The sequence below is a fragment of the Rhinopithecus roxellana genome, chromosome 4 (genome assembly GCF_007565055.1).
Source record: "Rhinopithecus roxellana isolate Shanxi Qingling chromosome 4, ASM756505v1, whole genome shotgun sequence".
NCBI classification, from domain to species: Eukaryota; Metazoa; Chordata; class Mammalia; order Primates; family Cercopithecidae; genus Rhinopithecus; species Rhinopithecus roxellana.
The window spans coordinates 141,739,834-141,811,922 of record NC_044552.1 but is presented as its reverse complement, the minus strand read 5'-3'; the positions used below and the strand labels follow the sequence as shown (position 1 = coordinate 141,811,922).

The 72,089-nt window shown below is 37.9% G+C and overlaps 2 pseudogenes across 1 annotated transcript; both read left to right on the top strand.

Annotated features, from left to right (window-relative positions):
• Nucleotides 1-2,605: 2,605 nt before the first annotated feature.
• On the top strand, nucleotides 2,606-3,302 carry LOC104665834 (annotated as a pseudogene). Its single transcript, XR_004056987.1, has one exon. The product of XR_004056987.1 is annotated as an NADH dehydrogenase [ubiquinone] 1 alpha subcomplex subunit 5 pseudogene (transcript).
• A 26,435-nt stretch (nucleotides 3,303-29,737) lies between these two features.
• On the top strand, nucleotides 29,738-56,288 carry LOC104669212 (annotated as a pseudogene).
• The last annotated feature ends 15,801 nt before the right edge of the window (nucleotides 56,289-72,089 follow it).

Genomic DNA, 72,089 nt, shown 5'->3' with positions numbered 1-72,089 from the left:
TGACAACATCATCAAGCGATGTAAATGATAGCTTTTCTGGGAGAAACCCATCAAGAACAATTACTATATTAGTAACAACAAAAACACCTTATGATCACTGTAAAAGCAGTAGGTCAACAGACATTAAGAAATGTAAAAGTTGTCATTTTATAGCAGGCACAGTTATGCAACAAATTTTCCAAATGGTACCCCAAAGGAAAAGCTATATTGGAAAATTAAACCTCATCTGCACCTTCTAAAATAATCCAGTAATATCTGTCTCTAACCATGTTTATAGTGACAGCTTCTCTGCCAGTTGTATTATGAGTTTTAGAAAAGGGAGAAGAAAAAGGATTGACATAGCCTCACAACCGCACAGACACTGAGCTTCTGATCTTCCATATGTGCATACTTTAATCTATCACATCTTCAATGGGTTTTATGTTCAACCGTGGGGTTTAGCATTTGATTTCCTAGGTTACTGAGCAGTAGGCACTCTCTCTATGTTGTTGGATAAATCATTTTAGGATCAGACTATACTGGTTCCTTCTCCAAAATGCATTGTCAGTCACCCAATAAGAAATGCTTCTAACCCTCTGCTAAAGCCTCCACCTCAGCCAGGGCCACTAGGTGTCTGGTTCTTCCTTAGGTTTCACTCTCAAGAAGCACTGATAGAAAGTGTCTTAAAAATATAATCAGTATACTTAATAATAGTATCAAACTTTTGCCCAATGTTGTAATCTGGTTAGAGGCTCATTCTCTAGTTTTGAAGGTGAAAGAGCTGGTTCTTTTTTCTAGCCTCTCTTTTTTCTCAGAGAGAAAACAGACTTACAGACTTGCCTCCCTGCCTTCTCAGAAAATGGGAAAATGGATTTTAACGAAGAAAGAAAGTATGAAAATGTGGTTGGAAATGTATTTGTACTTACCAGGCATACAATGATAGAGTTTTTGGATAGGGAGTAATGCTAACACTTGACAGAATAGGACAATTATTTGGCCATATTTTTGAGGATCTGATGTTGCCTTTGTTAGCCCCACTAGCTCTGAGAATCTACCTTTCTTCTCTAGAGACAACTTTTAGTCCAAAATTCCATGTCAGATTGTATAGGAGTACAACCACCTCCTACAAATCACCTGTGATCTCCTGTGGGATGGTTTCTATAAGGTCTATACTGACAAACTTACCCAGTAAAACTGAGTTCTACAGCTCTGGTTCAAAGCTCTGTCCTTATACATTATAGCCCTTAGGCACCTTATATTCAAACTCTCACTACCTTCTGCTTGTTTAATTCCAAATAAGACGTTCACCCACCAGTGCTCGTTGTTTGGATCCACTCCAGCAGCTTGGAACCCTTCTTTCTTTTGGGATGACACAGTATCTTTAGTATCAAATAAGATATGGGTCACATATTCCTTGCTTTGAAACATAACAGACACACACATACCTTTTTGTCTGTTTATTTTTTTTAAGAGTGATGCATGGATTAGACTTTCCTAGGCAAAATCCTGAAGCTTTTTAAGATGTGGAGTGCATAGAGTTCTCAAATGCTTGGTCATCTGAAAACTGCATCTCTGATGTCCTGGCTACTTGGTCAGACTCTTATCTTTGAAATGTAGCTTAGATCATCATAAGGACCTTTGATGGGTACTGCTGAGAGCATTTTTTGCATACGCATAAGAAAAGATACATTTCTCTTATCACCATGAAACTGCATTGCTTCAAAAAGATGAACTAATCAGAAGCAGCTGGAATGAATTAGAGACATTGACAACTCAAAAATGAGACATAAGTGATCCTGTGGGGGAAAAGCACTTTTAAATTGTTTAAATGTGCTTGTCTAACATATCACTAAAAGCTGTAATCTTCCATTTTCCATTAACAACTCCATCAATTTTCCTCTAATGTTTTAAATTAACTGTCTTCTCTCAAACATGATGCTGTTCAACATTTGAAGAAAATGGTCCCTGTTTTTTTTTTAATTCCAGATTTAGAAAACTGAAATATGCAGCACATTTTGATAAAAGTTTATTCATGCTAGAGGTTGGCATGTTTCCTATCACTTGAAATTTTAGAGCATTGCCCCCAAGTAAATGTGCCTATTCTTTTATAAATTTTATGATCCCTGTGATGGCAGCATTATAACTCTGCCAAACACGAGAAAATTACATTGTTTTTATAAAATTTCCAAGAGATGACCTTGTTTTCACTTAACTAATTTTATGCTTGCATCCTTGTTCTCTTCTGACAATGACTTTTCTGGAGAATGAAAAACAAAAGGATAATATGAAAATATTTTAGCACCCTATATTGATGGGAGTAAGTGTACATCTATTAAAAGAGAGAAATCACCCCACCTCAATTAGTTGATATAGCACATTTGGCTAATGGGTAAAAGAAATGTTATGTTCACAGATCAGATAAAAATTGAATTTCTATATCAATCTACCAAGCAACCACTAATTAAATGTTGAGTAGATTTCAGACATGTCCTATAAGCCCTACTATGGCTGTGATGTTTTGGCTTTTACTTTAGAATGTTTATTGATTCATTTCAATCTAACAGATATTTACTATCACTTTATGCAGGCATGAAGCTAGGCACTGGGATGCAAAGAGTAATTAAATATGGGACAAGGTGTGCCAAAGAAGACTACTGGTCCTGTGGGATTGGCTGCATGTGAGAATCCACGTGAGAGGCTAAGAATACTGTACACAAAGATCCTTGATGTTCTTGAGCAAATCCCTAAAAATGCAGCATATAAAAAGTGTACAGAACAGATTACAAATGAGAAGCTGGCTATGCTTAAAGTGGAACCAGATGTTAAAAAATTAGAAGACCAACTTCAAGGTGGCCAGATAGAAGAGGTGATTCATCAGGCTGAAAATGAACTAAGTCTGGTGAGAAAAACAATGCAGTGGAAACCATGGGAGGCATTAGTGGAAGAGCCTCCTGCCAATCAGTGGAAACAGCCAATATAATTATTAAATGACTTTGGTGGGTTGAGGGAAATAGATGTAATTAAATATTCTGTTACATTAAGAGTATGTTCATATTATTGATATTTTATAATCAAGAAAACTGATACAGAAAATACTTAGGAGACTCGTTAAAATGAGTGATTATGGTAACATCATCTTGTGAGTCAATTTTTGATTTGTAAATTTTTCACACAAATTATTTCCAAGATGATATTTCTTTGAATACAGAGGTTGTGGAAAGATCTGAAAATTAGAAAAATTCCTACCAATCTTCAATGCAGAGACTATAATCAAAAAGTAGTTTCTTTAGTAGTATCTTCAATACACCATTTAATATTTTTATTATCCTAAAGAAGAAAAAGCCCTTAATTATTGTCTAAACAAATTTATAGATCACTGTTTGAAGTAAAGGCAATGATTATTTTCAAATGTGAAAAACAGCACAAGTGGCTGGTACAACAATTTGAAATTATGTTTAACCTCCTTGGCTGTGATCTTATGTATATAAAGCCAAATTTAAATTATGTAATTATATAATAAAGCAAAAACAGCCATACTCACAAGGAGCTCAAAATTGTGAGGGGAAGGTAAAAATCATGTTTTAATTATTATGTTATAATGTGATGACATTGGATAGAAAAACTCTTATTTTAAATCACGGGAGCACAGCAGAGTGATTAATTGTTCTTGACTTGGATGAGAGGAGGGATGGGGAAGACTTGAAGGAGGAGAGAACTTTTGAACTGCGTGTGGAATTATTAGAATGAGAATAATAGAAGAATAGAAGAAAGAAAAAGTGTCTTTCTCTCAGGCTTACATTACGGCAAAAGACTTGGACATGTATAAAATGTTCAGGGAAACATTGGACAAATAACTTGCCTTCTATAGCACTCTTACTTTTTTATGTGAAGAGTGATGAGAAACATGGGAAAGACACCTGGATTCAGCCTGTGAGTGATCTGACATACCATTCCTAGGATTATGGACCTTAAACCCTCGTTATGAGAAATGATTGAAAAATTTAAACAAAGTGTGATGACCAATATTAAATATCAGGAAGATTGTTTTATCATGATTTCTTCACAGAGCTTCTTTGTGTTTTGGCACCTAGATTTGCTCCCTCAAAATTCAGTGCCAAACTGATACCCAACCTGAACTTTTGATGGTGACCTCATTTCTCATTTTGGTACCTAAAGGAGCCCTTATTTATTCTCTGTGTTTTGAAGTTTCATGATATATGCCTTAGAGTTTTTTTGTTATCTATTTTAGACTCAGTCATTTCATCATTGAAAATGCCCTCCATGACTTGTTTGCTAATTTCCATAATTTTACCTGCTCCACCTTTCCAAAATTCCAGTTAATCAGTATTTGAATACCTGTTCATCTTTCTTTTAGTTCTATTTTCTAAGCAATTTCTTTGACATTACTTTCTATTCCTTTCTAAAAAAGTGTTTGTTTGTTATTTGGAGGAAAAGCTTTTTCTTGAGAATAATTTTGATTTTTTTTTTTTTCTGTATAAACCAGGTCCTCTTTGACAGAAGTAATATCTTTTTTTTATAAAGTTTACTCTGCTTTCAAATTTTTCTGTTTTTTATTACATGCTGTATTAAGTTATCAGGTAAGCTAGTTAGTTGCCTTTGTGCTTTTCACATGAGAAGCTTTCTCAAAATGTGAGACAATTCTTGTCTGTCTGGTCTTATTTCCAACTAAGGCATGGAAAGCTGATTGAAAGGAGCAGAGCTTTGGAACATCTATAGAAGGCAACAAACCAGGCTGTTTTGGTTTTTTGATTGTTTTGGTTTGGTTTTGAGACAGAGTCTTGCTTTGTCACCCAGGCTTGAGTGCAGTGGTGTGATTATAGCTTATTGCAGCCTCAAACTCCTAGGTTCAAGCAATCCTCCTACCTCAGCCTCCCACCCAGCAACAGGCCCTGGTATGTGTTGTTCCCCTCCCTGTGTCCATGTGTTCTCATTGTTCAACTCCCACTTATAAGTGAGAACATGCGGTGCTCGGTTTTCTGTTTCTGTGTTTGAAGAGAATGATGGCTTCTAGCTTCATCCATGTCCCTGAAAAGGACATGATCTCATTCTTTTTTATGGCTGCCTGTTTTTAAATGAGGTTTTATTTGAATACACCATGCTCATTCATTTATGTACTGTCTAAGGCTACTTTTATGCTACAACAGCAAAGTTGCATAGCACACCATGTTGTCCACAAAGCTGAAAGTATTTGTTCTCTGGCCCTTTACAGAAAGTTTGCTGACCCCTGCTGTCATTTAAAGCCTATTATAATTTAATTAGAGAAGACTTTATAAAATACACTCAGACTTTTCATACTTTACATTTCCAGTTGAAATTTCCAAAAAGTACACACTGACACATGAAAAAAGCAGAGAAAAGAGTCCTAGACAGAACCATCACAACCCAAACTTCTCCCAAGATAAGTAGTGTCTATTTTTCAATCTACTGAAGCATGTAATATATGCCAAGGACTATGCTAGTCACTGGGAGTACAAAGATGAATACCTGACCTTACCCTCAATGAGCCTAGAGTTCAGCAAAGAATGCAGGAAAACATGTAAACAGATGTTTATATAATGTCATGTAGCATATCCTCTACAGGAGTTGTAAAGGTCACTTAGAAAGTGCAGACGAAGAATTTTAAACTTTGAGCAAAATATGTTAAACTAAACATATTCATTTATTCACTGCTACCTCCCAAAATGCCACTAAAGTTAGAGTAAAAGAACTATATGTACATACACAAATACACATATACTCCTAGATACACATATACACTAATACTTAGAAGTATGCATACAAAGAGACATATATATATAGATAAGGCAAGCCACAGATATGGACAAAATATTCATAATGTGCATGTTTTACAAAGGATTTGTACCCAGAATATATACAACCTGATAATAATAAGAAAGCAACTGAATAAAAATGGGCACAAGATTTGAATAGATACTTCACAAATGAAGGTATATGAAGAACAAATAAGTACAGAAAAGGTGCTCAATATAGTTAGTTATCAGTAAAATGCAAATTAGAACCACAGTAAGATACTACTACATAGTCACTAGAATGGCTTATATTAAAACCACTGACTTTACCAAGTATTTACGATTTGAAGCAACTGAAACTCTCATATATTATTGATACTATGTGTGATGGTTAATTCTACGTGTCAATTTGAATGGGCCATAGGGTGCCAGATATTTGGTCAAATATTATATGAGTGTGTCTCTGAAAGTGTCTTTGAATTAGATTAACATTTGGATTGTAGACCAAGTAAAGCAGATTGCCCTCCTTAACATGGGTGGGCTCCATAAAATCAATTGAAGGCTTGAATGAACACAACAAAAAGGCTGACCTTCCCAAGAGTGATAGTGAACTACTGCCTGAGAGTTTTGAGCAGGAACATCAGCCTGCCTGTCTTTGGATCCCAACATCAGCTCTTCTTGGGTCTCAAGTTTGCTGGCTTTCATACGGAAATGTTCATACTAGAACCATCAGCTCTCCTGGGTCTCCATCTTCCTATGTACATATACATCTATATATACTATATATAAACAGATATAATTATATAATATATATTATATTATATATTATATACATCTATATATAATATAGATATCTATATATAAGATATATATAATTATAGTATATTATATTTATATATAAATATATAAAAATATATATTTTAGATATAATAAGATATAAATAGATGTATATTATATATTGTAGTTATATATGGGGTTAATTCATAGAGTATATTATATATTAATATATAAATATAAGATTAATTAGTATATATCTTTCATAATAATATTAGATATAATATATATTATAGTAAATATATAAGTAATATTTAATATAGTTTATTCTGATATATTATATATTTATTATATAAAAATATAATATATATATAACATAATATATACTATTATATGATATATAATATTATAGCAAAATATGTATATATACAACAAAATACACACACACACACACAGACATCATATTACTTCTGTTTCTCTGGATAACCCAGACTAGCACATATTTTGGAACCAAGAGTAGTCCTAGAGAAATACAATCTTAAGGATGAGTTATCAAAACTGACTCTACTGCTTTGTGATTGGATCTATAATCTGATTAAAGACACTAACGACTCTAAATTCAGTAGAAAAGAGAGCATTGATAGCCCATGGTGTGATCCGGCAAAAGAGATATGCAAAATATCTCCATTTGTTATCCTAATCAATCACTTACAAGATGCAAAGAACGGAGAGACTATGTATATAATATTTTTAACATATTTGGCAAACTAATAAAGGTAATGAGTCTAGTTATAGATCTAGAAGCAAAGATGAGTGGTGGATCTAGAAGCAAAGGCAGGTAATGTTATTATTTTAAAAAATGGGAAAAGAAAAGCTCAGGCAAACTCAGAAATTCACATTGCCAGTTCACACACTGCATAAATGACCTGAAAGCTTCTATGGGAGCTCTGAAGAAGAACCATCTCTTCTATGGCCTTAGGACCAAAATTGGTGAAAAATCAAACTTAAGATTGCCTTCTACAACTGGCTGCATTACAATGTAAGTTGAACACTGAACCTCATAAAATGTCTACTTTTGAAGTAAGGGCATTGATTAGGAAGAAGTGAGATCGTGATAGTATGAGTGAGTGTAAGAAACCCCTAATAAAGCTGGGGATATTAACCCTCTGAATTCTGATGAACCTTTGCCAGTGGAAGAGGCCTCCCCATCCCCAAGAGGAGCTGGCCCTCTACCCCTAGTGGGAGCAACCACCCCACCTTCAATGACAGTGACATCTCTATCCCAGTCTGGGAGGATTAACCCTGCATTTCCAAGGAACTTGTAATGGCCTCCCCTGAGGCAGTTGCCATGCAAGATAGAGCTGAGTCTCAGAATCAAGCACCACCATCCATCTTTGCTTTTAGATCTGTAATTAGACTCAAGTTCCAGCAAGAAGCTATAGGTAAGTGAGGTAGAAAATGCAACTCATGACAAGATGTGCTATACTTCAAAAGAATGACTTAAGTTTTCTAATGTATACAGATATAGGTTAGGTAACATATGTGGGAGTGAATATTAAAGGTGTGGGATAATGGTAGAGAAACATAAAGTTGGATCAGGATGAATTTATTGAAATGGGCTCACAAAGTAGAGATTCTGTATTTAGTGCTCTAGCTCAAGGAATTAGAAAGGGTTCTAACAGTTTGTTTAGTTGGCTGAAGCATGAATCAAAAGGTGGCCCAAAGTGAGTGAGTTGAAAATGCCAGACCTGCCTTTGTTTAATGTAAAGGAAAGCATTCAAGGGTATAGAAAGATTGGAATGTCAGCCTTGATTTGTTTTAATTTATTGTATTTAAGATCTAGTCATCCACCCTGGATGGGTCCAGAAGACATATCTTTCATCACTATTGTGAAAAATAAATTTTTGAGAGAAGCCCCAGTATCCTAGAAGAGCTCTATGATCACTTTTTTCTGTAGGCCAGACCTTACAAGTGAGAACTGTGATCACTGGATTGGGAAATTTAAATGTAATAAGAGAGTAGTTGGATCTCAGGATGTCAGGGGCCACATGTTGGCATTTGATCACCAAAGGCATAGTAGGTATGGTTACCATGATGGACAGCAATCAAAATAGTTGATTGTGTTGTCTCTAGGAGTGAAATATATACTACGCCTACTGAATTTTTACTTGATCTGTATAAGCTGAAAAGTTCTAGGTCAAATGAACAAAGTCTAACTTGAATCATAAAAACAGAGAGTCATGAACCTTCAATCAATTTCTAGACTTGAACCAGTTTAAAGACTCAAAACCCTTTGAGTGAAGAAGAGGATAGGCTCCCTTGAGGAAGGACCCTGCTGTACTACCACAATTTATACTGTTAGTTTTGATCCTAGCCTTCCTTAAATCACTGTAGGGTCTTTTACCAGGGTAACAGACCATTGAGGAATGGGAAACAGATATTTTAAAAAATAACTACTGAATACTGGCTTTGAATTGACACTATCACTGAGACAAAAAAAAAATCACTGTGGTATACCAATCTGAGTAGGAACATATGAGCTCAGGTGATCAACGGAGTTTTAGCTCTGGTCCATCTCACAGTGGCCCAGTGGGTCCTTGCACCAATCCTGTGGTTATTTCTCTGTAGAAAGCTGGCAAAAGGATTGTGACCAACTCAGTATTCCACAGAGACTATATGATCAAACAGCAAACTGTCTATCATGAATGCAGGATGTAGGCAAACTCACAACTGTACCTGCCACCAGAAGGTTTGTTGAGGGCAATCACTCCCTGGCGCCATGCTCCTTGATATTATCCACTGAGGCATTTAGAGCCTACGGTTGGAAGAATGCAGTCTTGCAAGCCTGCTGTAAATCAGACTGCCAATCGACAACCACCGCCCCCATCCCTCCCCCACCTTCTCACTATCTCTTTTACCTAATAAATATGGAGGGCTGTGAAAGCTCAGGGCCCTTGTTCACTAGAAGCAAGGAGCCCTCTGACCCCTTCTTCTAAATATACTCTTTTGTCTTTATTCTTGCGTTTGTCATCGTTTGTACAGTCCAACAAAGGTAGGGTCCACAGCATTTCTCCAGTTCTGTAATGCATCATTAGAAGAGATATACTCAGCAGCCAGCAGAATCCTCACATCTCTACCAGTCACTACTATTTATTATTCTCTCTGTGATTCAGGTAATACTGCCATTTTCCTACAGCTACAATTTTCTTTCTATCTGGAAATATTTAGGTTTCTCATCTGAGGGTCATTAAATTTCATTTCTGTGAAAATGTGTGGACTTGCCCTTACATATTCTGTTGGTCATTCTTTGGACACCTTCAAGCTGAAGTACTTTTTAAATTTTGGCAAGTTTACTGTCATTATTTCCTCAAATAAACTCATGTAAATAACCTTCTGCTTGCTTTTCTCTTGTTAATCTGTTTTTTGTAACAGGAGGACCTGTTCCAACTAAGAACCTACAGGGGCTATTGGTTTTCCTCACAACCATCTCCATGTTAAAACAAAAATCTTACTATTCAGATGGAAATGCAAGGCATATTGGTTCATATCATTTTAATAAATAAGCATTAAGAACCTGAATAATGAGAATGATTCAAGATTTTTGGAGAGGAAGGAAAGAATATTTATTCAGGAAAAAGTTTACAATATCTTGAGAAGATCCTATTATTAATATGATTGTTCAAATAGAGAAACTACTTCACAATCATGTCATTTATTTTTCTTTCACATAATCTACCAATCAATAATTCCAAAATGTTATCACACAGAACCCAAAAATACATTTTCATTATGAAGTTGGTACAATTAGGGAATCCATTATATTTTAATAAACAAGCATTTTTTAAACCTAGAGAAAATGGTATGTTTACCATTTGGGGGCTCTTACATGAGTTAGAAAATTCCTTGAATAACAAATATGTATTTAATTCTAAACTTTAAACACATTTTTTTCTCCTGCCCCTGGTTGGTGATGTTATCTTATTTTTACATTTTTGTTATAGAAACACCACATATACAAAAGTAGGGAGAATAGTTCAATGGACTTCCAAGTCCTCATCACCCACCTTCAATAATTATCAATCCATGGCCAATCTTGTTTCCTCTAAATACCTCCACTTCCTCACCCGCATTATTTTGTAGCAAATTTCGTATATCACTTCACCTGTAAGTATTTTAGTTTGCATCTTCCAAAGACATATAACCAAAATACCATCATATCTTCCAAAATAAAAATAATTTTTAACATCGTATTGTTGATGTTAATAATTGTCTTAACTATGGTTTTTATTCCTTACTTTCTCTTTTACCGTTTATTTGAATGAAGAGTAAACAAGGTTTACACATGCTAATTGTTTAACATTTCTTTTAAATCTCTTTTAAGCTATAGGTTCTCCCTACCATATTCTTTCTTACAGTTTGCTTGTAAAAGCAACTGAGTTATTTGTCCTCTAGAGCATCCCACAGTTTGGATTATTTTTAATTCCATTCTCATCATAACATTTGACATGTTCCTTTGTCCTCTACATTTCCTATAAATTGGTAATTAGATATAGATGAGGGATTGGATTCAGATTCAATTTTGGGGGCAAGACAATTTCTTACGTGGTAGTGAGTTCTTGCATCAGAAGGTACATATCTGATTGTCTCTATGATGTTTGCAGTTGTTGAAGAGTATTCATAAATTAATTCCAGTATTCATAAGTTAATTAATGGTTGCAAAATGGTGATATTCTGATTCTATAATTCCTCCTTCATTTACTGGCTGGACTATTTCTAGAAATAAAAACTTCCCTCATCAACCATTTGATTACCCTAGGGTATAGTTTGAATAAAAAGGCAAGGGAAATACTTGATTCTCTCCCTTAAAGAGGGTTGCTTTTGCCAATGTTCTGTTTATCTTGGACTAAATAATCTACAAAAGAGAAAACAGCCAGAAAGGCATAATTATAGGCCTTCCTTTTCAGATCTTTTCAGCTGGATTCAGGCACAAGCTATATAACTCAAGGCTTGTAGAGAATTTAAGTGCTCTGAAAACTGCCAGAGGCTCCCCCAAATTCTCATTTCCAGGATTCCTATTCTTATTTTTTAATCTCATCCAACCTGTTATTTACATTTACCACTGTCTCTTCACAGGAGCCAATCAAAGACAGAGACTACACAAATTAGTTTGTCTTTTCCAACTGACTTCCTCTTTACTCCACACACCTGAAGGGCACTCTACCGTGAGACAACCCAGTGGAAAGAGTACATGTTTCGCTTTCTGCCTTTAAGCCTCTTTCAGCTTAAACCTTCAGCCTCAGTCCAGTGGGGGAATCCACAGTTTCTGTAATTGGTACTTGACAGGACAGTTCTTTTCTTCCACTGACTAGTATCTCAGAGTGCGATAAACGCACACACAGCAATCCTCACATTGGCTTTATAAATCATGTTAAGCTGACTGCTTTGGTCTTTGGTGCTTAGAAGAAAATTAGAGTGGAATATTGGTCAGGAAAAAAAAATTCCTCTGAAACTGAAATACCACCAAATGTGACCAAAGTCAAATTCTATTCTTAATAGAAACAAATTTGTTTCTCAAAGTGGTGGTAACTTTTATTTTCCACTTTCTAGGAATCTAACCTGGCTTTGTGAAAGTTGGACTTAGACTCCATGCATAGCAGGGAGTTTTCTAAGATAATTATTCAGAGTGAGGAATTCTGAAGGGTTCACGGACTAACCTTCTATTGGCCACACAATGCAATTCGTGTTCCCAGAGATAGGCATGCGAGGCAGACACTAGAAATTAAAAGGAAAGTTCTGGAATTAAAGAAGCAAAGTATTTTTAAAACTAAATATATGCCTTTGTTACTCATACATTTTAAAAATTTCTAGTTTATCTCTAATTGGATTGTTGAGATATAGTTCACATAACCTATAATTCTCCCAAGTACAAGTCAATGTTTTCAGTATATTCACAGATATATGTTGGGCCACAGTCAATCTTATAACATTTTCATCACCTCAGAAAGAAACTTTACCCTTTAGCTACCATCCTCTATTTCTCCACTGCCCTCAGCCATAAGTAACCATTAACATAATCTACTTTCTGTCTCTCTTGATTTGCCTGTTCACAGAATTTCATATCATGGAATCATACAATGTGTTACCTCTTGTGTCTGGCTACTTTGACATCATCTAATGTTTTTAAATTTCAGCCATGTTGTAGTATGTTTCCGCACCTCATTTCTTTTAATAACAATATTATTCTATTGTATGTATATACCACATTTTGTCTATTCATTCATTAGTTGATGAACATTTGAGTTGTTTTCACCTTTTGGCTATTGAAAAATGCTGCTATATACATTCTTATACAAGTCTTTGTGTGGACAAGTGTTTTCATTTCTCTTGGATATACACATAGGAATGGAATTGCTAGATAAAACGGTAACTACGTGTTTAGCAGTTTGAAAAACTGCAGACTGCTTTCCAAAGTGGTTGTACCATTTTCCATTCCCAGGAGCAGTGTATGAGGGTTCTGATTTCTCCACATTTTTGCCCAAACTAGGTTTTAGTCTCACTTTTTAATTTTAACCATCAGTGGATGAGAAGTAATATCTCCCTGTGGTATGATTTGCATTCCCCTGATAACTAATGTTGAATCTGTTTTCATGTGCTTAATGGCCATTTGTACATCTTAAAGAAATATCTCCTCAGATCCACTGCATATTTCTTAACTGAGTTGTTTTCTTATTATTCAGCTGTAAGAGTTCTTCAGTCTATTACAAGTATATAATTTGTAAATGTTCCCCCTTTCTGTAGGCTATTTTTTTCACTTTCTTGATAGTGTCCTTTGAAGAACAAACATTTTTAATTTTAGTAAAGTCCAGTGTATCCATTTTTTTCTCTTATTGCCTGTGCTTTTAATGTCATCTCAGAATCCATCGCCAAATCTGAGTTCACAAAGATTTACCCCTATATTTTCTTCTAATAGTTTTATAGTTTTGGATCTTATATTTAGATTCTTGATTCACTTAGAATTAATTTTGTTTATAGCATGAGGTAAGACTTCAACTTCATTCTTTGCCTGTGGCTATTTGGGTATCCCAGTAACATTTGTTGGAAAGACTATTCTCTACTCCATTTGATGATCTTAGAAAAAAAAATAGCTGACCATAGACATGTGGACTTATTTCTGGACTTTCAATCTATTGCATTGATCTCTATTTTTAACTTTGTGCCACACTATGTTAATTACTGTCACTTTGTAGTAAGTTTCAAAATTAGGAAGTGTGAGTCATTAAGCTTTGCTCTTCTTTTTCAATATTGCTTTGTTTTTTCTAGATATTAACTTTTCCAGTACTGCAAAACAGCAGTTGGAATTTTGAGAAAGGATTGCATTGAATCTATAGACAAATTTGGGTATTAACGACTTGTGTTAGTCCACTTTCACACTGCTGATACAGACATACCTGAGCCTCGGCAATTTACGAAAGAAGGAGGTTTAATGCACTTACAGTTCCACGTGGCTGGAGAAGTCTCACAATCATGGCAGAAGGCAAGGAGGTACAAAATCACATCTTAAATGGATGGCAGCAGGCCAAAAGGGAGCTTGTGCAGGGAAACTCCCCTTTTCAAAACCATCAGATTCTGTGAGCCTTATTCACTATTATAAGAATAGCATTAGAGAGGGGCGGAGCAAGAGGGCCGAATAGGAACAGCTCCAGTCTCCAGCTCCCAGAGGAGCAACAGAGAAGACAGGTGATTTCTGCATTTTCAATGGAGACACTGGGTTCATCTCACTAGGGAGTGCCAGACAATTGGTGCTGGTCAGCTGCTGCAGCCCAACCAGCGAGAGCTGAAGCAGGGCTAGGCATGGCCTCACCTGGGAAGCGCAAGGGGGAAGGGAATCCCTTTTCCTAGCCAGGAGAACTCAGACACACAACACCTGGAAAATCAGGTAATTCCCACCCCAATATTGTGCTTTCCTAAGGGTCTTAGCAAACGGGCACACCAGGAGATTATATCCCACACCTGGCCTGGAGGGTCCCACACCCATGGAGCCTCCCTCATTGCTAATGCAGCAGTCTGCAATCTAACAGTAAGGCAGCAGCGAGGCGGGGGAGCGGCGCCCACCATTGCTGAGGCTTCAGTAGGTAAACAAAGCTGCTGGGAAGCTCGAACTGGGTGTAGCCCACAGTAGCTCAAGGAGGCCTGCCTGTCACAGTAGATTCCACCTCTGGGGACAGGGCACAGCTAAACAACAACAACAACAACAACAACGCAGCAGAAACCTCTGCAGATGGAAATGACTCTTTCTGATAGCTGTGAATAGTGCAGTGGATCTCCCAACACAGAGGTTGAGATCTGAGAACGGACAGACTGCCTGCTCAAGTGGGTCCCTGACCCCTGAGTAGCCTAACTGGGAGACATCCACCACTAGGGGCAGACTGACACCCCACACCTAACATGGTGGAGTACACCCCTGAGAGGAAGCTTCCAAAGCAAGAATCAGACAGGTACAGTCACTGTTCAGCAATATTCTATCTTCTGCAGTCTCTGCTGCTGATACCCAGGCAAACAGGGTCTGGAGTGGACCTCAAGCAATCTCCAACAGACCTACAGCTAAGGGTCCTGACTGTTAAAGGAAAACTAACAAACAGGAGGGACACCCACACCAAAACCCCATCAGTACATCACCATCATCAAAGACCAGAGGCACAGAAAACCACAAAGATGGGGAAAAAGCAGGGCAGAAAAGCTGGAAATTCAAAAAATAAGAGCGCATCTCCCCCTGCAAAGGAACGCAGCTCGTCGCCAGCAATGGATCAAAGCTGGACAGAGAATGACTTTGAAGAGATGAGAGAAGAAGGCTTCAGACCATCAAACTTCTCAGAGCTAAAGGAGGAATTACGTACCCAGCGCAAAGAAACTAAAAATCTTGAAAAAAAAGTGGAAGAATTGACAGCTAGAAAAATTAATGCAGAGACGGCCATAAACAAACTGACAGAGATGAAAACCATGACACAAGAAATACGTGACAAATGCACAAGCTTCAGTAACTGACTTGATCAACTGGAAGAAAGAGTATCAGCAATTGAGGATCAAATGAATGAAATGAAGCGATAAGAGAAATCTAAAGAAAAAAGAAGAAAAAGAAATGAACAAAGCCTGCAAGAAGTATGGGATTATGTGAAAAGATCAAATCTACGTCTGATTGGGGTGCCTGAAAGTGAGGGGGAAAATGGAACCAAGTTGGAAAACACTCTTCAGGATATCATCCAGGAGAAGTTCCCCAACCTAGTAGGGTAGGCCAACATTCAAATTCAGGAAATACAGAACACACCACAAAGATATTCCTTGAGAAGAGCAACTCCAAAACACATAATTTCCAGATTGACCAAAGTTGAAATGAAGGAAAAAATCTTAAGGGCAGCCAGAGAGAAAGGTTGGGTTACCCACAAAGGGAAGCCCATCAGACTAACAGCAGATCTCTCAGCAGAAACTCTACAAGCAAGAAGAGAGTGGGCGCCAATATTCAACATTCTTAAAGAAGAGAATTTTCAACCCAGAATTTCATATCCAACCAAACTAACTTTCATAAGTGAAGGAGAAATAAAATACTTTACAGATAAGTAAATGCTTAGAGATTTTGTCATCACCAGGCCTGCCTTGCAAGAGACCCTGAAGGAAGCACTAAACATGGAAAGGAACAACCGGTACCAGCCATTGCAAAAACATGCCAAAATGTAAAGACCATCGAGGCTAGGAAGAAACTGCATCAACTAACGAGCAAAATAACCAGTTAATATCATAATGGCAGGATCAAGTTCACACATAACAATATTAACCTTAAATGTAAATGGACTAAATGCTCCAATTAAAAGACACAGACTGGCAAACTGGATAAAGAGTCAAGACCCATCAGTTTGCTGTATTCAAGAGACCCATCTCACATGCAGAGTCATACATAGGCTCAAAATAAAGGGATGGAGGAAGATCTACCAAGCAAATGGAGAACAAAAAAAAGCAGGGGTTGCAATCCTAGTCTCTGATAAAACAGACGTTAAACCATCAAAGATCAAAAGAGACAAAGAAGGCCATTACATAATGGTAAAGGGATCAATTCAACAGGAAGAGCTAACTCTCCTAAATATATATGCACCCAATACAGGAGCACCCAGATTCATAAAGCAAGTCCTTAGAGACTTACAAAGAGACGTAGACTCCCATACAATAATAATGGGAGACTTCAACAAGCCACTGTCAATATTAGACAGATCAATGAGACAGAAAGTTAACAAGGATATCCAGGAATTGAACTCATCTCTAAAGTAAGCACCTAACAGACATCTACAGAACTCTCCACCCCAAATCAACAGAATATACATTCTTCTCAGCACCACATCACACTTATTCCAAAATTGACCACATAATTGGAAGTAAAGCACTCCTCCGCAAATGTAAAAGAACAGAAATTATAACAAACTGTCTCTCAGACCACAGTGCAATCAAACTAGAACTCAGGACTAAGAAACTCACTCAAAGCTGCTCAACTACATGGAAACTGAACAACCTGCTCCTGAAAGACTACTGGGTACATAACGAAATGAAAGCAGAAATAAAGATGTTCTTTGAAACCAATGAGAACAAAGATATGACATACCAGAATCTCTGGGACACATTTAAAGCAGTGTGTAGAGGGAAATTTATAGCACTAAATGACCACAAGAGAAAGCTGGAAAGATCTATAATGGACACTCTAACATCACAATTAAAAGAACTAGAGAAGCAAGAGCAAACACATTCAAAAGCTAGCAGAAAGCAAGAAATAACTAAGGTCAGAGCAGAATTGAAGGAGAGAGAGACAGAAAAAACCCTCCAAAAAATCAAGGAATCCAGGAGTTGGTTTTTTGAAAAGATCAACAAAATTGGTAGACTGCTAGAAAGACTAATAAAGAAGAAAAGAGAGAAGAATCAAATAGATGCAATAAAAAAGAATAAAGGGGATATCACCACCAACCCCACAGAAATACAAACTACCATCAGAGAATACTATAAACACCTCTATGCAAATCAACTAGAAAATCTAGAAGAAATGGATAATTTCCTGGACACTTACACTCTCCCAAGACTAAACTAGGAAGAAGCTGATTCCCTGAATAGACCAATAGCAGGCTCTGAAATTGAGGCAATAATTAATAGCCTACCAACGAAAAAAACTGCAGGACCAGATGGATTCACAGCTGAATTCTACCAGAAGTACAAGGAGGAGCTGGTACCATTCCTTCTGAAACTATTCGTATCAATGGAAAAAGAGGGTATCCTCCCTAACTCATTTTATGAGGATAATATCATCCTGATACCAAAGCCTGCCACAGACACAACAAAAAGAGAATTTTAGACCAACATCCCTGATGAACATCAATGAAAAAATCCTCAATAAAACACTGGCAAACCAGATCCAGTAGCACATCAAAAAGCTTATCCACTATGATCAAGTGGGCTTCATCCCTGGGATGCAAGGCTGGTTCAATATACGCAAATCAATAAATATAATCCAGCATATAAACAGAACCAAAGACAAGAACCACATGATTATCTCAATAGATGCAGAAAAGGCTTTTGACAAAATTCAACAGCCCTTCATGCTAAAAACACTCAGTAAATTCAGTATTGATGGAATGGATCTCAAAATAATAAGAGCTATTTATGACAAACCCACAGCCAATATCATACTGAATGGGCAAAAACTGGAAAAATTCCCTTTGAAAACTGGCACAAGACAAGGATGCCCTCTCTCACCACTCCTATTCAACATAGTGTTGGAAGTTCTGGCTAGGGCAATCAGGCAACAGAAAGAAATCAAGGGTATTCAGTTAGGAAAAGAAGAAGTCAAATTGTCCCTGTTTGCAGATGACACGATTGTATATTTAGAAAACCCCATTGTCTCAGCCCAAAATCTCCTGAAGCTGATAAGAAAATTCAGCAAAGTCTCAGGATACAAAATCAATGTGCAAGAATCACAAGCATTCTTATACACCAGTAACAGACAAACATAGAGCCAAATTAGGAATAAACTTCCATTCACAATTGCTTCAAAAAGAATAAAATACCTAGGAATCCAACTTACAAGGGATGTGAAGGACCTCTTCAAGGAGAACTACAAACCACTGCTCAGTGAAATAAAAGAGGACACAAACAAATGGAAGAACATACCATGCTCATGGATAGGAAGAATCAACATCGTGAAAATGGCCATACTGCCCAAGGTAATTTATAGATTCAATGCCATCCCCATCAAGCTACCAATGAGTTTCTTCACAGAATTGGAAAAAACTGCTTTAAAGTTCATATGGAACCAAAAAAGAATCCGCATTGCCAAGACAATCCTAAGCCAAAAGAACAAAGCTGGAGGCATCACGCTACCTGACTTCAAACTATACTACAAGGCTACAGTAACCAAAACAGCATGGTACTGGTACCAAAACAGAGATGTAGACCAATGGAACAGAACAGAGTCCTCAGAAATAATACCACACATCTACAGCCATCTGATCTTTGATAAACTTAAGAAAAACAAGAAATGGGGAAAGGATTCCCTATTTAATAAATGGTGCTGGGAAAATTGGCTAGCCATAAGTAGAAAGCTGAAATTGGATCCTTTCCTTACTCCTTATACGAAAATTAAGTCAAGATGGATTAGAGACTTAAATGTTAGACCTAATACCATAAAAACCCTAGAAGAAAACCTAGGTAGTACCATTCAGGACATAGGCATGGGCAAGGACTTCATGTCTGAAAGAACAAAAGCAATGGCAACAACAGCCAAAATTGACAAATGGGGCCTAATTAAACTAAAGAGCTTCTGCACAGCAAAAGAAACTACCATCAGAGTGAACAGGCAATCTACAGAATGGGAGAAATTTTTGCAATCTACTCATCTGACAAAGGGCTAATATCTAGAACCTACAAAGAACTCAGACACATTTACAAGAAAAAAACAAACAACCCCATCAAAAAGTGGGCAAAGGATATGAACAGACATTTCTCAAAAGAAGACATGCATACAGCCAACAGACACATGAAAAAATGCTCATCATCACTGGCCATCAGAGAAATGCAAATCAAAATCACAATGAGATACCATCTCACACCAGTTAGAATAGCAATCATTAAAAAGTCAGGAAACAACAGGTGCTGGAGAGGATGTGGAGAAATAGGAACACTTTTACACTGTTGGTGGGATTGTAAACTAGTTCAACCATTATGGAAAACAGTACGGCAATTCCTCAAGGATCTAGAAGGACTTCAAGGATCTATCAAGGACTTCATGTCTAAAACACCAAAAGCAACGGCAGCAAAAGCCAAAATCGACAAATGGGATCTAATTAAACTAAAGAGCTTCTGCACAGCAAAAGAAACTACCATCAGAGTGAACATGCATTTTTTAAATATACCCTTTGGCCATTTGTTTGTCTTCTTATAAGACATGTCTCTTCCATTCCTTTGCCCATGTTTTAATTCATTATTTGTTTCCATACTATTGAGTTGTTTGAGTTCCTTATATACTTTAGACACTTACTCTTTATTAGCTTAATGGTTTGCAAATATATTCTCCCATTTCATAGAGTGTCTCTTCACTCTGTTGATTGAATCCTTTACTGTGCAGAAATTTTTTAGTTTGATGCCATTTCACTTATCTATTTTTGTTTTTGCTGTCTGTGCTTTGGAGTTATATGCAAAAAATCATTCCCCAGACCAGTGTTGTGGAAATTTTCCCCTATGTTGTCTTCTAGTAGTTTTACAGTTTCAGGTGTTACATGTAGGTCTTTAATTCATTTTGAGTTTATTTTCATATACTGTGTGAGATACACCCTTAAAATTTAAGTACAGCCCTTAAAATTATTCCTATTAAAATTTATCTTTTCTGAAATACTGAGAATGCTATAAAGTCAGGATACCTGTCTGCCTGGTTACCACTGAATCATCTCTTAATTCCTGGCATATTCTAGTACTAAATATCTTTTTTAAAACATGGCTGAATAAATAAACCCATCCCATTATCTCAGGCTATTCAGATCCTTTTAGATTTTGGTTTTAATGACAAAGTTATTATGTTTTGTTTTTAAACTGTGTAATCTACAAATCTGATCAATATTCTAAGTTCTTACTCAAGTGACTAACAATAAACCCCACCAGTACCTAGTCAAGGACAGAGTCTTCAGACACATTTTTAAAAACCTCCCTCCAGGTCACGGTAAGAGCATTAATTAACAAACTGAAATGAGATAAGTGAGATTTCCCTTTGGTAATTAAACCATAAGTTAACATCCATATGCAAAGCAGGTACAGCAAAGTTGCCTTTAAAAAAAAAAAAAGAAAATGTTTCAGACCTTTATCACGTGCCTAAAACCTGGTTGAATGCATTAACTTAAGAATATGACAGTCAGAAGTGAGTTGGAGAAAAGAGAATGTGTTGAAGATCCCATCCAGCCTTTGTCCAGGTTGTAGGGCCTAGTCAGACCAACTACAGAATGTCTGCTTTGGAGATGAACAACACCAGCCTTTAAGAGCTTAATGCCATTAAACATTGGCACCATCTAACTAACTCTCGCTGCTCTGATTCCATCATGACGAAGACACCTGCTTCACCACCTGTTCACCGTGTTACTTTGGGTAATTATATTAGCTTTGTGTTTTGTTAGTTCCCCCTCTGTAAAATAGAAATACTCATAATACCTACTCCATATGATTGGGAATTAAATGGCGGTAAATATATACATAAAACTTAGCTATAATAACCACTCTGAAAATAGAAGAGAAAGTGTGTGCTAGACCTATTTGATCATCCAGGCTACTTGATTGACATTTCATATTGTAAATTAATAAAATGGTATGAAGAGTTTTGTTGACATGAGACAGATTCCTTTAGTTAGAACTGAATATGAAAAATAGTACATTTATAAGTTTCTTAGGCCTGTATATTCAAAGTCTTCTGGATACCCAGTGAATAGGGTCCTCTCTGGCAGGCCTTTCCCTTACTGGACACCTTTCTTTTCAAATTTCTACAGAGTAGAGATTAATTTTGTGTTTTGACACAATCTAAGAATCTTTGTATTTCTGAGGGATTAACTCATGGATTAACTATCAGAATTTCTGAGGGATTAAGTATCAAAATTAATCTAGTATTAATTATATGGGATTACTTTATGTTTTTTGACTTTTATGATTTCTTACTATTTTGTTGTGTCTTTCTCCATATAGAGCATGATTTCCTGGTTTGTTTTTGTTTGTCTTCAAGTCATTTAAAATATAAGTAATACTGTTTTAAGTTCTACTAGATTTTATCTGGATAAGTATGAGGAAAGATTTAGTTTATTTAATTCTTAAACAAGGAGCAATCTACTGAGGCCTGATGTTTGCCAGCAAACAGGTGGGAGTTTTTCCTTGGCACCCACACTGTCATTTGTTTATTGGCAAAATCCCAGAAGAAATATTTTATTTTATTCTTGCACACACAGCGCATGACAAACAAGAACCCCTAACGTGCCTCCAGTCCTCATTTCACTCTGGGGCTGGTCTCTCATCTCACCCTTAATGTTTTCTGCTACTCCATTGACCATATTGCATTATTAGGCTAGAGTCTCCAAAGAAATGTAGAAAGAACAGAGAAGTGGGTAGAAAAAATGTGGAATAGCCTTGGCCACCTCAAAATGCAACTCAAACATAGAGAGATAACTTTCTTCCATTAGCCTACAAATGTACTATATCTTCCGGGCAGAAATACCCCTGCCATTTCATGACTTCTACTACTTACTCTAGATCTGCATCAAGTCATGCAAATGTGTTAAATTTATTTTTTCTAGAAAACTTGAAAAATTACATGAAAATAGAAAACTATTTAAGCTCATTTCTGATCCCATCATCCAAACATAACCAGTATAATGTGTTTTTACAGGGACTTATACATAGATTTTGGTTTCACTTGCTTTAACTGAGTTACAATTGCACCTCTCTTACCACTTTTTATTCTACTGTTGTTCTGTAGTATCCTAGATATTTTTTCTATATTTCTATACTCTCTTTTAAAGGATAGTGTATTATTACATCCAGTAGGTGTCCCATAGTTACTTAGCCTTTCCTCTATAGTTGGACATTGATGTTGCTTCTAATTTTCTTATATCCTAAATAACATTATGATAAATATCATTGTACATGGAGTACTTACAAATTATTTTTAGGGTGATTTCTTTTATATACATTCATGAAGCAAAATCACTGCATCAAATAGTATGAACAATTCAAATATGTCAATATACATTGCTTTCTAAAAGACTAGCATAAATTTTCACTATCACCCTTATAGTGTGCAACCTTCTTGCCCTCACCAGGTTTGATAGCCCACAACATATTTTCTTATGACTAAAAACTAAAACCCAAAGAAGACTAGAAAAAAGCACAAACTACCTTCAGATTTTCTTTACATTTGTAATAATATCAGCCTTTATAAGGTAAAATTAGATAACGAACATAAGAGTAACTCTGAATGTGATTACATTGTTGAGAATTTTAGCTTCTCTGTGTAAAAAGCTAATGAAGATTTATCTACTGTTTAAACATAAGCAGTTTGAGGAAAATGACCATATTACCCACATTATAAACTAGTGCTCTGTAATCTCTTGCCATTTTCTTATATTGGAGCACACTGAAAAAATGAATACTCGAAAGATTATGTACAATAATATTGACTTGCATTCAAAGGTTATGCTTTTAAGATTACATCTATAAAGCCATGAAAAACCACCAGGGATTTAAACAGCAATACATGAACCACCTAAAATGTGGACTAAAATGTAAGTGTTAAGGAATATTGCTGCATTATTCTTTATTTCTAATGTAATATAAATAATTTCTGATTTTCTTCAGAACAAGACTTGAGCTTAGCTGGAAGCTAATTGCTATGAAAGAGTAATAAAAGTTTCTTGTACTCTAGAATATTTTTAATTGCTAAGTCTTTCCCCCCACTATGAGAATACTCAAATGACATCAGAACTTTTTCTGCCCGAAGTACTCAGGTGGAAAAGAGCTGTACATGCAATGAGAACACACGGACACAGGGAGAGGAACATCACACACATGAGCCTGTTGGGGGATGTGGAGGAAAAGGAGGGAGAGCATTAGGACAAATACCTAATGCATGTGGGGCTTAAAACCTAGATGACAGGTTGACAGGTGCAGCAATCCACCATGGCACATGTATGCCACTGTAATGAACCTGCACTTTCTGCACATGTATCCCAGAACATGAAGTAAAAGGAAAAAAAAAAAAAAAAGACAAGAGTTGTACATGAAAGCAAAAATGTAACAGATCAGATCCAAGCTTCCTACCCATAAAGTGAAAAGGAGAGTGCCAGACAGTACCAGTCACCAAAACCTCAGCTACTGTGCCAACAATTTCCAGTGATGTTCCAAGGAGAGTTTACCTTAATTTATTTAATTTAAAGCAAGTCTATGCTATGCAGCATGTTTGAGACCAGGATTGGTGGGACAGTTAATGATATCAAACAAATATCTATTGGGTATTTTTAATTCTAAAAAGAGGAAGAATTGCTGCTTTATGGTTTCAATTCTAAATTAAGCTGGAAAATGTGGAAGATGGGAAAGCATAACAAAGCTTTCCTATCCATCATGTTTGTTCAAAATATAGGTCAATCAAATTCATACCCTATCTTCTAATCTGGCATAAGTTAATAGTTTCTAATTTCGACCACTCAAACATTTTACTCAAACAAGCAGCAAAATAGACTCTCATGACTTTATTCACTCATCTTCTTTTAAAGGAGCTGAAGAAATGAAATGTCCCAAAGGCAGACCACCAAAGAGAAAAAGACAAGAAAGAAAGAGCCTGGGTAATTCATAAGCTGAAGGATCAGCGGTAGGAAAACCAAGAAACAAAACAAGATGAACATGATATATCTTTCTATTTTCTTTTCAATTCCTTTGATCATTATTGGTGATTTTAGAATCTTGTTCAATAGGCTGTGTCCCATTTAAATGGACACAGATGTTATAAAAGAGGGTTTTCTGAAAACTACATAAAATGAGTTAAAGCCTTTACTACAGCAGTTCATAGCCTTGGTTATGCATTAGAATAACCAGGGGAGCTTTTGAAAACAATGTCTCAACCAAGTTTAATCAGAATCTCTGGGAAGGAGGTCTGGGCATCACCATACTTTTAAGCTCCCTGGCATCGAACTGTGCCACCAGAATTAGAAGCACAGCATTCCTATGGCATAGGTAAAGTGACAATCTCATAAAACTGTTATTGGTTAAAGTTGTTGATGTCCAGATTGGGAGAAAAAAAAAAGAGAGAGAGAGAGAGAGAGAGAAACCTAATTTCTCTTCTTCATTTTAAGTGTTAGTAGGAAGTCACTTTTTCTGTAATATGAAAATTCTAATGATTTTGTAACCACCCATGCACTTTGAAGTTTATTTACCAGATTTCTCTTTCCCCAGACAATTCTCACACGTTCCCCAAGTCCACTGTTCATATTTTCCTGAAGTCTCTTTCCACCTCAGCTGGGCGTTTGGCTTTAGTCTGCTTGTCCTGCTTTTCCTATGGGCAGTCCCCTCCAAATAATCCCTACTGTTTTCACAAGGTTCCCCGAACTCCAACACAGACTCAGTCTTTATATTTTCCATCTGAAACTTTCAATACAATTTCAGGGATGATTTGGACTTAGAGTAGACATACAACAGAAAAGTCAACTATCATTGCTACTTGAGAGGCCACCATGAAAAGCCAAGTCCCGCCCCCTACAGCTCCTTCTTTCCCTCCCTTCTTTCTCCTCTGGTGCCTCTTATCATGCCGTGGCATGAGAGAAGTTACTGGTTCCTAGCCATTGTCCCCCCTCTACACTGTCTAATGCTCATAGTCTGGATCATCTTCCCCACCACTCATGTCCTCTCACCTACTCTGTGAAGAGCCTTTAGTTCTACCAGCTTTGCTCAGGCACTTCTGTGTCCTTTGAGATTATTTCCAGTCACTAGGGCACTATGGTAGTCTGAGGACTGCCTCCAGCCCTGTGTCTAGACACTCTAGGCAGCACATCATTCTGCCCATGCAGTGCAAGGATCTCTAGAGCCTCGGTTTGTTTGTCTGGGCCACACCCAGATATCAAGCACAGATCCCCTCTAACCTCAGGTCATCAAAATTATATAAGATTGGTCAAGGGATGGTGACAGAGAGGGCAGGGCATAAGCTAATTTTCAGCAGTCTATTGTCTTTTATCTCCTCTCCATCTTTCTTCTCTCTTCAACTCATTACACTTGGACAAATTTAGTTCAGGAAACTGACTCTGAAAACACCATGCTTCCCAAATGTATTATTTATACCACAAACTGACTTTCGCAGGTTAAAAACATTCTTCTACTTTTGGGTTAGGTTGGGTTCAAAAGTCTACTTAGAAGCTCAAAAAACTGCCTGTCTTTTCCTTATGTATACCTGCTATAACTACACATGAGGGGGTATGCCAAAGTCAAAGCTTCCTCTAAATGGTGGGGGAAGGAAAAGGAAATTAACAGAAAAAAAATCTCAGTAATCAATATTGAGACATCTTTTCACACTCTGGAAAGGGTGGAAATACTCTGCCAAAGAAAGGACAAGAAGTTGAGAGGCCCAGGAAGATGTAAAGGATGCAGGTAAGATTTGGAGAAATGTGAGATATGGCAGCTGATCCCTCAAAAGAGAGACTTGAGAGAGGAGACTAGCCCATAAAGATGTTGTAGTGAGATACAGTATGTTTTGTCCTCCCATAATCCCCAGGAAATCCTCCTTGCTAAATTTGTTAGAGTGAATGCAAAAATTGTGTTTTGCATTAAGGTTGGTGTGAGGAGGAAATGAAATAGAAATAGGTCATAGTTAGAAAACAACTTACCCTAAAGGAAAATAATTGGCAGCCATGCCACTCTGCACCAACTATTGGTTATATTTCCTAAGGTAACAGATTAATTCACTGGAACTACATCTCCAATATCTTAATCCATGTAAGGCCCATTTATTCAAAACTCCATGATCTTAATGACAAAATCTATCCAAATTATTCAACCTTAAAGAGATGTTTATTGGAAGAGTAACAAGTAACAGAGGCATTTATTTCACATGAGGACTGGAATCAGGATCTGGAAAATCAGGACCCCAAGTAATTTTCTCCATTTGTTTAGGACCATATGGCCCTTATCTCTTCTTCTTTCTATGCACAAAAACACAAGGAGCATAATGAATTTGGGGGACTTCATAGTGCCATATAACTGTAGGACAGGGCATCAGCTGAGGGGTAGACTAGAGATGGGATGGAAGAAATAGGCATGGCCTGGTCTATTGGAGGCACCCAATCAATGTACATGAAATACATGCTTGATGATGACTTTTGTTTTGGAGATGTTGTGGGTCATTTGAGTGGAAAACATCAGGAAATTGATTGGTAAATTTGAAGAACAGGAGAAACTTCTGCCAGGCAAAGGAGATATACATTACCAGCCTTAAGTACTGTCATTTTATACACATGGAATGGATAAATTACCCAGAGAGACTGTGTAGAGTAAATAAAAAAGGAGACTAAGGACATAAGCCTGGGGGCCACTGGCATTTAAAGGATGAGCAATGAAAGAGGAGCTTTAGAAGAACAATGAACAGGACTAGTCAGAACAGTAAGAGGAAAACAGAGTGAGTAGCACTGCACCAACAACAGCAAAGGGATCTTCAAGAAGGAGGGATTGGAGAAAAGAAACAAAGGCTTTCTGAAATCAGTGTTGGTAACAAAGAAGCTCGCTTTCTGTTCTTGATGAACCTGGTTTCTAGGGATGGGCTTGGCAGAGGCAAGAGTGTATAGCTTGAGGAGCAAATGTGCCACATGGGTGCAGGCAGCAGGAAGGACCACTCCTTAGCAGGTGCCCTACTTGCTGTTTTTATACAATCTGCTTTATCTAATCTTCATAGCAATCCTGTGAATCAGGGATCATTCTCCCCACTTTACACATAAGACAAAAAAGGACTCAGAAAAAAATTTCAAGAGCCCAACTTCCATTTCTGATAATACAGCAGACAGATAATCTGAACAACCCTTGTGTGGAAAATCAACTAACAGTGTTTATTTTATCATAATATTTTATGTCATTCACATATGTTAGTTATAAATATTTTTATACAGTTTATATTAACTTTTAAAAATTAAATTAAATTCACAGAGCTAAAGGAGGCATTGCCTATATTCAAACTACAATCTGTCAAACCAAAAATTTGCATTTTTTGCTAATTATTTGCTTTGAGGGGAATGGTTTTAAAAACTAAAATAGTAAAAGTACCAATTTAAAATGCCAGAATATGTCAGGCTTTTCTTCTCTGGACCTATTTCATGTCATTTTTCAAGTGTTGAAAGTCACAACTGAACACAGTTCTCTAACCATAATCTGAGCAACATCAATTACAGTTGCTCCAGATGACTGCAAATCTACTGTGAGTCTTTTTGTCTAGCATTTTTTTGGAAACAAAGTAAGCCAATTCCTTAATGTTCAGGGTATGTATAACTATAAGATTGAGGCTACAGTTGCATTGAAAAGTTGATGTGAAGTTCAACTAACTTCACTCTCTGAGAAGCCGTACCCTCAATTAATGGGGGCATTCTCAAATCTTCTCTGTATCTTTGCAATAGCTATACATAATTAGGATAGGCCTAAAGGTTGCCTAGGCATCCCAGAAAATTTTACTTTGGTTCAAACTGCAGGTTGTAGAGGGCCATGTATTGATTAAAACATTTGTAAAGGAGTACAGAAAAGAGAGAACGGTTCTTTGCCTCATTTACACTACATAGAAAGATGCTAGTTAATATACAACAGATTCACCCAAAGCATTGGCCATGACTGCCTGCTAACTACCTAAACTATAATTAATCCAGAACCTGCCTGCCTAGTCCTATACTGACCAGGGAGCGAGGTCCTGGAATTTGTCAGATGTGTTATTGTGAGAGAATGAAATAAATAAATGGAAATTTCCTTTGCTATGTTTGGAAATAATCACTTCTCACTGCTTGCCTCTCCATCCAAGCACAAAGAATGAATGTCAAAAATTCCAAGCCTGCCTCCGGAAGAGCAGAACACAAGGTTTTCTTCTGAAACAGACTAACATTTGGTAGAGGTCTATAGCAAAACCATTTTCCAAATTCCTCACTAAGCATTTTATAGAAAGGCTATGATATTGAGTAGTATCATAAAATTTTACCCAACTAATGTAAGTACTAATCACTAGCATTCGTAAGCTGGGGAATAGTTGTATTACCAGATTTTTTCAATAAAGAGACTGAATTTGCAAACTCACTTCTTATTTAGAAAATATGATTTAAAACTTTACATACAATATTTTACAACTATTAGAATAAACACACATAGAAGGAGAAAAACATACCAAATGCAAATGAATATTTGGGGGTGGTAAAAGAATAGATTATTTTTAGTTTATCATTTATATATCTCTATCTTCCAAATACTAAACAATAGGCATGTTGTTTTTACAATCATTACAAATTAATTTTTTAACCTTCATGTTTCACATTCATTATTTGAAATAACAGGCTATAGGGGATTATTATCGTGGATGTGAAGCAGGACTAGATTGCAGCTCTGACTGGAACGGACAGAGTAGCATGTGGAGGCTCGCATTGTGAATTGCCACTCCAGAACGACTGCAAGAACAAACCAGCAATCCCAAGAGAGCCCACAAGCCCTCTGAAGGAAGCAGACTGCTCCTGAAGTACTTGAGAGACACCCTAAACATTTGCAGAAGTGGGAAAGGGAGATCCTTGTATCCCAAACGCGTACCCCCACTAAAGAAACTGAAGGTCTCTTTGAGAGAGAAGTTTCCAACCTTACCTGGAGCTGAGTCAATTTAGAGAGCCAAGCAAAATACAGGGATAGAGGAAGCAGCCAGAAAGGATCTGGGAGGTTGCTGGGTCCCCAAGTAGGCCATTCATGCCTGGCACTGAGAGGTAACAATGTGCTAGTAGCCCTCACTCTTGGCGCCTCCTCGGCTTCAGCATCCACTCTGGCAGGGCTTGAGGAGCCCTTCAGCCCACCACTGCACTGTGAGAGACCCTCTCTGGGCTGACCTAGGGCCTGAGCAGGCTCCCTCTGCTTGCCGGGAGGTGCAGAGGGAGAGGCACGGGCGGGAACCGGGGCTGTGCATGGCGTTCGCAGGCCAGCGCAAGTTCCAGCAGGCACGGATGCAGGCTTGGTGGGCCCCGCACTCCGAGCAGCCACCAGCCCAGGGCAGTGAGGGACTTAGCACCCAGGCTAGCAGTTGTGGAGGCTGCGCTGGGTCCCCCAGCACTGCTGGCCTGCATGCACCACACTCAAATTCTCACCGGCCTCAGCCACCTCCCCTGGGGGCAGGGCTGGGGACCTGCCGCCCGCCATGTCTAAGTACCCCCCTCCGTGGTGGGCTACCCTGAGGCGGAGCCTCCCCTAAGGGCGCCACCCCCTGCTCCGTGGCACCGGGTCCCATCCACCGCCCAAGGGCTGAGGAGCACAGGTGCGTTTTGCGACTGGTGGGCAGCTCTGCCTGCAGCCCCTGTGCAGGATCCACTAGGTGAAGCCAGCCCAGTTCCTGAGTTTAGTGGGGACTCCGAGAACTTTTCTGTCTAGCATTGTGTCTAGCTAAGGGATTGTAAAGGCACCAGTCAGCACTCTGTGTCTAGCTCAGGGTTTGTAAATACACCAGTCAGTACTCCCTGTCTAGCTCAAGGTTTGTGAATACACCAATGGGTACTCTGTATCTAGCTAACCTAGTGGGGACTTGGAGAACATTTCTGTCTAGCACTCTGTGTCTAGCTCAGGGATTGTAAATGCACCAATCAGCACCCTGTCAAAATGGTCCAATCAGCTCTCTGTAAAATGGACCAATCAGCTCTCTGTAAAATGGACCAATCAGCAGGATGTGGATGGGGCCAGATAAGGGAATAAAAGCAGGTTGCGAGGCAGCTGCCCGCAACTGGTTGGGGTCCCCTTCCACAGTGTGGAAGGTTTGTTTTTTCCTTCTTTGCAATAAATCTAGCTGTGGCTCACTCTTTGGGTCCATGTTACCTTTATGAGCTGTAACACTAACACTCACCGGGAAGGTCTGCAGCTTTACTCCTGCGGCCAGCAAGACCATGAACCCACCAGGAGGAATGAACAACTCAAGAGAGAGGGAACGAACAACTCCAGATGCACTGCATTATGAGCTATAACACTCACCCTGAAGGTCTGTAGCTTCACTCCTGAAGCCAGCAAGACCACGAACCCACCAGAAGGAAGAAACTGCAGACACATCTGAACATCTGAAGGAACAAACTCTGGACTACCATATTTAAGAGCTGTAACACTCACCGCGAGGGTCCACGGTTTCATTCTTGAAGTCAGTGAGACCAAGGACCCACCAGTTCTGGACAAAGCACACAGGGACCCATTGGGAGGGCAGCCAGAGAAGCAGGGGAAAACACCACAGGGATAAGGAAATCTCCAGCTGAACTTTGTAACTTGAACCAGGCAAGAACACTCCTGGCCAAAATGGGGGAGGGCATGAATGTGGTATACAGACTCCACAGGTAGAGGAAGAACAAAACCCTCTTTTATTCACAGCTGGGAGGTGGGTAGCCTTGAGAAAGTTCTCAAGCCCAGCTCACCTACCATCTGGAAACAGACTCAGGGCAGTTAGTGGGGGCACAGTGAGAGTGAGACCAGTTCTTTGGTTTGTATGGGAGCCAGGTGAGGCCTATGACTGCTGATTTTCCTCCACTTCCCTGACAACCTGCATGACTCAGCAGAGGCAGCCATAATCCTCCTAGATACACAACTCCATTGACCTGGGAACCTCGACCACATCCCCCACAGCACCAGCATCGAGATCTGCCCAAGAAGAGTCTGAGCTCAGACACCACTAGCCCTTCCCCGACCTGATCGACCATCCCTAACCTCCCTGGTAGCAGAAGACAAAGGGCATAGAATTTTCAGAGTTCTAGGGTCCTGCCCACTGCCGATCCCTCTTCACACTACCACAGCTGATGCTCTCTGTAAAATGCCACCTCCTGGCAGGAGACCAACCAGCACAAAATAGAGTTAACCACCAAAGCTAAGAACCCTCACAGAGTCCAATTCACCCTCCTGTCATCTCCACCAGAAAAGTACTGTATCCACAGCTGAATGACCAATAAATGGTTCGCTTCACAGGACTCTGTGCAGACAACCCCCAGTACCAGCCCAGAGCCAGGTAGACTTGCTGGGTGGCTACACCCAGAAGAAAGACAACAATCACTGCAGTTTGGCTCAAGGAAGTCACATCCATAGGAAAGTGGGGAGAGTACTACATGAAAGGAACACCCTGTGGGACAAAAGAATGTGAACAAAAGCCTTCAGCCCTAGACCTTCCCTCTGACGGAGTCTACCCAAATAAAAAGGAACCAGAAAACCAACTCTGGTAATATCACAAAACAAGGCTCTTCAACAACCCCCAAAAAATCACACTAGTTCACCAACAATGGATCTAAACCAAGAAGAAATCCCTGATTTACCTGTAAAAGAATTCAGGAATTTAGTTATTAAGCCAATCAGGCAGGCACTAGAGAAATGCAAAGCCCAATGCAAGGAAATCAAAAAAAAAAAAAAAAAAAAAAAAATGATACAAGAGGTGAAGGGAGAAATATTCAAGGAAATAGACAGCACAAAGGAAAAACAATCAAAACCTCAAGAACGATTGCAAACACTTACAGAAATGCAAAACGCTCTGGAGAGTCTCAGCTATAGAATTTAACAAGTAGACGAAAGAAATTCAGAGCTTGAAGACAAGGTCTTTGAATTAAATCAATCCAACAAAGACAAAGAAAAAATAATAAAATATGAACAAAGGTTACAAGAATTCTGGGATTATGTTAAATGACCATACATAAGAATAATCAATATTCCTGAGGAAGAAGAGAAAACTAAAATTTGGAAAATATATTTGGGTGAATAATCAAGGAAACTTCCCCGCCCTTGTCAGACACCTAGAAATCCAAATACAAGAAGCATAAAGAAAACCTGGGAAATTCATTGCAAAAGATCATTACCTAGGCACATTGTCATCAGGTTATCTAAAGTTAAGACAAAGGAAAGACTATAAAGAGCTGTGAGACAGACGTACCAGGTAACATATAAAGGGAAACCTATCATATTAACAGCAGATTTCTCAGCAGAAACCCTACAGACTAGAAGGGATTGGCACCATATCTTCAGCCTCGTGAAACAAAACAATTATCAGCCAAGAATTTTGTATCCAGCAAAATTAAGCATCATATATGAGGGAAAGATACAGTATTTTCAGGCAAACAAATGCTGAGAAAATTCACCACTACCAAGCTACCACTACAAGAACTACTAAAAGGAGCTCTAAATCTTGAAACAAGTCCATGAACCACATCAAAACAATACCTCTTTAAAGCATAAATCATACAGAACCTATAAAACAAAAATACAACTTAAAAGCAAAAATTAAAAAAAAAAACAAAGTACACAGGCAACAAATAGCATGAAGAATGCAAGGGTACCTCACATTTTAATACAAATAATGAATGTAAATGGCCTAAAAGTTCCACTTAAAAGACACAGAACTGCAGAATGGATTAAAAACTCACCAAACAACTATCTGCTGCCTTCAGAAGACTCACCTAACACATAAGAACTCACATAAAGTAGAGGGATGGAAACAGGCATTTCATGAAAATGGACACCAAAATTGAGCAGGGATAGTTATTCTTATACCAGACAAAACAAACTTTAAAGCAACAGTAGTTAAAAGAGACAAAGGGGGACATTATATAATGGTAAAAGGCCTTGCCAAACAGGAAAATATCACCCAACATATATCCACCTAACACTGGAACTTCCAAATTTATAAAATAATTACTAATAGACCTAAGACATGAGACAGACAGCAACACAATAATAGTATGGGACTTCAGTACTCCACTGACAGCACTACACAGGTCATCAAGACAGAAAATCAACAAAGAAACAATGGATTTAAACTATACCTTGGAACAAATGGACTTAACAAATATATAGATATATAAAGAAGCTGTCATCCAACAACCATAGAATACACATTCTATTCAACAGTGCATGGAACTTTCTCCAAAATAGACCATATGATAGGCTATAAAACAAGCCTCAATAACTTTAAGAAAACTGAAATTATATCAAGTACTCTCTCAGACCACAGTGGAATAAAACAAAATCAACTCAAAAAGGAAGCTTCAAAACCATGCAAATACTAGGAAATTAAATAACCTGCTCCTGAATGGGCACTGGGTCAAAAACATAATCAAGATGGAAATTAAACACTTCTTCAAACTGAATGACAATACAAAAACTATCAAAACTTCTGGGATACAGCAATGGCGGTGCTAAGAGGAAAGTTCATAGCCCTAAGCACCTACATCAAAGAGACTGAAAGAGCACAAACTGATATTCTAAGGTCACATCTCAAAAAGCTAGAGAAAGAAAAACAAATCAAACCTAAACCCAACAGAAGAAAGGAAATAACCAAGATCAGAGCAGAACTAAATGAAACTGAAACAACAACAACAAAAATACAAAAGATACAAAACTCTGTTTCTTTAAAAAGATACATAAAATTGATAGACCACTGGCAAGATGAACCAAGAAAAGAAGAGAGAAAATCCAAATAACCTAAGAAATGAAACAGGAGATATTACAACTGACACCACTGAAATTGAAAAGTTCATTCAAGGCTACTATGAACAGCTTTATCCACATAAACTAAACAACCTAGAAGAGATAGATAAATTCCTTGAAAACTACAACCCTCTTAGTTTAAATCAGGAACAATTAGGCGCCCTAAACAGATCAATAAGAATCAGTGAGATTGAAATGGTAATAAAAAATCACCAATAAAAAAACTCCAGGGCCAGACAGATTCACAGCAGAATTCTACCAGACATTCAAAAAAGAATTAATACCAATCCTTTTGAAACTAGGTAATGATCATTACCCCATCTAGACAGAGAAAGAAGGCACCCTCCCTAATTCATTCTATGATGCCAGTACCACACTAATACCCAAACCAGGAAAGGACATAACCAAAAAAGAAAACTACAGACCAATATCCTTGATGAACATAGATACTAAAATCCTAAACAAAATACTAGCAAACCAAATCTAACAACATATCAAAAAGATAATCTACCATGATCAAGTAAGTTTCATACCAGGAATGCAGGGATGATTTAACATATGCAAGTTAATAAACGTGATACATGGGAGGTTCCAAGATGGCTGAATAGGAACAGCTCCAGTCTGCAGCTCCCAGAGTGAGTGATGCAGAAGATGGGTGATTTCTGCATTTCCAACTGAGGTACCAGGTTCATCTCACAGGGGCTTGTAAGGCAGTCAGTACAGCAAATGGAACAGGGTGAGACATCACCTCACCCAGAAGCACAAGGGGTAGGGGAATTCACGTTCCTAGCAAAGGGAAGCCGTCACAGATGGTACCTACCTGGAAAGTCGGGACACTTCCACCCTAATACTATGCTTTTCCAACGACCTTAGCAAACGGCACACCAGGAGATTATATCCCACACCTGGCTCAAAGGGTCCCATGCCAACGGAGCCTTGCTCACTGCTAGCACAGCAGTCTGAGATCGAACTGCGAGGCAGCAGTGAGGCTGGAGGAGGGGAGTCCACCATTGCTGAGGCTTGAGTAGGTAAACAAAGCAGCAGGGAAGCTCGAACTGGGTGGAGACTACTGCAGCTCAAGGAGGCCTGCCTGCCTCTGTAGACACCACCTCTGGGGGCAGGGGATAGCTGAACGAAGGGCAGCAGAAACTTCTGTAGATTTAAACGTCCCTGTCTGAAGCTTTGAAGAGAGTAGTGGTTCTCACAGCACAGAGTATGAGATCTGAGAAGGGAGAGACGGCCTCCTCAAGTGGGTCCCTGACCCCCGAGTAGCCTAACTGGGAGGCACCTCCCAGTAGGGGGCGATTGACACCTCATATGGCTTGGTGCCCCTCTGAGACGAAGCTTACAGAGGAAGGATCAGGCAGCAATATCTGCCATTCTGCAGCCTCTGCTGGTGATACCCAGGCAAACAGGGTCTGGAGTGGATCCCCAGCAAATTCCAACAGACCTGCAGTTGAGAGTCTTGACTGTTAGAAGGAAAACTAACAAGCAGAAAGGATATCCACATCAAAACCCCATCAGTACATCACCATCATCAAAGACCAAAGGTAGATAAAACCACAAAGATGGGGAGAAAACAGAGCAGAAAAGCTGAAACTTCTAAAAATCAAAGAGTCTCTTCTCCTCCAAAGAGCACAGCTCCTTGCCAGCAATGGAACAAAGCAGGTTGGAGAATGACTTTGACGAGTCGAGAGAAGAAGGCTTCAGACGACTGGTAATAACAAACTTCTCTGAGCTAAAGGAGGATGTTCGAACCCATCACAAAAAAGCTGAAAACATTGAAAAAAGATCAGACGAATGGCTAACTAGAATAACCAGTGTAGAGAAGTCCTTAAATTACCAGATGGAGCTGAAAACCATGGCATGAGAACTACATGATGCATGCACAAGCTTCAGTACCCGATTTGATCAAGTGGAAGAAAGGGTATCAGTGATTAAAGATCAAATTAATGAAATGAAGTGAGAAGAGAAGTTTAGAGAAAAAAGAGTAAAAAGAAATGAAGAAAGCCTCCAAGAAATATGGGACTATGTGAAAAGACCAATCAGATGTAGATGTAATCACTTTTACTACACCTGAAAGTGATGGGGAGAATGGAACCAAGTTGGAAAACACTCTGCAGGATATTATCCAGGAGAACTTCCCCAAATTCGCAAAGCAGGGCAACATTAAAATTCAGGAAATACAGAGAATGCTACAAAGATACTCCTTGAGAAGAGCAACTCCAAGACACATCATTGTCAGATTCAACAAACTTGAAATGAAGGAAAAAATGGTAAGGGCAGACAGAGAGAAAGGTTGGGTTACCCACAAAGGGAAGCCCATCAGACTAACAGCAGTCTCTCGGCAGAAACTCTATAAGCCAGAAGAGAGTGGGGGTCAATATTCAACATTCTTAAAAAAAAGAATTTTGAACCCAGAATTTCATATCCAGCCAAGCTTCATAAGTGAAGGAGAAATAAAATCCTTTACAGACAAGCAAATGCCGAGAGATTTTGTCACCACCAGGCCTGCCTTACAAGAGTCCTGAAGGAAGCACTAAACATGGAAAGGAACAACCAACATGAGCCACCCCAAAAACATCCCAAATTGTAAAAACCATCGATGCTGTGATGAATCTGCATCAACTAATGAGCAAAATACCCACCTAACATCATAATGACAGGATCAGGTTCACACATAACAATATTAACCTTAAATGTAAATGGGCTAAATGCTCCAACGAAAAGACACAGAATGAAAATTGTATGAAGAGTCAAGACCCATCAGTGTGCTGTATTCAGCAGACCCATCTCATGAGCAGAGAAACACATAGGCTCAAAATAAAGGGATGGAAGAAGATCTACCAAGCAAATGGAAAACAAAAAAAGCAGGGTTTGCAATCCTAGTCTCTGATAAAACAGACTTTAAACCAACTAAGACAAAAAGAACAAAGAAGGTCACATAATGGTAAAGGGATCAATTCAACAATAAAAGGTAACAATCCTAAATATATATGCACCCAACACAGGAGCACCCAGATTCATAAAGCAAGTCCTTAGAGACCTACAAAGAGACTTAGATTCCCACACAATAATAATGGGAGACTTTAACACCCCACTGTCAACATTAGACAGATCAATGAGACAGAAAGTTCACAAGGATATCCAGGAATTGAACTCAGCTCTACACCAAGCAGACCTAATAGACATCTACAGAACTCTCCACCCCAAGTAAACAGAATATACATTCTTCTCAGCACCACAACGCACTTATTCCAAAATTGACCATATAGTTGGAAGGAAAGCACTTCTCAGCAAATGTAAAAGAACAGAAATTATAACAAACTGGTCTCTCAGACCACAATGCAATCAAACTAGAACTCAAGACTAAGAAACTCACTCAAAACCGCTCAACTACATGGAAACTGAAAAACCTGCTCCTGAGTGACTACTGGGTACATAACAAAATGAAGGCAAAAATAAAGATGTTCTTTGAAACCAATGAGAACAAAGACACAACATACCAGAATCTCTGGGACACATTTAAAGCAGTGTGGAGAGGAAAATTTATAGCACTAAATGCCCACAAGAGAAAGCAGGAAAGATATAAAGTTGACATCCTAACATCACAATTAAAAGAACTAGAGAAGGAAGAACAAACACATTCAAAAGCTAGCAGAAGGCAAGAAATAACTAAGATCAGAGCAGAACTGAAGGAGATGGAGACACACAAAAAAAACCCTTCAAAAAATTAATGAATCCAGGAGCCGGTTTGTTGAAAGGATCAACAAAATTGATAGACTGGTATCAAGATTAATAAAGAAGAAAAGAGAGAAGAATCAAATAGATGCAATAAAAAATGATAAAGGAGATATCACCACCGATTCCACAGAAATACAAACTACCAACAGAGAATAGTATAAACACCTCTATGCAAATGAACTAGAAAATCTAGAAGAAATGGATAAATTCCTAGACACATACACCCTCTCAAGACTAAACCAGGAAGAAGTTGAATCCCTGAATAGACCAATAACAGGTTCTGAAATTGAGGCAATAATTAATAGCCTACCAACCAAAAAAAGTCCAGGACCAGACAGATTCACAGCCGAATTCTACCAGAGGTACAAGGAGGAGCTGGTACCATTCCTTCTGAAACTATTCCAATCAACAGAAAAAGAGGGAATCCTCCCTAATTTATTTTATGAGGCCAGTATCATCCTGATACCAAAGCCTGGCAGAGACACAGCAAAAAAAAAAAAAAAAAAAAAAAAAAAAAAAAAGAGAGAGAGAGAATTTCAGACCAATATCCCTGATGAACATCAAAGCAAAAATCCTCAATAAAATACTGGCAAACCGAATCCAGCAGCACATCAAAAAGCATATCCACCACAATCAAGTTGACTTCCTCCCTGGGAAGCAAGGTTGATTCAACATATGCAAATCAATAAACCTAATGTATCATATAAACAGAACCAAAGACAAAAACCACATGATTATCTCAATAGATGCAGAAAAGGCCTTTGACAAAATTCAACAGCATTTCATGCTAAAAACTCTCAATAAACTAGCTATTGATGGAACGTATCTCAAAAAAATAAGAGCTATTTATGACAAACCCACAGCCCATATCATACTGAATGGGCAAAACTGGAAGCATTCCTTTTGAAAACCGGCACAACACAAGGATGCCCTCTCTCACCACTCCTATTGAACATAGTGTTGAAAGTTCTGGCCAGGGAAATCAGGCAAGAGAAAGAAATAAAGGGTATTCAGTTAGGAAAAGAAGAAGTCAAATTGTCCCTGTTTGCAGATGACATGATTTTATGTTTAGAAAACCCCATTGTCTCAGCCCAAAATCTCCTTAAGCTGGTAAGAAACTTCAGCAAAGTCTCAGGATACAAAATTAATGTGCAAAAATCACAAGCATTCCTATACACCAACAACAGACAAACAGAAAGCCAAATCATGAGTGAACTCCCATTCACAATTGCTTCAAAGAGAATAAAATACCTAAGAATCCAACTTACAAGGGATGTGAAGGACCTCTTCAAGGAGAAATACAAACCACTGCTCAATGAAATAAAAGAGGACACAAACAAATGGAAGAACATTCCACGCTCATGGATAGGAAGAATCAATATCATGAAAATGGCTACACTGATCAAGGTAATTTATAGATTCAATGCCATCCCCTCAAGCTATCAATGACTTTCTTCACAGAATTGGCAAAAGCTACTTTAAAGTTCATATGGAACCAAAAAAGAGCTCACACTGCCAAGACAATCTTAAGCAAAAAGAACAAAGCTGGAGGCATCACGCTACCTGACTTCAAACTATACTACAAGGCTACAGTTAACAAAACAGCATGGTACTGGTACCAAAACAGAGATAATAGACCAACGGAACAGAATAGAGCCCTCAGAAATAATACCACACATCTAAAACCATCTGATGTTTGACAAACCTGACAAAAAGCAAGGGGCAAAGGATTCCCCATTTAATAAATAGTACTGGGAAAACTGACTAGCCATATGTAGAAAGTTGAAACTGGATGCCTTCCTTACACCTTATACAAAAATTAATTCAAGATGGATTAAAGACTTAAATGTTAGACCTAAAACCATAAAAACCCTAGAAGAAAACCTAGGCAATACCATTCAGGCCATAGGCATGGGAAAGGACTTCATGATTAAAACACCAAAAGCAAAGGCAAAAAAAAAAGCCAAAATTGACAAATGGGATCTAATTAAACTAAAGAGCTCTGCACAACAAAAGAAACTGTCATCAGAGTGAACAGGCAAACTATAGAATGGGAGAAAATTTTTGCAATCTATCCATCTGACAAAGGGCTAATATCCAGAATCTACACAGAACTTAAACAAATTTACAAGAAGAAAACAACCCCATCAAAAAGTGGGCAAAGGATATGAACAGACACTTCTAAAAAGAAGACACTTATGCAGCCAAAAGACACATGAAAAAATGCTCATCGCCACTAGCCATCAGAGAAATGCAAATCAAAACCACAATGAGATACCATCTCACACCGATTAGAATGGCGATCTAAGTCAGGAAACAACAGGTGCTGGAGAGGATGTGGAGAAATAGGAACACTTTTACACTGTTGGTGGGAATGTAAACTAGTTCAACCATTGTGGAAGACAGTGTGGCAATTCCCCAAGGATCTAGAACTAGAAATACCATTTGACCCAGCGATCCCATTACTGGGCATATACCCAAATGATGTAAATCGTGTTGCTATAAAGACACATGTACACATATGTTTATTGCGGCACTATTCACAATAGCAAAGACTTGGAATCAACCCAAATGTCCATCAATGATAGACTGGACTAAGAAAATGTGGCAAATATACACCATGGAATACTATGCAGCCATAAAAAAGGAACATTGATGTAGCTGGAAACCATCATTCTGAGCAAACTATTGCAAGGACAGAAAACCAAACACTGCATGTTCTCACTCATAGGTGGGAATTGAGCAATGGGAACACTTGGACACAGGGGAACATCACACACCAGGGGCTGTCGTGGGGTAAGGGGAGGGGGGAGGGATAGCATTAGGAGATAAACCTAATGTAAATAAGTTAGCGGGTGCAGCATACCAACATGGCACATGTATACATATGTAACAAACCAGCACGTTGTGCGCATGTACCATAGAACTCAAAGTATAATAATAATAATAAAAGAAAAAAGAAAAAATAGCAAAAAAAAAAAGTGATACACTACACAAACAGAATTAAAAATAAAAATCATGTGATAATCTCTATGGATGCAGAAAAAGCATTGAACAAAATCCAGCTTTCCTTTAAGATTAAAACTCTCAGCAAAACTGGCCTTCAAGTGACATCCCTCAATGTAATAAAAGCCATCTATGAAAAACTCACAGCCAACATAACACTGAATGGGAAAAAGTTGAAAGCATTCCTTCTAGAACTGAAACAAGACAAGGATGCCCACTCTCACCACTCCCCTTAACATACTACTGGAAGTCCAAGCCAGAGCAATCAGACAAGAGAAAGAAATAAAAGCAACCAAATCATTAAAGAGGAAGTCAAACTGCCCCTGTTTGTTGATGATATGATCAACCACCTTGAAAATCCTAAAGATTTCCGGAAAGCTCCTGGAACTCATTAAAGAGTTCAGCGAAGTTTCTGGATACAAGATTAATGTACACAAATCAGTAGCTCTTCTATACAACAACAGCAACCAAGTGGAGAATCAAATCACGAACTCTATCCCTTTTACAACAGCTGCAAGAAAAATAAAATACTTAGTAGTATGCCTAACCAAGGAGGGAGAAGATCTCTACAAGGAAAACTACAAAACACTGTGAAAGCAATCACAGATGACACAAATGGAAACACATCCCAGTCTCATGGATGCATAGAATAAATACTGTGAAAATGACCATATTGCCAAAAGCAATATACAAATTCAGTGCAATCCTAATGAAAATGCCACCATCATTCTTCACCGAATTAGCAAAAAAAAATTTCAAAATTCATATGAAACTAAAAAAGAGCCTACATAGCCAAAGTAAGACTAAGCAAAAAGAGTACAAAATCTGGAGGCATTACATTACCTGATTTCAAACTATACTATAACAACATAGTCACCAAAACAGCATGGTACTGGTATAGAAAAAGGCACATTGATCAGTGGAACAGAATAGAGAACCCAGAAATAAACTCAAATACTTATAGCCAACTGATCTTTGACCAAGCAAACAGAAACACAAAATGAGGAAAGGACACCCTTTTCCACAAATGGTGCTGGAATAATTGGCTAGACACATGTAGGAGAATGAAACTGGATCCTCATCTCTTACCTTACACAAAAATCAACTCAAGATGGATTAAGGACTTAAATCTAAGACCTAAAACTATAAAAATTCTAGAAGATAATATTAGAAAAACTCTTCTAGACATTGGCTTAGGCAAGAATTTCATGACCAAAATCCCAAAAGCAAATGCAATAAAAACAAAGATAAATAACTGGGATCTAATTAAAAGAGTTTTTGCATAGCAAAGGGATCAGTTAGCAGAATAAATAAACAACCTACAGAGTGGGAGAAAATCTTCACAATCTATTCATCTGACAAAGGACTAATATCCAGAATCTACTACAAATTCAAACAGTAAGAAAAAAACAATCCCATCAAAAAGGGGGCTAAGGACAGGAATAGACAATTCTTTTTTTTTTATTATTATTATACTTTAAGTTCTAGGGTACATGTGCATAACGTGTAGGTTTGTTACATATGTATACTTGTGCCATGCTGGTATACTGCACCCATCAACTCGTCAGCACCCCTCAAGTCATCATTTATATCAGGTATAACTCCCAATGCAATCCCTCCCCCCTCCCCCCTCCCCATGATAGGCCCCGATGTGTGATGTTCCCCTTCCCGAGTCCAAGTGATCTCATTGTTCAGTTCCCACCTATGAGTGAGAATATGCGGTGTTTGGTTTTCTCTTCTTGTGATAGTTTGCTAAGAATGATGGTTTCCAGCTGCATCCATGTCCCTACAAAGGACATGAACTCATCCTTTTTTATAGCTGCATAATATTCCATGGTGTATATGTGCCACATTTTCTTAATCCAGTCTGTCACAGATGGACATTTGGCTTGATTCCAAGTCTTTGCTATTGTGAATAGTGCCACAATAAACATACGTGTGCATGTGTCTTTATAGCAGCATGATTTAAAATCCTTTGGGTATATACCCAGTAGTGGGATGGCTGGGTCATATGGTACATCTAGTTGTAGATCCTTGAGGAATCGCCATACTGTTTTCCATAATGGTTGAACTAGTTTACAGTCCCACCAACAGTGTAAAAGTGTTCCTATTTCTCCACATCCTCTCCAGCACCTGTTGTTGCCTGACTTTTTAATGATTGCCATTCTATCTGGTGTGAGATGGTATCTCATTGTTGTTTTGATTTGCATTTCTCTGATGGCCAGTGATGATGAACATTTTTTCATGTGTCTGTTGGCTGTATGAATGTCTTCTTTTGAGAAATGTCTGTTCATATCCTTTGCCCACTTTTTGATGGGGTTGTTTGTTTTTTTCTTGTAAATGTGTTTGAGTTCTTTGTAGATTCTGGATATTAGCCCTTTGTCAGATGAGTAGATTGCAAAAATGTTCTCCCATTCTGTAGGTTGCCTGTTCACTCTGATGGTAGTTTCTTTTGCTGTGCAGAAGCTCTTTAGTTTAATTAGATCCCATTTGTCAATTTTGGTTTTTGCTGCCGTTGCTTTTGGTGTTTTAGACATGAAGTCCTTGCCCATGCCTATGTCCTGAATGGTACTACCTAGGTTTTCTTCTAGGGTTTTTATGGTATTAGGTCTAACATTTAAGTCTCTAATCCATCTTGAATTAATCTTCGTATAAGGAGTAAGGAAAGGATCCAGTTTCAGCTTTCTACTTATGGTTAGCCAATATTCCCAGCACCATTTATTAAATAGGGAATCCTTTCCCCATTTCTTGTTTCTCTCAGGTTTGTCAAAGATCAGATGGCTGTAGATGTGTGGTATTATTTCTGAGGATTCTGTTCTGTTCCATTGGTCTATATCTCTGTTTTGGTACCAGTACAATGCTGTTTTGGTTACTGTAGCCTTGTAGTATAGTTTGAAGTCAAGTAGCGTGATGCCTCCAGCTTTGTTCTTGTGACTTAGGATTGTCTTGGCAATGCGGGCTCTTTTTTGGTTCCATATGAGCTTTAAAGCCGTTTTTTCCAGTTCTGTGGAGAAACTCATTGGTAGCTTGATGGGGATGGCATTGAATCTATAAATAACCTTGGGCAGTATGGCCATTTTCACGATATTGATTCTTCCTATCCATGAGCATGGTATGTTCTTCCATTTGTTAGTATTCTCTTTTATTTCACTGAGCAGTGGTTTCTAGTTCTCCTTGAAGAGGTCCTTGACATCCCTTGTAAGTTGGATTCCTAGGTATTTTATTCTCTTTGAAGCAAGTGTGAATGGAAGTTCATTCATGATTTGGCTCTCTGTTTGTCTGTTACTGGTGTATAAGAATGCTTGTGATTTTTGCACATTGATTTTGCATCCTGAGACTTTGCTGAAGTTGCTTATCAGCTTCAGGAGATTTTGGGCTGAGACGATGGGGTTTTCTAAATATACAATCATGTCATCTGCAAACAGGGACAATTTGACTTCTTCTTTTCCTAACTGGATACCCTTGATTTCTTTCTCTTGCCTGATTGCCCTAGCCAGAACTTCCAACACTATGTTGAATAGGAGTGGTGAGAGAGGGCATCCCTGTCTTGTGCCAGTTTTCAAAGGGAATTATTCCAGTTTGTGCCCTTTCAGTATGATATTGGCTGTGGGTTTGTCATAAATAGCTCTTATTATTTTGAGGTACGTTCCATCAATACCGAATTTATTGAGCGTTTTTAGCATGAAGGGCTGTTGAATTTTGTCAAAAGCCTTTTCTGCATCTTTTGAGATAATCATGTGGTTCTTGTCTTGAACGACTCTGTCTGACAGCTTTGAAGAAGCAGTGGATCTCCCAACATGGAGGTTGAGATCTGAGAACAGACAGACTGCATGCTCAAGTGGGTCCCTGACCCCTGAGTAGCCCAACTGGGAGATATCCCCCACTAGGGGCAATCTGACACCCCACACCTCACAGGGTGGAGTACACCTCTGAGAGGAAGCTCCCAAAGTAAGAATCAGACAGGTACACTCGCTGTTCAGCAATATTCTATCTTCTGCAACCTCTGCTGCTGATACCCAGGCAAACAGGGTCTGGAGTGGACCTCAAGCAATCTCCAACAGACCTACAGCTGAGGGTCCTGACTATTAGAAGGAAAACTATCAAACAGGAAGAACACCTATACCAAAACCCCATCAGTACGTCACCATCATCAAAGACCAGAGGCAGATAAAACCACAAAGATGGGGAAGAAGCAGGGCAGAAAAGCAGGAAATTCAAAAAATAAGAGCGCATCTCCCCCTGCAAAGGAGCGCAGCTCATCGCCAGCAACGGATCAAAGCTGGTCAGAGAATGACTTTGATGAGACGAGAGAAGAAGGCTTCAGTCCATCAAACTTCTCAGAGCTAAAGGAGGAATTACGTACCCAGCGCAAAGAAACTAAAAATCTTGAAAAAAGAGTGGAAGAATTGATAGCTAGACTAATTAATGCAGAGAAGGTCATAAATGAAATGACAGAGATGAAAACCATGACACGAGAAGTACGTGACAAATCCACAAGATTCAGTAACCGACTCGATCAACTGGAAGAAAGAGTATCAGCGATTGAGGATCAAATGAATGAAATGAAGCGAGAAGAAAACCATAAGAAAAAAGAAGAAAAAGAAATGAACAAAGCCTGCAAGAAGTATGGGATTATGTAAAAAGACCAAATCTACATCTGATTGGGGTGCCTGAAAGTGAGGGGGAAAATGGAACCAAGTTGGAAAACACTCTTCAGGAATAGACAATTCTTAACAGATGATATACAAATGGCCAACAAACATATGAAAAAAGCCAAACATCACGAATTATCTGGAAAATAGAAATCAAAACCACAATGCGATACCACCTTACTCCTTCAAGAACGGCCGTAATCAAAAAATTTAAAAAACGGTAGATGTTGGCTTGGATGCAGTGAAGAGGGAACACCTCTATGCTGCTGGTGGAAATGTAAACTAGTACAATCTTTATGGAAAACAATGTGAAGATTCCTTAAAGAACTACAAGTAGAACTACCATTTGATCAAGCAATCCCACTACTGGGTATCTACCCAGACAAAAAGAGATCATTATATGAAAAAAGATAGTTGCACACGCATGTTTATAGCAGCACAATTCGCAATTGCAAAATCATGAAACCAACCCAAATGCCTATAAATCAATGAGTGGATAAAGAAACTGGTATATTTATACACATGGAATACTATTGAGCCATAAAAAGGAATGAATTGACTGCATTTGCAGTGACCTGGATGAGACTGGAGACTATTATTCTCAGTGATGTAACTCAGGAATGGAAAACCAAACATTGTATGTTTCACCAATATGTGGGAGCTAAGCTATGAGGATGCAAAAGCATAAGAATGATACAATAGACTTTGGGGACTTGGGGGGAAGGGTAGGCAGGAGGTGAGGGATAAAAGACTACAAATATGGTGCAGTGTGTAATGCTCAAGTGGTAGGTGCACCAAAATCTCACATCACAGCTAAAGAACTTACTCATGTAACCAAATACCGCCTGTATCTCAATAACTTACAGCAAAATATAAAATAAATAAAATTAAAATAAATAATTATTGCTAATAAGCTAAAAAAAATGTCTCTAATGCTATAAAAGGGGCTAGACATAATGTGTGTGATTCAATGAGAACTGAGACTAGTCATAATTTCAGAAGATAGATCTGGGATCAGTAGAATGCTAAAGTTGCTAATATGAAAAGTTTTTATAAACAGCTAAATATACCTTGGGAAACCCAGCCTCTTTTCTCACTACTCACTTTCCATGCCCACAAATGGACAGAGGATGGAGATGCTGCAGCCAGGAGCTAGCATGATACAGAGAATCCCATTTAGAGGACCTGCAGCCAGAAAAGATATTCCTATGTTCATAGAGAATTAGTAGCAAATGTTTTATACAAGGGAGAATATGGGAGAAAATAACACTCATTAGCATTGCAATGCATTAGAATTATTCTAATGTGAACTTTAAACATTTTCAGATTATATTTTAAAAATTAGTAAATAGTAGAAAGAGCATGAATTATGAAAGCAATACTTCTGCCTGCAAACCCATGACACGAATGATATGGAGTAAAAGAAGAAAGTTGGCAAAATCTGGACAATACAGCAAAGAAAGTCATCCTGGGCTGGGGCAGAGGTAACCTGGTTGAGCATTTCCACTGATTTTTTCAGTAGGAATAAACTGGAAGTTAATATCAGAACTCCGATATGGGATTGATAAATGTAAAGTCTGCTAAAGCAAATGCTTTAGTAAAACATGTTAAACTTCTGGTCCTTGTCACAGTTGTGGTCATTCTCCACAAATCTTTTCTGTTATTTTCAAAATGCTAAATAATCATTATAGGAAGCTTGGTAGACAACTATCCAAACTGTGTAGCTTGAGATTCTAGTCATACACAGTGAGAAAAAACAAAACAAACAAACAAAATAAAACAAAGGATAGAATTGGAAAAAAAATGCTTCCCAGAATGTCAGTTTCTGACTCATGTTAGAATACATTTAGTAAAGTATCAATCACACTTTAAAAAACTCCAGTAAAGAACATTTCAGACCATGACTTTAGAAGATATTTTATTTTTAAAATGGCATTTCTGGATGAGTTAGTACATGATCTGACACTCGTTTAAACAAGAAAAATAAACAATCTGTTCAATCACAGTGTTCAACAGTCAATGGTTTCTAATGGCCCCTGGAGCACTGAAAACTCTGTTTACAAACCTAAAGCACATTTCTGGGACACATTTAAAGCAGTGTGTAGAGGGAAATTTATAGCACTAAATGACCACAAGAGAAAGCAGGAAAGATCTAAAATGGACACTCTAATATCACAATTAAAAGAACTAGAGAAGCAAGAGCAAACACATTCAAAAGCTAGGAGAAAGCAAGAAATAACTAAGGTCAGAGCAGAATTGAAGGAGATAAAGACAGAAAAAACCCTCCAAAAAATCAAGGAATTGAGGAGTTGGTTTTTTGAAAAGATCAACAAAATTGATAGACCGCTAGGAAGACTAATAAAGAAGAAAAGAGAGAAGAATCAAATAGATGCAATAAAAAATGATAAAGTGGATATCACCATGGACCCCACAGAAATACAAACTATCATCAGAGAATACTATAAACACCTCTACTGCAAATCAACTAGAAAATTTAGAAGAAATGGATAATTTCCTGGACACTTACACTCTCCCAACACTAAACCAGGAAGAAGTTGAATCCCTGAATAGACCAATAGCAGGCTCTGAAATTGAGACAATAATTAATAGCATACCAACCAAAAAAAGTCCAGGACCAGATGGATTCACAGCTGAATTCTACCAGAGGTACAAGGAGGAGCTGGTACCATTCCTTCTGAAACTATTCCAATCAATTGAAAAAGAGGGAATCCTCCTTAACTCATTTTATGAGGCCAACATCATCCTGATACCAAAGCCTGCCACAGACACAACAAAAAGAGAATTTTAGACCAATATCCCTGATGAACATCGATGCAAAAATCCTCAATAAAATACTGGCAAACCAGATTCAGCAGCACATCCAAAAGCTTATCCACCATGATCAAGTGGGCTTCATCCCTGGGATGCAAGGCTGGTTCAACATTCGCAAATCAATAAACATAATCCAGCATATAAACAGAACCAAAGACAAGAACCACATGATTATCTCAATAGATGCAGAAAAGGCTTTTGACAAAATTCAACAGCCCTTCATGCTAAAAACGCTCAATAAATTCGGTATTGATGGAACGTACCTCAAAATAATAAGAGCTATTTATGACAAACCCACAGCTAATATCATACTGAATGGGCACAAACTGGAAAAATTCCCTTTGAAAACTGGCACAAGACAGGGATGCCCTCTCTCACCACTCCTATTCAATATAGTGTTGGAAGTTCTCGCTAGGGCAATCAGGCAAGAGAAAGAAATCAAGGGTATCCAGTTAGGAAAAGAAGAAGTCAAATTGTCCCTGTTTGCAGATGACATGACTGTATATTTAGAAAACCCCATCGTCTCAGCCCAAAATCTCCTTAAGCTGATAAGCAACTTCAGCAAAGTCTCAGGATACAAAATCAATGTGCAAAAATCACAAGCATTCTTATACACCAGTAACAGACAAACAGAGAGCCAAATCATGAATGAACTTCCATTCACAATTGCTTCAAAGAGAATAAAATACCTAGGAATCCAACTTACAAGGGATGTCAAGGACCTCTTCAAGGAGAACTAGAAACCACTGCTCAGTGAAATAAAAGAGAATACTAACAAATGGAAGAACATACCATGCTCATGGATAGGAAGAATCAATATCGTGAAAATGGCCATACTCCCCAAGGTTATTTATAGATTCAATGCCATCCCCATCAAGCTACCAATGAGTTTCTCCACAGAACTGGAAAAAACAGGCTTTAAAGCTCATATGGAACCAAAAAAGAGCCCAGCATTGCCAAGACAATCCTAAGTCACAAGAACAAAGCTGGAGGCATCACGCTACTACCTGACTTCAAACTATACTACAAGGCTACAGTAACCAAAACAGCATGGTACTGGTACCAAAACAGAGATATAGACCAATGGAACAGAACAGAGTCCTCAGAAATAATACCACACATCTACAGCCATCTGATCTTTGACAAACCTGAGAGAAACAAGAAATGGGGAAAGGATTCCCTATTTAATAAATGGTGCTGGGAATATTGGCTAACCATAAGTAGAAAGCTGAAACTGGATCCTTTCCTTACTCCTTATACGAAGATTAATTCAAGATGGATTAGAGACTTAAATGTTAGACCTAATACCATAAAAACCCTAGAAGAAAACCTAGGTAGTACCATTCAGGACATAGGCATGGGCAAGGACTTCATGTCTAAAACACCAAAAGCAACGGCAGCAAAAGCCAAAATTGACAAATGGGATCTGATTAAACTAAAGAGCTTCTGCACAGCAAAAGAAACTACCATCAGAGTGAACAGGCAACCTACAGAATGGGAGAACATTTTTGCAATCTACTCATCTGACAAAGGGCTAATATCCAGAATCTACAAAGAACTCAAACACATTTACAAGAAAAAAACAAACAACCCCATCAAAAAGTGGGCAAAGGATATGAACAGACATTTCTCAAAAGAAGACATTCATACAGCCAACAGACACATGAAAAAATGCTCATCATCACTGGCCATCAGAGAAATGCAAATCAAAACAACAATGAGATACCATCTCACACCAGATAGAATGGCAATCATTAAAAAGTCAGGCAACAACAGGTGCTGGAGAGGATGTGGAGAAATAGGAACACTTTTACACTGTTGGTGGGATTGTAAACTAGTTCAACCATTATGGAAAACAGTATGGCGATTCCTCAAGGATCCAGAACTAGATGTACCATATGACCCAGCCATCCCACTACTGGGTATATACCCAAAGGATTATAAATCATGCTGCTATAAAGACACACGCACACGCATGTTTATTGCGGCACTACTCACAATAGCAAAGACTTGGAATCAACCCAAATGTCCATCTGTGACAGACTGGATTAAGAAAATGTGGCACATATACACCATGGAATATTATGCAGCCATAAAAAAGGATGAGTTTGCGTCCTTTGTCGGGACATGGATGCAGCTGGAAACCATCATTCTTAGCAAACTATCACAAGAACAGAAAACCAAACACTGCATGTTCTCACTCATAGGTGGGAACTGAACAATGAGATCACTTGGACTCAGGAAGGGGAACATCACACATCGGGGCCTATCATGGGGAGGGGGGAGGGGGAGGGATTGCATTGGGAGTTATACCTGATATAAATGATGAATTGAGGGGTGCTGACGAGTTGATGGGTGCAGCACATCAACATGGCACAAGTATACATATGTAACAAACCTGCACGTTATGCACATGTACCCTAGAACTTAAAGTATAAAAAAAAAAAAAAAAAAAAAAAAAAACTCCAGTAAAGAACATTTCAGACCATGACTTTAGAAGATATTATTTTTAAAGTTGCATTTCTGGGTGAGTTAGTACATGATCTGATACTAGTTTTAACAAGAGAAATAAACAATCTGTTCAATCACAGTGTTCAACAGTCAATGGTTTCTAATGGCCCCTGGAGCACTGAAAACTCTGCTTACAAACCTAATGCACATTTCCAATTCATTGACACATCTACCTAATAGGATAGATGTAGAACTTAACTGGAGTTCTGCATAATGGTGCCTCAGTTATACTTCCACATATAACAGCGCTCTTACTGATCCTGAAAGCCTGAAATATATTTCATGATATATCAGTTCTCTCCAATTACCTACCCAGACGCTCTGAAAACCTCAGAGGTTTTCAAAATGAAAGTTATTTTAAAGCAATTTATTTTGTAAAGATACACATCTCTTAAAGTTTTTTTTTTTTTTTGATCTGTCACTTGCAAGAAAATTCACAATTTGAGAAAGACTGAGAGTCGCCTTTTAAAAGTTTCACACCACTGAAGTTTAATTAACCTTGTGCCATGCATATGATGGAATTGTAAACAGATAAGCACTTTCTGCCTTGAATGAAGCCAACCTCTCTGGAGTAATTGGACACCTTGTGACCGGGAGCTCATGGACCACTCTGTGGTGGACTACGGTGTCAGCTGCATGTGGCAGATGACCACTAGAAGGATGTAGCCTCAGCCTCAGATGTGAAACAGCCTTGTAGAATGCTGATAGTTTTTTTTTTTTGTAATTCAACTAACTTCTCTAGGAAATAATTATGTAGAATCAATAACTTTAAATTAAAGAATAAAGGTTGTGAGCAAAATTCTACAAAGGAAACTCCTGCCACCCCATTGCTTTGTAAAAGATTTTTATTTTAGGATATTTTGGGGTAGACATGAGATAGTGAGTGGAGAAAGGATACACATTTAAAATTCAATTGTCCTATCCCTTGCTGCAAGGTTCTGAACTTTCTAAGAACACTTTCTAACTATAGGAAGATTTGATATGTTTATAACTACATATTTCCTAGGGAGAAAGTATAAGGTTAATTACACTCTCAAAAAAATTAATATTCCACAAACGTCAATAACCAGTGCAATGTGTGGCTAATTTGTGATTTCAAGGTTTGCAAAGTGTAATTCTGCTCAATGAGAAAGACTATTTAAAAAACAACAACAACAACAGAAAGACATGCTTAGGATCAATGTGACACAGGCACTTGGTCCCAGAAAAATGTGCTCATCTTGTGGATCAACTACGTATTTCAGGTTTCTGCAGGTGTGGATAGTAAGGGTTTTGAGGTTATGTCAGAGGAAAGCCCATGGCCAGACATTCCTTTTCTAAGTACAGGGTAACAACACAGCAGTACCTTATGCCCTGAGAAATTCTCCAACAAAATGCCTTTCACAAGCATGAGGCCACAGCTCTGAGCAGAGCAATCTCATTGACTCAACTCTTCACATAGTAGAAAACATTTTCTGGTTGTCTTTCCTCATGCAACTCATGGATCCTCAAAAGCAATTTTTGAGCACTTAATGAGATCATTGATGGGGAATTGTTTGGAAAAGTTGAAAGTTCTAAAGAAATGTCAACAATCAGTCCACCAGGCAGATGGTAAAAACAGCACAGAACGAGGCTCGTATTTCACCTCAGCCTCTTACTTAATGTGTGAACCTGGGTTCCTTAAATTTCCATTTCCTCATCTTCAAAATAAGTCTCATAGCTTCCTTGTCATGCTTCCAGACTTATTTAATAAATAAACGTTTGTATTAGTGCTCTTCATATAAATGGACTTTCTACCTTTTCTGCAATGACCTGTTCTGCATTGAAGCCAGTAGTCAACCACCCAGAGGCCTAGAAGTCAGGCTTCCCTGAGCCAATAGGCTTCCATGTGACCATTCATCAGAAAACAATGGACAGGCAGAAGAGGATAGGAAGAAAATAATGCTATAGATACACTTAAAAGTTACACCCATTTAGAACAGCTAGGCTAAGAATGAAATCTTCTTTCATAATAGTGAGTTTAAAAGAAAATTTGCTTTCATTTATGAACACCAGACTAATAGATGCCCTTACAAAAATAGTATTGGACATTTAAAAACTATTACAGCTTTTGTTAATGAACTCAAGATTCTTTGTATAACAGAGATAACACTGTGCCAGCCTAATAGGGAGCCGGTTAGAAGGCAAGTCTCATTCTTTCTCTATTCAGTCCAACCCAAGCATAGATGGAGGTAGGGGGCTTTGCCTTACACACACACAATCTAGACTCCACTCTTTATATCAGGTGGCTTGGAAAGTCTGGAGATATTAAAGAGTAATAAACATTCTCTTAAGTATTCATCCATTCCAAAATATTTCTTGAGCACTCACCATATGTGAGACACTGCTCCATATATTTGGATACATTTGTGAATAAAGCAGAAATCCCTTCCTCTGTGGAGCTTGTAATCTATTAGAGGGAGAGAAGCAATAAACAACAGACTTAATACACGAGTAAAGCACACGATTTTTTAGAGTATGGGAAGTGTTATGGGAAACAGAACAAGGTGAGCAGGGCAGGAGGGGGTCAGGCATGGGTTGGGGCTGGCCTGCAATTTCAGGCAGGACAGTCAGTGAAGATCTCTTTGAGAAGTCATATTTGAGAAAAGCCAGGTGAATTTCTGGGGGAAGAACCCCTCTAAGCATGAGAAATAGCCAGTGCAAAGGCAATGTGCCTGGGATTCCCAAGGAAGAGCAAGAAGCCAGTGTGACTACAGTATAGTGAGCAAGGAGGAAGCTGTAGGCAATGAGGTCAGAGAAGTAGAAAAGGCTGAACCTTCAGGACCCTGTAGGCCACTGGAATGGACTTGTGACTCAGACAGCATCCCTGCAAATCTTATGGCACAAATGGGTCCAAATACCTCTGCATAATCACTAGTGACCCACTGGGACTGATGTGGAAGGATAGCCTCACTTGAACAGACAGGAAGTATAAAAAATACAGGTCTTCTGTAGACAAGAAATGACTGGACGTTTCACAAGACCAGCTAGGTGTCTGGATTCTGGTGCTGCCCCTACCCAGCCTGTTCCTCCCGGAACCTGGTCACTGGTCTCACCAGCCCAGAGAATCCCTTCTAACCTCAGCAGTGGGGAAGAAGCTGGCTGTTTCTCATTAGGTTTTTCTTCTATGCATCAAGATCTCTCCTCTTCCCCCTTCCTCAGGTATAGGTTTTGTGAAACTCAGATGGCAAAATATTGACTCAGGACTTTTTTTCCCCTATTTCCCTGTGTTACCCCATCTCCAAATAAGTGAAGACAATAAATGCAGAACATCTGGCTAAGTAGAGAAAGGGAAGAGCCACAGGTTAGAAATATATATCAATAACTAAAGACTCACCAATTAATATTTTTCAACACTTTCTGTATTATTCAGGGTTCTCTAGAGGGACAGGACTAATAGGATAGATGGATATATAAAAGGGAGTTTATTAAGGAGTATTGACTCACGTGATAACAAGGTGAAGTTCCACAATAAGCCATCTGCAAGCCGAGGAGCAAGGGAGCCAGTCTGAATCCCAAAACCTCAGAAGTAGAGAAGCCAACAGTACAGTCTGCAGTCTGTGGCCAAAGGACCAAGAGCCCCTGGCAAACCACTGGTGTAAGTCCAAGAGTCCAAAAGCTGAAGAACTTGGAGTCCGATGTTAGAGGGCAGGAAGCACCCAGCTTGGGAGAACGATGAAGGCCAGAAGACTCAGCAAGTCTAGTCCTTCCACATTCCTCTGTCTCCTTTATTCTAGCTGTGCTGGCAGCTGATTAGATGATGCCCACCCAGATTGAGGGTGGATCTGCCTTTCCCAGTCCACTGACTCAAATATTAATCTCCTTTGGCAACACACTCACAGATACACCCAAGAACAATACTTTGCATGCTTCAATCCAATCAAGTTAACACTCAAAATTAATCATCACAAGCTCCAATCCTACTTGTTTCAGACTAAGCACTTGGTCAACGAACATTTACAGAGCACTTTCCATGAGCCAAGAAATTTGCTAAGTGTGAAGAGACAGCTAAGATGAGAGCTTAATCCCTACTGCCCAGGACACACAGGCTGGTAGAAAGCGAAGACAGGTAACACCAAGAAACAGCCATGTAAATGTCAGAGAATAAAATGGAGCATGCACACACAGAACCTTGTCTCATGAAGACAGCATGGGGTAAGGTGCACTGACAGCTTAATTTTTCCCTCTCCAGGGACTGCTAATGCTGCTTATAGGGGTGAAGAGAAAGAGAAGAGATTTAAGAAAGAGGCACTTAGGCAGTTCTAACCAAAATAGAAAAGTGCTATATTTTCACCACTAAAGTGTGGAATATCACATTTCTCAGGGACTCAGATCTGTGACATGAATAAGTTCTCTTTATGCTCTAAATGGAGACTAAAAAAAATTTTTTTTTTCATGAAACTCTTTCAACATGCTTCTATCTAGTGCAAATTTTGCTCCTAAAGTGAGGAAGAAATCTATAAGGAATTGAAAAGTCAGTTAAGATTTTTGAATTTTTGGGTGGAAGCAATAGCTGAGTGGCGACAGCTGCCAATTGATTGTATTGTAGGGGATAGAGTGGGGAAAGATGTTTGCTCTCCCAGAACAGCCTATCTTATTCCTTTCCTTCAGTTACCCATGGCCTAGAGTCATGTGGTGCACGTAGCAGCTGCAATGCCATCACCAGCAGAAATCTCTAATATGGTTAATTATTCAAGTTACTTCTGATTGGCAACTCTGGGCTAGAAAGTCTTGCTTCCTTCTTAGGTTTGCAGGTGAAACATGTGATACATATACAGAAAACTACATCAGCACAGTAAGTGTGGATTTCAAAATAAGAAATGTAATATTACATGGCAAAATAATCAAGCTTCAACTAGGGGACACAACAGGCCAGGAAAGATTTTGATCATCTCCAGTTATTACACAGGAGCCCAAGGCATCATAGTTGTGTATGATATGACAGATCAGTAGTCCTTCAATAATGTTAAATAGTGGTTGCAGGAAATTGATCACTATGTCAGTGAAAATGTCAACAAATTGTTGGTAGGAAACAAATGTGATTGGCCCACAAAGAAAGTAGACTACACAACAACAAAGGAATTTGCTGGAATTCCATTTTTGGAAACCCATTTGCTAAGAACACAGCAAATGTAGAACAGACTTTCATGACAATAGCATCTGATATTAAAAAGCAAATGGGACTAGGGCAACAGCTGGTGAGGCAAAGAAGTCTAATTTTAAAATTTACACCACTTTGGTCAAGGAGTCAGGTGAAAGTTGATGCTAAAATTTGCTTCCATCCTTTTCTCATGACAATAAATTTGCAATCTAAACCCAAATGAAAAAAACAAAATTGCCTGAATTTTACTGTATGTAGCTGCACTATAACAGATTCTTATCATATCCACAAATGTCAGAGGTTGTAAATAGTCCATATGGACTTTTTTTTTTTATTAATTTGACTCAAGATAGCTAATTTCAGTTTCAGAAAAGTTTGATACTTTTGTGTGCTGCTTCATAAAATACTATGTGTAATCCTTGCCACTTTCCTGGTACCAGACTAAGTCCCATGATTTCTTTTGTAAAGTTAGAATATATATTTTTTTGATATTTACATTGGCATGTTTAGATGTCAGCGTTAATCTTCTGAAGTTCAGCCATTTTGTATTAAACAGCAAAAGCAGTCTGTCACTTCCATGTATACAGACGTTACATGTAAGATCTGATTTGCTAGTTCTTCCTTGTAGTTATAAATGGAAAGATTATACCTTTTAATTAATGGTTTCTTTATACCCTGCATATAATTTGTGGATGCAGGATGTTGTGATTTGTTGCATATGACATACAAAACAACTAAAGATATGTTTAACAAATAATGTACTTATAATGGGATCTAACTAAACCAAAGGACTTCTGCTCAGGAAAATAAACTATCAACAGAGCGAATAGACAACCAACAAAATGGCAGAAAACTTTTGCCAACTATGCATCTGACAAAGGTCTTATATCCAGCATCTATAAGGAGCTGAAACAAATTTACAAAAAAACACATTAAAAAGTAGGCAAAGGACATAAACAGACATTTTTCAAAAGAGGATATGTATGATGCCAATAAGCACATACATGATGAAAAAAGCTCAACATCAGTAATCATTAAAGAAATGCAAATCAAAACTACAATGAGATACCATCTCACACCAGTCAGAATGACCATTACTAAAAAGTCAAAAAATAATGGATGCTGACAAGATTGGAAAGAAAAAGGAATGCTTATACACTGTCGGTGGGGTATAAATTACTTTAGCCATTGTGGAAAGCAGTGTGACAATCCTCAAGGACCTAAAGACAGAAATACCATTCAATCCAGCAATCCCATTACTGTGTATATATCCAAAGGAATATAAATCATTCTATCATAAAGACGCATGTGTATGTCCACTGCAGCACTATTCACATATATAGGGCAGAATTCAATATTTGCTTTCTAGATAAAATACTCAATAAATGACCTAAAGAGGTTTTGATGCTGCGTATGGATTTAACCAACCTTAGTAGTTCTGGGACCTCCAACTGTATGGAACGCAAGTTTAGGATGTATGCTATCTGATCTTTCTGAACACCATTTGTTAATCAACAGTTCACCAATGCATCTGTGGTAGAGGTAGAAAGCAGCACAATTTTCCTAATTAGCAAATAGACTAACTTGTGTGCGAATGTTTTTCTTTCATGCTTTCTGTAAAATTCAATTATTTTATCCTTCACAATTGTATTCCTTATATTGGAGGAGAGTTTAAGCACTGAGGCAGAAAGCAGGAAATCTGATTGCCCTAAGTTTAGAAATTATACCCCTAAAAATTAACTGAAAACATAAATACTGTGTGGTAATGATAAATGAAGAAAATGTATTTATTTCAGTGAAATTTTGCATGTATAAAGATTTTGTTAAATAGAACCTTCAAGATCCTAGGGGTTTTGTGTGTGGAAAAAGTAATCTTCTGTTAATACCAGCATTTTTAAGGTAACTGAGGTCAAAGTTGTTTCCTTAGGTTGAAGTGGCAACCAAAACATTCTTCACACAAAGGGTTGTGATATATCTGCTGGCAACACAATTTATTGTAGGGTCTTTAATTTAATTTTTAAAAATGTAAGCTAAAACAAGCCAAAAATTAATAGGTTTTTACATTTTTCACTAAGAGACAACTGAAATACGTGGCACAAAAACAAGTGGTAAGATTACTGTAAAATAAAATGTACAAAATAAACATTAAATTTTCTTTTCTTTTCTTTTTCTTTTTTCTTTTTTTTTTTTTTTTTTTTTTTTTTTTTGAGACAGAGTCTCACTGTGTTGCCCAGGCTGGAGTGCAGTGGCATGATCTCTGCTCACTGCAACCTCCACTTCCTGGGTTAAAGTGATTCTCCTGCCTCAGCCTTCCAAGTAGAAGGGATTACAGGTACCCACAACCATGCCTGGCTAATTTTTGCATTTTTAGCAGAGATGGGTTTTCACCAGACTGGTCTTGAACTCCTGGCCCCAAGTGACCCACCCGCCTTGGCTTCCCCAAGTGCTGTGATTACAGGCATGAGCCACAGTGCCTAGACTTAATTTTCCATCTAAGAGAATTTCACAACAAAATTGTAGTTTACTTTGTAAAAGGAAAAAAAAATATTTGGTGGAAGAATATACACAGGAAGTAGAAAACTGTCAACAGAAATGCCAGGAGAACATCAGCACCCTTGTCAGCTCTTTGGAATTTAAGCCATCACCATCTCAAAGGCCAAGATTCTATACTTCTAGGGTTCATCATATACGTATTTATTTATTTTTTATTTTTATTTTTTCATAAGTTATTGGGGTACAGGTGGTATTTAGTTACATAGGTAAGTTCTTTAGTGCTGATTTATGAGATTTTGGTGCACCCATCACTCAAGCAGTATACACTGCACCATATTTGTAGTCTTTTACCCTCACCCTACTCTCACTCTTCCCCTCAAGTCCCTAAAGTCTACTGTATCATTCTTATGCCTTTGCATCCTCATAGATAAGCTACCACATATCAGTAAGAACATATGATGTTTGATTTTCCCTTTCTGAGCTACCTCACATAGAATAATAATCTCCAGTCTCATCCAGGTCACTGCAAATGCCATTAATTCATTCCCTTTTATGGCTGCATTGCATTCCATTGTGTATATATAATATATACATTATATTATATATTATACATTATATATGTTATATTATATATTATACATTATATATGTTATATTATGTATTATATGTCTATATTATATATAGATATATAATATAATATATATCACATTGATATATAATTATATATTATATATAATTGTGCTGGCAACACAATTTATTGCAGGGTCCTTAATTTTAAAAAATTTCAGCTAAAACAAGCCAAAAATTAATAAGTTTTAATTAATAGGTTTTATTGACAATATATTATAATATATAATATATAATTATATATCGGCCGGGCGCGGTGGCTCAAGCCTGTAATCCCAGCACTTTGGGAGGCCGAGACGGGCGGATCACGAGGTCAGGAGATCGAGACCATCCTGGCTAACATGGTGAAACCCCGTCTCTACTAAAAATACAAAAAACTAGCCGGGCGAGGTGGCGGGCGCCTGTAGTCCCAGCTACTCGGGAGGCTGAGGCAGGAGAATGGCGTGAACCCGGGAGGCGGAGCTTGCAGTGAGCTGAGATCCAGCCACTGCACTCTAGCCTGGGCGACAGAGCAAGACTCCATCTCAAAAAATAAAAATTAAAAAAAATAAAAAATAAAAATAAAATAATTATATATCAATATATTTTATATTATATATTTAATATTTTATAATTATATATCAATATATTTTATATTATATATCATGTATAATTCTTATATATCACAGTTCTTAATATATAATCTATATATAATATATGGACACCGAGATGTATATAATTATATTATGTATATATGATATATATTATATATATTGCAATTGTGAATTGTGCTGCTGTAAACATACGTGTGCAAGTGTCTTCTTCGAATAATGACTTCTTTTCCTCTGGGTAGATACTCAGTAGTGGGATTGGTAGATCAAATGGCAGTTCTACTTGTAGTTCTTTAAGGAATCTCCCTACTGTTTTCCATAGTGGCTGCAGTAGTTTACATTCCCATCAGCAACGTAGAAGTGCTCCCTGCTCACCGCATTCACACTAACATCTACTTTTTTTATTTTTTGGTAATAGCCATTCTTGTAGGAGTAAGGTGGTATGCCATTGTGGTTTTGATTTCCATTTCCCTGTTCATTAGTGATGTTGAGCATTTTTCATGTTTGTTGGCCATTTATATATCTTTGGTTAAGAATTGTCTATTCATGTCCTTAGCTCACTTTTTGATGGAATTTTTTTTTTTTTTTTTTTTTTTTTTTTTTTTTTTTTTTACTGATTTGTTTGAATTTGTTGTAGGTTCTGGATATTAGTCCTTTGTCAGGTGTATAGATTGTGAAGGTTTTCTCCCACTCTGTGGGTTGTCTGTTTACTCCACTGACTGTTCCTTTTACCATGCAAAAGCTCTTTTGTTTAATTAGGTCCCAGCTATTTATCTGTTTTTATTACATTAGTTTTTGGGATCTTGGTTATGAAATCCTTGCCTAAGCCAATGTCTAGAAGGGTTTTTCTGTTATCTTCTAGAATTTTTATAGTTTCAGGTCTTAGATTTAAGTCCTTAATCCATATTGAGTTGATTTTTGTAAGGTGAGAGATGAGGATCCAGTTTCATTCTCCTACATGTGGCTAGCCAATTATCCCAGCACCACTTGTGGAAAAGGGTGTCTTTTCCCCAGTTTATGTTTTGTTTGCTTTGTTGGAGATCAGCTGGTTGTAAGTATTTGGGTTTATTTCTGGGTTACCTATTCTGTTCTATTGGTCAATGTGCCTATTTCTATACCAGTACCATGCTGTTTTGGTGACTATGACCTTATACTATAGTTTGAAATTAGGTAATGTGATGCCTCCAGATTTGTTCTTTTTGCTTAGTTTTGCTTTGGCTATGCAGGCTCTTTATTGGTTCCATATGAATTTTAGAATTTTTTCTAATTATGTGAAGAATGATGGTGTTATTTTGATGGGGATTGCATTGAATTTGTATATTGCTTTTGATAGTATGGTCATTTTCACAATATTGATTCTACGCATCCATGAGAATGGGATGTGTTTCCATTTGTTTATGTTGTCTATGATTTCTTTCAGCAGTGTTTTGTAGTTTTCCTTGTAGACGTCTTTGTATTCCTTGGTTAGGTTTTTAATACATATTTTATTTATTTATTTATTTATTTGCAGTTATTGTAAAAGGGATTGGGTTCTTGATTTGATTCTCCACTCAGTCACTAGTGGTGTATAGAAGAGCTACTGATTTGTGTACATTAATCTTGTATCAGAAAACTTCGCTGAATTCTTATTCAAGGTAAACAATCATATTGTCAGCAAACAGTGACAATTTGACTTCCTCTTTACTGATTTGGATGCCTTTTCTTTCTTTCTCTTGTCTGCTTGCTCTGGCTAGAACTTCCAATACTGTGTTGAAGAAGTGTGGTGAGAGTAGGTATCCTGATCTTTTTCCAGTTCTCAGAGAGAATACTTGCAACTTTTCCCCATTCAGTATTATATTGACTGTGAATTTGTCATAGATGGCTTTTATTACACTGAGGAATGTCCCTTGTATGCCAATTTTGCTGAGAGTTTTAATCATAAAGGAATGCTGGAGTTTGCTGAAAACTTGTTCTATATCTATTGAAATGATGTGATTTTTGTTTTTAATTGTGTTTACATGGTGTATCACAACTATCGACTTGCCTGTGTTAAACCATCCCTGCATTTCTGGTATGAAACCCACTTGATCATGGTGGACTATCTTTTTGATATATTGTTGGATTCAGTTAGCTAGTAGATTGTTAAGGATTTTAGCATCTGTGTTCATCAATGATATCGGTCTGTAGTTTTCACTTTCGGCTATGTCCTTTCCTGGTTTTGGTATTAGGGTGATGCTTGTTTCATAGAATGAATTAGAGAGGATTCCTTCTTTCTCTATCTTTGGGAATAATGTCAAAAGGATTGGTATTAATGCTTCTTTGAATGTCTGGTAGAATTCTGCTGTGAATCCATCCAGTCCTGGGCTTATTTTGTTGGTAATTTTTATTACTATTTCAATCTCACTGCTTCTTATGGTCTGTATAGGACATCTAATTATTCCTTATTTAAGCTAGGAGGGTTGTATTTTTCAAGGAATATATTCATCTCCTCTAGGTTTTCTAGTTTATGTGCATAAAGGTGCTCATACTAGCCTTGAATGATCTTTTACATTTCAATGGTGTCATTTGTAATATCTCTGTTGCATTTCTTTGTGGGTTTATTTGGATTTCCTTCTTTTCTTGGTTCATCTTGCCAATGGTCTACCAATTTTATTTATCTTTTCAAAGAATCAACTTTTTGTTTATATTTTGTGGTTTTTTGTTTGTTTCAACTTCATTTAGTTCTGTTCTGATCTTGGTTGTTTCCTTTCTTCTGCTGGGTTTGGGTTTGGTTTTCTCTTTTTTCTCTAGTTCCTTGAAGTGTGACCTTAGAGTGTCAGTTTGTGCTCTTTCAGTCTTTTTCATGCAGCCCTTTAGGGCTATGAACTTTCCTCTTAGTGTTGTCTTTGCTGTATCTCAGAGGTTTGGGTTAGTTGTGTCATGATTGTCATTCAGTTCAAAGAACTTTTTAATTTTCATCTTGATTCAATTTTTGATGAAATGCTCATTCAGGAGCAGATTATTTAATTTCCATGTATTTTCATGGTTTTGAAGGTTCCTTTTGGAGTTGATTTTCAGTTTTATTCCACTGTGGTCTGAGAGAGTGCTTGATATAATTTCAATTTTCTTAAATTTATTAAGGCTTGTTTTATGGTCTATCATATGGTCTATCCTGAGAAAGTTTCATGTGCTGTTGAATAGAATGTGTATTCTGCAGTTGTTGGATGAAGTGTTCTGTATATATCTGTTAAGTTCATTTGTTCTAAGGTGTAGTTTAAATCTATTGTTTCTTTGTTGACTTTGGTGTATATATGTTAGGAGTATATTTTCCTGTTGGACAAAGTCTTTTATCATTACATATTTGTCCCTTTTAACTGCTGTTGCTTTAAAGTTTGTTTTCTCTAATATAAGAATAGCTATCCCTGTTCATTTTTGGTGTCCATTTGCATGAAATACCTTTCCCCACCCCTATGCTTTAAGTTTATATGAGTTCTTATGTGTTAGGAGAGTCTCTTGAAGGCAGCAGATAGTTGGTTGGTAAGTTCTTATCCATTGTTCTGTTCTGTATCTTTTAAGTGGAGCACATAGGACATGCACATTTATTGTTAATATTGAAATGTGAGGTCCCGTTGCATTCATCGTGCTCTTTGTTGCCTGTGTACTTTGGTGTTTATGTTTTTGTTTTGCTTTTAACTTGTAATGGAGAATTTTCTCAGCAATTTTTTTGTCTGGAAAAGATCATATCTTTCCTTCATATATGATGTTTAGTCTCGCTGGATACAAAATTCTTGGCTGATAATTGTTTTGGTTAAGGAGGCTGAAGATAGCCCCAATCCCTTCTAGCTTGTAGTGTTTCTGCTGAGAAATCCATTAATCTTATAGGTTTTCCTTTATAGGTTACCTGGTGCTTCTGTCTCAGAACCCTCAAGATTCTTTCCTTCGTCTGAACTTTGGATAATCTGATGACAACATGCCTAGGTGAAGATCTTTCTGTGAATTTTCCAGGTGTTCTTAGTGCTTCTTGTATTTGGATGTCTATGTCTCCAGCAAGGTCGGGCAAGTTTTCTTCAATCATTCCCCCAAATATGTTTTCCAAGCTTGCAGAAGTCTCTTTTTCCTCAAGGACACCGATTATTCTTAGGTTTGGTCATTTAACATAATTCCCAACTTCTTGTATGCTTTGTTCTTATTTTTTCTTTGTCTTTGTTTTATTGGGTTAATTCAAAAACCTTGTCTTTGAGCTCTGAATTTCTTGCTTCTACTTGTTTAATTCCGTTGCTGAGACTGTCCAGAGCATTTCACATTTTTAAAAGTGTGTCCAAAGTTTCCCAAAATTTTGTTTTTTCTTTAAACTAGCTATTTCCTTGAATATTTCTCCCCTCACTTTTTGTTATCTTTTTTTTTTTTTATTTCCTTGCACTGGATTTCACCTTTCTCTGGTCCCTCTCTGATTAGCTTAATAACTAGCCCTAACTGGTGTGGTAAGGCAATAGTTCTGTTCCCCATCTATGTGACCCATGCCACTCCTCCCTGACTCCTACACAGAGATGCCTGCTTTCTTCCTCCCCTTCCTTTTTACTGGTCCAAAACATCTCTATCTTTGCTAATGAATTTTCCTAAAGTATAATATTTAAGTACTGAATTATTATCAGGCAACTCCTTTGGTTTTAGTTATCTTCCCCTACAGTAAGCTACCATCTCTACTTGGCAACTGAGGACTTGCTGTACGATGCTGCAGCTCTCTGCTTTTTTGGTATGACTTCCTGTCTCTTGGCCAATGAGTCTCAGCCAAAAAAAAAAAAAAAATATTTCCCTTTTCTGCATTGATAAGATAAATGGTATAAACTTTTTTCTTGGGAAAAGGCATTTTCTGACTGGAGTCTGATCTGAAAATAAACTTTCATTGCATACCCTAACCCTCTCCTTGGAAATAGGTGCTTGGTGCCTTACTGCTAATCATGTAATTTTTGATATCTGGGTGGTTGCTTGGAGATACAGGCAGCCTTATAAAAAATACTCTAAGAGGGCACAGGCGGAAGCATTTAAATCAGCTTTGTAGGATCAGCTAAGTATGTCCCAAGAGAAGAATCTTCAGCTGAGTTTTGAGAAGTGGGAATGTGCTTTCATTAGAAGGTTATGAGACCAAAAAATAATAATAACTGAAATGTAAAAAGCTTCCAAGACTGCTGAAAGATGTTAGTGAGTGGTCAGACATCAAATAAGAAAAGTAAATAATACAATAACATAATACAGCAGGAGTTTATAAGCTGTATTTGTGTTGTGATAACTACACAGATGGTTAAAGATTTGAGGAAGAAGTGAGGGGATGACCAAAAATATGGAGTTTATCCAGAGAGCAGGTTGGTTATACATGCTGAAATTCCATCATCTTAAAAGTTCTATTTGAGAAACAAAAGGAGGATTTTGTGTGTGTGTGTGTGTATATACATATATATATATATATATATATATATATATATATATATATACACTCACACATATATATATATTTGGAAAACATAGTGTTGAAAAATTTATTCTTGGGCTTTAAAAAAATACAGCACCGTGGTAAGCCATAGAGATATTTGCTCTGTGAATATTGTACTGTGAAAAGGAATTCATATCTCTGCACCCTGAATTCTTGTTCATTGTGACATTGTGGCTCTGTCATTCTTTGGTTCTTCTGTGGAATATAAAACTCCTGAGCCCAAATACAAAGTGTGTGATTTTCAAGGAATGGGAAGGGAAGGCAGTGAACAGTCAGACTGAGATGTGTGTGGGTGGTTAGTGCCTGGCACAGATTGCTCAGGCCAGTTTCCACTAGCCAAGGTATATTAGCAACGAATGCCCACCCCAACCTTCCTTCTCCCTCTGCTGTGACTTCCTGTTAAGTTAACATTTCAGATCTAATGTTAGCCAAAGACTCTCTAGGTTGTACTTGGCATTTCTATGAGCCAAGTTGTAGAGTCCATATGACAAGGAATTTGAACTTTCTTGAAGATTGAAGTTTCTCCTTGAAAAGAATGTTCTCACCTCACAGGAGGCCTTTTTAAAAAAATATGTACAACTGAAGTAACACCCTTTTGATTCCTAAAATATGCCCTATAATCATCAGATCAGTGATGTTTCCTGAATACTAAAGGAATTTCTAAATAAAAAGAGATTCTGCTGAAAAGCCTTAAAAAATAAAAAACTATTTCTTAATGATAAAATTGAAAAATGAGGTGTCTTGCCTTTCTCCATCCGAAACAAATGTGAGGCACAGAACTTGGACTGGTATAAGGAATGTGTTATTTTCAGGAACATTAATCAAAATGCATTCTAAATGTCATCCTTGCCAAGTAAATATTAATGCACTTGAGTCTCCTCAGAGGCAATAGAGGTCTATTTCAGCTTGGTGCAATGTGATTATTCCTACCACAGTAATGTTAGTGCTGAACTTAGAAATCAATTAAATTGTAAGATTTAGAGATGAGAAGGTAGATCCAGGTCTTCCTAGAATCCCAAAGTAGATTTTAGGACAAGGAACTTCCGTTCAACCCTGTTGTTCTACAGTTAAGGAAACCAGAAAGGCTTAGCAGCTTGCTTATGGTCATCAGCACTTTTAGCTCCTTAGACCTTGTCTGTCAAATAGTAACACTTCTGGCCAAAAATTAATTCAAACCATGGGACAGCTGGAACTAGACCCTGGTCTGGAGTTCTTTCTACCATTCTACACAAGACACAAAAGTAGAAGAATGTGAGACCTACCAGGAAAGTAAGAGTTCAGGAAGTCATGTGAGAATTCAAGTTATATTTACATTTCTAGTGATTTCCCTAATCAGACTCTGTTCTATTCTGAAACTACTTAAAGACTTAGCACCTGAAGTGGCAAATAAGCAGGAATAGTGTCTCCAGAAAACAACACTAAAGCCAATAGAGACAGTCAGGTTATCACTGAGCAATGACTCATGCAAGCCATGGGCCAAGCAAAGTGAGATGGTCTTTGTGCAACACACACACACACACACACAAACACATGCACACACACCCTCAGGTCCTTGAGTAACTTTGCCCCAAAATCCCAGGTCACAGAGGTATATGCTTGTTCATAACGTGAGGAAGACCTTCCATCCCTTTGGGTCACAACAACATGGTTTGTCCCAACTCCATGAGCTCCACCACTGTTCGTTGTTACTCTAAGTAAATGTGCAGCCATTTTACAGAAGTTACAGAAGCAATACAAGTATTCCAAGCATTCTGTCTCATCTGGATCTTCCAGTTCCTTTACAAATCCCACATTACAAACATAACACAGTGAAAGCAGTCCCCTTCCAGGTATTTTTCTATGGAAGAAACTCCTTGCATGCAAAGTTAACGCATTGCTTGAACAATTGAGTGAGTGCTAATCAGAGTCTCAGAAAAAATAGAAAGCCATTCTCAACCATAATAAGGGGAGAGAATATTTATATTTATATTCTCTATTATTTATTTTGTGGTCTTCATGTCTTGCTTTATCGAACTAGCAAACAGAATCAAGCATAAACCTGAGTCCATTAACTGCTTAATAAATACTTAAAAATTGATGAAATTATTTATTGATATTCAGGTTAAAATTTCTTCAGATTATGTTTTATTTTGTATGTTCAACTTTTATTTTAGATTCAGGGGATATATGTACAGGTTTGTTACATAGGTATATTGTATCTCACTGGGGTTTGGGATATGACTGAACCTGTCACCCAGGTAGTGAGTCTAGTACCCAAACTTTACTTTTTAATCCTTGCCCCCCTCTCTCCTTCCTCTAATAGTGTCCAGTATCTATTGTTACCATCTTCATGCCCATGAGTACCCAATGTTTAACTCCTACTTACAAGGGAGAACATGCAATATTTCATTTTCTGTTCCTGCATTAATTCTCTTAGGATAAGAGCCTCTAGATGAATCCATGTTGTACAAAGGACGTGATTTCATTTTTATGGCTACAGAGTATCCCATGATATATATGTACTACATTTTCTTTATCCAATACACTGGTGATGGTCACCTCACTAATTCCATAAGACTTTTTTATTATTTGTTCCCCAAAAAAGTTTTCAGTAAAAAGAAGCAAAAATAGGGAGAGTAAAAATCAGTAAAGATTCAATGTATTATATGCAGCAGTTATTATCAACTGCCCACCAAAGGTATCCTTCCTTTTTCCTGACTAATAAATTCTAATTTAATTTAGGATTCAGTAGAGATCATTTGATTTCCAGGAAGATGGTGGTCCTACTGCAGGGGATAAATCAGATTAAGCCAGACAGAACTCTCATGCCCTCTTGTCAGTAACTGTCCTAAGGATGGGCATGTGGTCCCATGATAGATAACAGGATCTGAGGTAAAGTTTTCTGGGGGCTTCTGGGAAGGATTTTCATCTATCAAAAATCTGTACCCTCCTCCTCTTTCCTGCTTAAGCTGCTGCCATTTGAGGACATGATATTTGGAGTTGATGCCACAACCTTTGTGACAATAAGGCAAAATACTTATCCAAATGTTTTGACATCATCATTGAACACTGAGCCAAACATGGAATAGGCTGCCTTTTAGTTCCTTGTTTACAGAAGAAAGACAAACACCAATTGTTTAAGCCACCTTAACTGGTGCATTCCACTAGTTGCAGCTGAGAGTATATTACTAATATAGTATGGCTTTCCTTTCCTTATTTGTATATGTATACTTTAAAATCTAATATAAACTTCCCAAAAGAACAACTAATCAATGGTGATAATCACTTACTGGTTTAGATGATAAACTTTATGTTATAAATTGACACATATGAAAGTGTTAGCTGTACCTAGATATCTACCATGAAGTGTAGGGGAAAACTTGAACCGGATTCAATAGAGGTAATTATTTGCTAATTCATTCATTCGACAAATATTTATCTGGTGTATCCTAGGTAAAGGAGCTATTGTAGATACTGGAAAGAGTTGTGCACAGTCAGATAAATCCCTTTCCTTCATGAAGCTTACATTCTAGTGGGGCAGAGAGAAAATGAATGTGAATATTAATACTGAGGAGAAAAATAGAATGACATGTAAGAGTAACTATAGTGATATCTTTAAATAAGGTAGCTGGGGAGGCTGAGACGTAGGAGGATAAAAATCCAGCAGGCTGTTATCAATACAAAGGGATATCCAGAAGAATAATTATCAATAAACCCAATTGTTGAGGATCAAAGAAAGTCTCAGCTTATACTACAGTAACAAATTATCATAAAGTGGGTAGCTTAAACAACAGGTGTTTATTTCTCCTGGTTCTGGAGGCTGGAAGTCTAACATCAGGGTGCGAACATGCTTGGATTCCTGATAAGGGCTCTCTTCCTGGTTATGTCTTCACAAAGAATTTCCCTTGGTGCATGCACAAGATAAAGAGATCTTGTGTCTCTTTCTCTTCCTACTGAGAAAAGAAAAAGACCCTTTCACACTGTTTTATATTGTTTTACACTCGGTACCTGTTTTAAAGAAAAAAAACAAGGAAGTAAAATCAAAGACAGGCAGCCCGGCGCCAGGCCCAAAACCAGGCCTGGGCCTGCCTGGCCTAAACCCAGTAGTTAAAAATCAACTGATAACTTAGAAACCGATGTTATTCATAAACTCCAGACATTATATAGAAGAACATTGTGAAACTCCCTGCCCTGTTCTGTTGCTTTCTGACTTGCGTGAAACCCCTGTCACATATCTCCTAGATTGCTTAATCAATCATGACCCTTTCATGTGAAATCTTTAGTGTTGTGAGCCCTTAAAAGGGACAGAAATTGTGCACTTGGGGAGCTCGAATTTTAAGGCAGTAGCTTGCCAATACTCCCAGCTGAATAAAGCCCTTCCTTCTACAACTTGGTGTCTAAGAGGTTTTGTCTGAGGCTCGTCCTGCTACACTACAAAGGCATTAATCCCATCATGGAGTTCCACTCTTATGACCTAATCTAACCCTAATTACTTCCTAAAGGCCCCACCTGCAAATATCATCTCACTGAGGGTTAGGGTTTCAATGTACGAATTTTTAGGGAACACATTCAGTCCGTAGTAGAGACATTCGGGGCTGATTAAGGAAAAAACACATGACCACAAGAGCCAGTAACCACAACAAGCCTTACTGTGTGGCATTTGGACGGGGTTGCAGGAGGAAGAATGTCTCTCTCAGTAGGATCCAGAAGTTCTGGTATAGGGATCCTACAGCTAGGTCATACCCCAGCACCATAAAGAAAACAGTAGGATGGCTTAGGAACTCCCAGGAGACAGGGGGATCAGAGAGGTATATGTGTCAAGGTAATGTCACTCAGCAGCATGACAGAAACTCACTGGATCAGCTTGGGCCTTATAACTGCTAGGCGCTATGCTATAATAAATAACAGCTATCAGGTGAGGTTTTGCAGGGTACACAAAGTGGGTGATTTCTAAATGACTAAAAAATATGCTGGTTTGAGATCAGTCTGAATTTGGTGCCTGCAGACTTTTGAGCTAACGAGTCAGCCTTCAGTGGAGAAATAAACAACTTAGGTGTTTAACACACAGAGGCCATCTTTAGCTCATTTATATAACACCAACCTATTTTTTCCAGGGCAGGGCTGGTAAATCATAACTGAAACTTGCCATACAGCTTCTGAATAAAGCCAGACATGTCTTAAGGAATAGTGTTTATCAACTAAAAGAGATGGAGACTTAAAAACTTTCCTGATTGTACAAGAAAACAAGATGAAGAAACATAAAATTGGCTAGCTTCTCAAGTTTTCTATTTAGCTACTAAAGGATGTGAGAAAACTAGTGGAAGTCAGCCACTTCCATCTCCAGATGTGGCAGAAACAGCATGTTTAAAAGAACAAATGTTTAATCCACAAAGTGCAGTTTCAGCAAGGTTGTTAGAGAATTTTGCTTTTAATTAAGGCTTGGACACTAAGGAACAATAAGCAATGAAAACGACACCTTATCCAAGTGATTCCACTCAACACAGAGGTAAAAGGAACCTTGGTAAAAGAAACTGAGGCTCAGAAAGGCATATGACTTGTCCAAGATCACACTGTTAATTAGGGAAAGCCTAACCTCCCACTCCTTGGATTCCCAGTCTAAGGCTTGTCCCTTTACATTACAGCATTCCCCAGCAAGCCTTTGTTGATTATACCATATAATCTACTAACTTCTTGGTTTAGAGAGGTTAAAGTACATTGAGTGCCATTTTTGAATTGTAAATCTTTCTAAAGAAAAACTTTAGATATTTAACTTCTATAAGATTTTTTCCAAAGCTAACAATATAGACTTAATTTCTTAAGAACCATGGTTATATTTTTGAGTATTTTTCATAAATGCCCATTTTCTTGAAAAAAGCAAGGATAGCTCAATTATCAGACAGACAGATGCTCTTCTGGAGGCCATTTAATAGCAAAACAGAGCTTTTGCTCTTAGCTTGAGAGTCTGGGACTAAGCACTCTGTGAGAACAAATATTTAAAAGACAACTAGAGCATTTGTTTCATGTTTTAATTTTCTCATGACCACAAAGGAGCTCAAGGTAAACCATAAGACAATTCTCCATCTTTGAAAGTTAATCCTTAAAAATACAGTTGTAAGCAGAATTCTATTAGAAGAATGCATTAATCTTTCTCATTACAGCCAACTTCCTTTTGAAAGGTTTGATTTATTTTCACTGTTTATAGACACAAATCTCACATTGAGACCTTGGTCATAAGACAGGACAGATCCTTCCACCTCTAAATTACAGCAGATTAGTTAAGGCAGTTCTAGCAGCTATAAAGGTAAATCCCCAAAATCTCAATCCCTAGCACAATCAAATTTACTCTAGTTAAATCTAATAGGGCATGCAGTGGATGGTTTTCACAAAGTGATACAGCAATCCAAAGATCCTTCCATTCACCATCCCCTTTAACAGACATCAGCAAACTTTTGCTGTGAAGCAGAGCTAGAAATATTTTAGGCATAATAAGCCAGCCCATGCCTGTTGAAACTACTCAAGTTTACTGTTGTCATTTGAAAATAGTCGCAGATAATACCTAAATTAACAAGCAGGACTATGTTTCAGGGTAAGTTTGTTTATGAAAGCAGGTGGTAGATTGGATTTCACCCACAGGCTACTGTTTGCCAATCACCACCCTAGAACCTCAGAGTGCTTTGCTTCTAACCAACTAGAAAGGAAAGAGACAGCATAGATGTGTGTGTGTGTGTGTGTGTGTGTGTACCAGATGGACCTGGACCCGGCCTGGAAGAGGCAAACATAATGTGGCCAGACTTCAGTTACACAGCCATACAAAGCAGCAGAGGAAAA